Source organism: Rattus norvegicus, chromosome 9 (assembly GCF_021556685.1).
Source record: "Rattus norvegicus strain SHRSP/BbbUtx chromosome 9, alternate assembly SHRSP_T2T, whole genome shotgun sequence".
Taxonomy (NCBI): Eukaryota; Metazoa; Chordata; class Mammalia; order Rodentia; family Muridae; genus Rattus; species Rattus norvegicus.
Window position 1 is genome coordinate 82,400,824 of NC_141542.1, and position 72,089 is coordinate 82,472,912.

Sequence of the window (72,089 nt, forward strand, 5' to 3'; positions counted from 1 at the left end):
CCTACCCTAAAAATAATAGAAATAGAAAAAGGTGAAGAGTCTTTGCTCCAAGGGCCAGAAAATATTTTCAACAAAATTATAGAAGAAAATTTCCCCGACCTAAAGAACTAGATGTCTTTAAGCATACAAGAATGTTTTAGATTGGAGCAGTAAAGAAAATCCTGCCATGTAATAATAAAAGCACAAAAGCTACATAACAAAGAAAGAATAATAAAAGATGCAAAGGAAAAAAAAGGCTAAGTAACCTAAAAAGGCAAATCTATCAGAGTTATACCCAATTTCTCAACAAAGACTCTAAAAGATATTAGGTCTGAACAACGTCTTACAGGCTCTAAGAAACCACAGATGTTCACCTTGACTACAATACCCAGCAAAACTCTCAATCACCATAGATGGAGAAACAAGATACTCCAAGACAAAACCAAATTTCAAATGTAAATAATATCTATCCACAAATCTAGCCATACAGAAAATACTTGAAGGAAAATTCCAAACCTTCCAAGGAGGGTAACTACACACAAGAAAACACAGGAGATAAATCCACATGTATGAAAACAAGGTAAGGGAAGCACACGTGCGCACTTACACACACACACATGACCAACATCAAAATAACAGGAATTACAATCTTTGTTCACTAATATCTCTCAACATTAATGAACTCAATTCCCTAATAAAAAGACATGGGCTAACAGAATGGATGTAAAACCAGGATCCACCATTCTTCTTCATACAAGAAACACACCTCAGCAGTAAAAGGTTGGTAAAAAGTTTTCCAAGCAAATGGATCCAAGAAGCAACCTGGCATAGCCATATGTAATAACACATATTTTCAACTAAAATTAATCAAAAGAGATGGAGAAAGACACGTCTTACTTATCAAAGGAAAAAATCCACATCTTTTATCAGACCACCATGGATTAAAGCTGGACTTCAACAGAAGTAACAGAAAGCCTACAAACTCATGAAAACTGAACAAACCGCTACTCAATGAAGGCACAACATAATCAAACTTATGGGATGCAATGAAAACAACGCTAAGAGGAAAGTTCACAGTGCTTTCATAAATAAATCGGAGAGTTCTCATGGTAGCAATTTAAAAGTACAGTTGAAAGCTCTAGAAAAATAAAATGAAGCAAACACACCCAAGACAACAGGAAATAATCAAACTCAGGGCTGAAATTTATCAATTAGAAACAAAGAGAACAAAGAATCATTGAGACAAATAGCTGTTTCTTTGAGAAAATCAACAAGATAGACAAATGCTTAGTCAAACTAACTAAGTGGTAGAGAGATAGTACCTAAATTAGTAAATTCAGAAATGAAAAAGGAGTCATAACAAGAGACACGTAGGAAGTTCAAAGAATCATTTGGTATTACTTCAAAAACCTGTACTATATAAAATTGGAATGTCTAAGTGAAACGGATGGTTTTCTAGATACATACCATTTACCAAAGTTAAATGAAAAACAGGTAAACTATTTAAACTGAAGCAGTCATTAAAATTAAAATCCTCCCAATCTAAAAAAAACTCTGGGCCAGATGATTTTAGAGCCGGGCTTTCAAAGAAGAGCTAATTCCAACACTCCTCACACTATTCCACAAAATAGAAACAAAAGGAACATTGCTAAATTCATCTATGAGGCCTCAGTCACACTGATGTGTAAACCACACAAAGTTTCAACAAAGAAAGAGAACTTTAGACCAATTTGTCTTATAAAACTTGATGCAAAAATATGCAACAATGCACTCACAAAACAAATCCAGGAACACATCAAAAACATCATCCACCATCATCAAGCAGGCTTCATCCCAAGGATGTAGGAATGAGGGATGGTTCAATATACAAAATTCCATCAGTGTAATGTACTATGTAAACAAACTGAAAGAACAAATATAACATGATCATCTCACTAGATGCTGATAAAGTTTTTGACAAAATCCAGCACCTCTTCATGTTAAAACTGTTAGATCAGAGATACAAGGCACATACCCAAACATAATAACAGCAATATACAGTAAGCCAATAGTCAACACCAAATAAATGGAGAGAGATTTAAAGCCAGTTTACTAAAATTAGTGGCAAGATAAGGCTGCCCAATCTCTCCCTATCTATTCAACTTGATGTTCTAGCCAGGGAAATAAGACAAATAAATGAAATAAAGTGGATACAAATTGGAAATGAAGAAGTTAAACTATCACTATTTGTAAATGATATGATAATAAACATAAGTGACCCAAAAAATTCTTCTAGAGCACTCTAAAAGCTTATAAACACCTTCAGCCAGGTAGCTGAATACAAAATTAACTAAAAAGCAAAACAAGACAAAACATAAAACAACAACAGCAGCAACAACAACAACAAAACCCCAGTAGTTTATTCTTTTGTGCAAAGAATAAACAGTCTGAGAAAAATTTATAGAAATAACACACTTTAAATAGCCACAAATAACACAAAGCATCTTGCTATAACTCTAATCAAGCAGTATGACATGTATGACAAGAACTTCAAATATCTGAAAGAGAAACTGATGAAGAAATCAAAGGATGGGGAGATTTCCTATCCCCATGGACTAGTGGGATCAACATAGTGAAAATGAAGCATTCAAAGCAATTCCCATCAAAATTCCTAACAAAATTCCTTACAGATTTTGAAACAGCAATTCTCACCTGTATATGGAAAAACAAAAGACTCAGGATAGCTAAATTGATCCTGAACAGTAAATAAACTTCTAGAGGAATCACCTTCCCTGATCTCAAACTGTACTACAGAGCAATAGTAATAAAAACTGCATGGCATTGTTATAGAAACAGAAAGGTTCATCAATGTAATCAAATCAGGTTCTGAAATAAACCCACACATCTACAGCCACATGATCTTTGACAGAGAAGCCAAAACCATACAATGGATAAAAGAGAGCATCTTCAACAAATGGAGCTGGGCTAAGTGGAAGTGTGCATGTAATTGCTCTCTATTTATCACCCTGCACAGAACTCAATTTCAAGGGGATCAAACACCTTAACATAAAACTGGACACACTAAATCTAATAGAAGAGAAAGAAGGGAATAGCCTTGAATGCATTGGTACTGGAGCAGAATACCAGTGACACAGGCTCTAAGAATGGAACCTGATGAAACTGAGAAATTGACTGTAAGGCAAAAGTCAATACAAAGATCTTCACCAACCCTAGATCCAAAAGAGGACTAATATCCAAAGTATATAAGGAACCAAAGAAGTTAGACACCAACAAACCAAATAACTCACTTTAAAATGGGCTACAGAGATAAAAAGAGAATTCAAAAATAGATGAATCTCAAATGACTGAGGAGCACTTAAAGTAACATTCAAAGTCCTTAGTCATCAAGGAGATGCAAGTCAAATGACCCTGAGATTGCACCTTATACCCAATAGAATGGCTAAGGTATGATGACACCTGCTGATGAGGATGTGGAGAACAGGGCACACTCCTCTGTTGCTGGTGGTAATGCAAATTTGTAAAACCATTCTGGAAATCAATTTGGCAGTTTCTCAGAAAAATAGGAATATTTTTACCTTAAGACCCAGTTATACCACTCCTGAGCATATACCCAAAAGATATATCATACTATAGCACAGGGACACTTGCTCCTTTACATTCATAGCACATTTACTCATAATATCCAGAAACTGGAAACAACTTAGATTTCCCTCAACTGAAGAAACTATGGTATGTTTACACAATGGAATACTACTCAGCTGTTAAAAACAAAGACATCGTGAATTTTGCAGGCAAATGGATGGAAATTGGGAATATCATCCTGAGTGAGGTAACCCAGAGCCAGAAAGACATGTATGGTGTCTATACTAGCTTTATAAATTGACATTAAATAAAGCACAGTATAACCATGCTACAATCCACAGACTCAAAGAACTAGATAATTAGGAGTCTCAAGGAGAGACACACAAATCTCACTCAGAAATGAAAATTAAGTAGTCATTGAAAGTGGATGGAAAGAAGGAATTGGGTAGGAGACGGGCTGAGGAGAGGAAGAGGAAGGATGGATCATCAGGTGTAGGAATGTAGAAGAGGGCTGAGAGTAAGAGAGGAAATCGGTTAGGGCCGTGTCTGGGACTAGCTGGAGATCTGTGATGGGGGAGCATATGGGGAGTCTATGGCGGTGTACCCAAGCTGAGATTCCTATCAGTGTGGGATATAGAGACTGAAGTGCCAACTCCTTTAGCTAGGCAAGGAGGAGGGAGGGAGACATCAATTTGCCCACAAAACCTTCAACTTCGAATTTGTCCTGCCTGCAAGATGTGCAGGGATAAAGATGGTGCGGAGATTGAGGAATTAGCCAAACAGTAACTACCCCAACTTGAGACCCACTCCATGTGAGAGAACCAACCCCCGACACTACTAATGATCTGCTATGCTTGCAGTGAGGAACCTAACGTAACTGTCTCCTGAGAGGTTTCATCTAGCTGCAAATGGAGGCAGGTTCAGAGAGCCATAACCAAATGTAAGTTGGGGCTCAGGGAGTCTTGTGGAAGGAAGGAGGATAGAATTGAGCAAGATGGCCAGGTCGAGAACACCACAAGAAGACCTACCGTTTCAACTAACCTGGGACCATGGGGGCTCACAAAGATTTAGCCACCAACCAGGGAGCATGCAGTGGCTGTACCTATGACCCCCACAATGCAGCTTGGACCCTTAACAAGTGGAGACGGGGCTATCTTGATCTCTGTTCCTTGCTACTGGATCTCTTTCCCCCTAGCTGGAATGCCTGGTTGGGCCTCTGTGGGAGAGGATGTGCCTAGTCTTGCTGAGACTAGATATACTAGAGTGGGGTGTTACCCTAGGGGAACAGCGTGGGGGGGATTTGTGAAGGTAGAACTAGGGCACTGTGATCAGGATGTAAAGTGAATAAAATAATATATTATTGGGGGAATAAAAGAAATACTATCATCGTGACTGAGTCAGGTGAGATGCTCAAGGAGAAATTCTGGCTCAGTATCTAGTGCTATTTTGTTGTTGCTGCTGATGTTGTTGTTGTTGCTGCTGCTGTTGTTGGACCTAATGGGATTACACAAAGATTCTTAAAGGGAACACATTAATCTAGGAAGTTCTTTTTGGATCAGAACAGGTTCCAGTTCAGTTCCTTGCTTCCATTCCATGGAGACACCTACAGGCTTCCTTTCTCCCCTTCCTTCCCTGACCAGTTTATTGTATTTCTTGGATGGAAATGAATGAGGCTAGCATAGATTAAAATTTATAATTGAATATTAAAACCCTAAAGCTATTTTCTCTGATTGTATTTCATAAACTGTGAAATAACTGAAGTTGAACTCAAAATAGGATTGCATTGGGTAAAAGTCACATACTTCTGTTACCACTGGCCTATAGACTCTACAAGGATCCAACATACATACTGGAAGGGTATATCATTAATGAAGTATACATTCTCATTCAGATGTCAATCATCCTGAACTATATTCAGATACCAAAATCTCAAAACTTGTGTTTTATATTGAGACAGACAGACACACACACACACACACACAGACACACAGACACACAGACACACACACACACACACACACACACACACAGAGAGAGAGAGAGAGAGAGAGAGAGAGAGAGAGAGAGAGAGAACACCTCTAGGCATAATTTTGCTGAATTCCCTGAGCTTCATGGTAATTTAGGCAAGTACTTTTGAGGTACAAAAAGTATTGAGGAGAAGGAATGAATGATTATCATTGATCTACTTGATCACAGCTACTTTGCTCACCAACTTGTATTCTATATTCCTAAAAATACATCAAATTCAAATAATGATCCATTTTACATGTTTTTTTTACTGTATCTGTCAGGCCCCAAAGGAAGAATCCTAGCTATTCTGCTATAGCGTATAACACCTGAAAAAATTTCAGAGTTCCCAGCAGCACCCTGACCTTGTTAGATCTTGTATGCCCATTTGCATTGCTCCTACATTTTATGCTGTAAGTGATAAGGGATGTGTCGTCAGACAAAGCTCTTTTCCAACATTTGCTTTTATGATAAGAATTATGGGGATGTAATAAGCAAAAGGGAGGTGACGGAGAAATAATAATGAAACCCTTTGCCTCATGATTAAGAGAATATTTACTCTATTACCACAAGTTAACTAAATTTTATTACAAATTATTGTTACTGTTTTTAATGATATAAATAATCAAATAGTGAAAGAATCTGCAATTATGTGGGTTCAGGCATGTTACAGACATGTCCATTACATTCTGTTTCATTTTTGGCACGTATCCCACAACATAAGTATTTGGTAAAAGGTGTCTCTGCCCTGTTCCTAAACTTCAAGCCTTCATCATTACACTAGGTTAAGGAGATGGCTTGATGATGAGGTTTTCTTTTTGTTGCTCTCAACGAACATTACTATCTGATCTGTTACATAAATTATTTAAAGAAAAAATGTTACAGGAAGTAATGCTGTTAAGAGTGCCCCTTTCTCAAAATAACTCTTTAAAAACTATTTTGATGTTTTTATTGGTATTGTTAAGTATAGTCTTTAAAAATCTTTACACCATGTTACATAGTGATTTATTCCATGGTGAAGTATTCTGTCTTGAAAGAAAGTTTAAGACATAGGAAGTTCAAAGCAGTGGTCCCCTATTATTATTAATCATTCCATTCGTTTACATCTCAAATGAAATCCCTTTTCCTGGTTACCCCTCCACAAAGCTCCCATCCCACATTTGCCTTCTCCCTTTTTCTCCTATGCCTCTAGGAGTGTGCACCCCAAACTCCTACCCCACCTCTCCAGCATTCTCCTATGCATCAAACATCCAACAGGACCAAGGGTCTCTCCTCTTATTGATGTCAGATGAGGCCATTCTCTGCTACCTATGTATCTGAAGCCACAGATCCCTCCCTGTACACTCTTTGGTTGTTGGTCTAATTCCAGGGAGCACTGGGTGGTCTGGTCAACTGACATAGTTCTTCCTATGGGGTTGCAATACCCCTCTGCTCCTCCCGTCCTTCCTCCAGTTCCCCCACTGGTGTCCCAGAGCTCAGTCTGATGGTTAGATCCAAGCATCCACATCTGCACTGGTCATTTTCTGGCAGAAACTCCCAAGGAACAGCCACACCAGGTTTCTGTCATCAAGCGCTTCTTGGCAACAGCAGTAGTGTCTGAATTTGGTGTCTGCCAACAGGATGGATTCCCAGGTAAGACGGTCCACAGATGGCTCTTCTTTCAGTCTCTGCTCCATTTTTTGTCCCTGTCTTTCCTTTGGAAAGGAACACTTCTGGGTTAAAAACTTTGAGGGGTGGGTAGCTTCATCCCTCGACTGGGGGCTGTGCCTATTTTTATTCGATTCCTTGGTCCTCTGTACCTCCCTCCCATCTCCTCCAGTTCCTGATACCGTGTTCCTTATTTCCTCCTCCTCTCCCCCTCCCAGGTCCACCTCTCCATCCAACTCCCATAATCACCTTGTCCCCCCCCTCAATGCATGACTGAAGCATCCACATCCTGGTCTTCCTTCCTCTTAAACTCTACAGAGTCTGTGGGTTGTATCATGGGTGTTGTGAGTTTTGGGCTAATATCCGTTTATCAATGAGTACATACCATGTATGTTCTTTTGTGTCTGTGTTACCTCATTCAGGATGATATTTTCTAGTTCCATCTATTTGCTTGCAAATTTCATGAAGTCATTGTTTTAAAAACAATGTGTAAATGTACCATTCTTCTGTTGAGGGACATCTGGGTTGCTTCCAGCTTCTGGCTATTATAAATAATGCTGCTTTAAACATAGTGAAGCATGTATCCTTGTTATATGTTTGAGCATATTTGGGTATATGCCCAGAAGTGATATAACTGAGTCTTCAGGTAAAACTATTTCCAATTTTCTTGGGAACTGCTGGACTGCTTTCCAAAGTGGTTTTTACCAATTTGCAATCCAACCAGCAATGGAGGAGTGTTCCTCTTTCTCCACATCCTCACTAGCATCTGCTGTTACCTGAATTTTTGATCTTAGTCATTCTGATTGGTGTGAGGTAGAATCTCAGGGTTGTTTTTATTTGCATTTCCCTGATGACTAAGGATGTTGAATATTTCTTTAAGCCCTTCCCAGCCATTCAATATTCCTCAGTTGAGAATTCTTTATTTAGCTCTGTCCCCCCATTTTTAATAGGGTTATTTGGTTCTCTGGAGTCTAACTTCTTGAGTTCTTTGCATATTTTCAATATTTGCCCTCTATCGGATATAGATCTTTTGGTAAAGGTCTTTTCCCAATTTGTGGGTCACTACTACAGAACAATAGTGATAAAAACTGCATGGTATTGGTACAGAGACAGGCAGGTAGATCAATGTAATAGAACAGAGGACCCAGAAATGAACCCACACACCTCTGGTCACTTGATCTTTGACAAAGAAACTAAAACCATCTCATGGAAAGAAGCCAGCATTTTCAACAAATGATGCTGGTTCAACTGGAGGTCAGCTTGTATAAAGCTCAAATCCAACTGTATCAAGGACCTCCCCATAAAACCAGATAGGCTGACCCTAATAGAAGAGAAAGTGGGGAAGAACCTCGAATACATGGGCACAGAGTAGAATTTCCTTAACAGAATACCATGCTCTAAGATCAACAATCGACAAATGTGAGCTCATAAAATTGCAAAGCTTCTGTAAGGTGAAGGACAGGTCCTCAACCTTCCCAATGCTGTGACTCTTTTGTACAGCTCTTCATGCTGTGATGACCCCAATCATAAAATTATTTTTGCTGCTACTTCACAAATGTAATTTTGCTACTGTTATGAGTTGTAATGTAAATATTTTCAGAGATAGAAGTTCACCAAAAGGGGTAATAACCCACAGATTGAGAACCACGGTTCTAATGTGAGGGAGAACATACTATTTTTCAGGGATGTTCATAAGATCAGGAAGTAAACAACTCAGAAACATTTCCGAAAGACTTCAGACTTACCAGATTCATGAGTTCCCACCCTCCCCAATAGTCTAGAAGCAGTAAGGAATGTTAAGGAACACTCTCATACCAGCTAAGCTACCTGAGAGTGGATGACACTAACTGAGGTACTTGGAAAGAACAACCTGCAGGCTTCAAACTATGCTCCAGATTTCCAGTTCTTGTGAGCTGTCACCATTACTTAGATGGTATTTTGGTGATGTAACTCTATTGGAGTAATTTCTACTCCTGAAAGGTAACCCATCATCCATACTCCTTTAAACAACTGCAAATAACCTTGTTGGTTCACCAAGTTCAACTCTGGTGGTATCCTTACTTTGGTCTGTCATTGGTGCCCTATCTGGGGTGTTATGTCTTATGCCATATGTTCTATCATGATTAGTTCTCTTTGCCAAATCGATTAGATCTGGATTTCTTTTATAGGCACATATTTGAGTAGGTATATAAGGGTAATTAATGGGAAGTTTGATGAAAGAAAATTCTTCTGAGTGTATAGTGCTTTCTGTGAACAGCACAGTATTAAAAGTTCTGAGAAGAAAGCTTTTGCCCGATTGCCTTTCCTCTTTTGCAAGTGACTGCACCTACCCTGCTGCTGTTATTAATGATTTCAATATTTGGTGACATTGCAATCCAGATTTTCACCCTTGAAATAGGGATGAAGATCAGTAGTACATAGTTTGTGTCACTTGAGACCATTGACTTGCCTTGTGGTCTAATCAGCTTCTAGGTTCTTAGCATAGAACATTTTGGGCTACCTATCTCATCCCATGCAAACCAATTTAATATGTTCCCTTGTAAAATGTAGTCGTTATATTATTTGTGTTCCTCAGGAGAATCCTGAATAATACACGTTCAAGTCTGCATCTAGCAAGTCTCTCTAAATGTCATCTCTGTGTTTTGGGCAGAAAATAATGGCTTCAGGTTAGTGTTTACTTTGATTCTGAAAGTAAGAGACACACAGAAAAATAAACCCAAGAATTTTGTAGTTGCAATATGTGGACAAGTAAACACTGTAATTATTTTCAAAACACTATGACAGAACAATTTCTAACAGGCTTTGATACATTTGATACAATAATTAGCAGTGTGACCTACGGTAACTTAAGTGACCTCTTTGTTTTTTTTTTTTCCTACAAAGCAAAGGAGCTGAACCAAATAATTTGAAAATATTTTCAAACTCCAACAATTTATATTACCTTATGGTCTGGAATAGAAAAAGTAAAATTCTGGCTTGTCCCTTCTAAATGGGATGTTGAAATTGCTTTAAATATTATTTTAATGCTAATTACTCCTTTGACTTTGTAATTGTTTGCTGTATATAATTAAGTATTCTTGAGTTAGTGCATACATATTCAAATTTGTTATGTACTGAAATGACTGAAATCTAGTTTTTTCTAAGACATACACAGGTCATAACAATTCTATAGGTCCAACTTCTTATTCACAATAAAATGACTCAATTGCTCAATTGTCAGTAAGATAACCAGAGCAATCTCAGTGAGGTTGTCAATCATTGAATCAAATTCCTCCTTTGCTTTCATAAGGAAACAGTCCTTAGACAGGGCAAAAACACACGTGGTATGCACTCACTGATAAGTGGATATTAGCCCAGATGCTTGGAATACCCAAGATATAATCCACAGACCACATGAAGCTCAAGAAGTTGGAAGACCAAAGAGTGGATACTTCAGTCCTTCTTAGAAGGGAGAACAAAATATTCACAGGAGGAAATGCAGAGACAAAGTGTGGAGGAGATACTGAGGGAAAGGTCATCCAAAGATAGCCCTACCCAAGGATCCATCCCATATACTGTCACCAAACACAGACAATATTGTGGATACCAAGAAGTGAATGTTGACATGAGCCTGATATAGCTGTCTCCTGAAAGGCTCTGCCAGAGCCTTATTGATACAGATGAGGATGCTTATAGCTAACCATTGGACTGAGCACAGAAACCCCAATGGAGGAGTTAGAGAAAGGACTGAAGGAGCTGAAGGGGTTTGTAATCCCATAGGAAGAACAATAATTTCAACCAACAAAACACTCCAGAGCTCCCAGAGATTAAACCACCAACCAAAGAGTACACATGGAGGGACCCATGGCTCCAGCCATACATGTAGCAGAGGTTGGCCTTGTTGGGTATCAATAAGAGGAGAGGCCCTTGCCTTGTGAAGGCTCGATGCTGCACTGTGGGGGAAAGCCAGGGCGGGGAGATGGGAGGGAGTGGGTGGGTAGGGAGACACTTTCATAGAGTCAGGGGGCGGGAGGAAGGGATAGGTCGACTCCAGAGGGGAAATCAGAAAAGGGGATTACATTTGAAATGTAAGTAAAGAAAATATCCAATTTTAAAAAAGCCAATTTAAAAAAAAACCAAAAACAAACACAAAAGAAAGGGTAAGTGGCTGCTTGAGGCCAGTGTTTTAGTTAAAGCAAAGCAGAAACTGTCAAGTGGACATCGTGTTACCTTTATAAGTGTGTCTGTGTGTGTGTGTGTGGGGGGTTACAATAAGTTTTGATTTTTCCTATTATTTCATTTGATGTTTCTAATAAAGAATAGACTGAAACAGTATCATGATTTCCTACCAAGTAAATATCAGTAGACTTCCAGTGAGGCGTGTAGTTAGTCAATATAATCTATGACACATGGTAGTATTTAAGAAGAATCAATGGAGGACAACAGTGAAAACTAGGGCGTTTGTGTTCATTTCTTATTTTTATTGATTCTTTTTAAGAATTTCATACCAGATTATTATATTTACATCATTTCCAGCCCTCCCTAACACACACACACACACACACACACACACACACACACACACACACACACACAGAGAGAGAGAGAGAGAGAGAGAGACAGAGACAGAGACAGAGACAGAGACAAAGACAAAGACAAAGACAGAGATAGAGTTATTCTTTCAATTATATATTGAACTCAATCATATATTCTCTTAGAAATTTTGTTTTCTGGGACCTATTTTCCAATAATGATTCAATGAGCCATTATCATTCGTCTTCATTCACATCATAGTTGCTGCACCCATGTCTCAGAATTTAACAATGATAATCAAAGGAAAAGAGGATATCAATGTGAAAGGGCATAGGGGGATGGAAGGGTAGTTTGGAGATGCTGGAGGAAGGAAAGGGAGGGAATAAATTTTAAAAAGAATAAAACTTTTGATTATAGTGGGACCACACTATGTCTGTCATCATGAGGCAATTTTATGTTCCCTCTCCTTTGAAGCTATCAACTACTGAATGAAGAACAGCTAACATTTATGTAATGTAGGCACAAGTCTTTAGCATGCCAAAGTTGTATACTTCTATCTGGTTTTCTTGGGGCACTCACACTTGCAATCTTGCTGCCATGCAAAAGACAAGACAAAGCAGTAGGACAGGGAAAGGTTAAACTTGACTTCTAAGTAAGTAGTAAATGGTGACTACATGTAAATCCTGGGGCTCCCAGCACATTGAACCACTAAGGGTGCAGTCAACAGCATTATTTGGTGGACATTTGAGTGCAAAATCCTTAGCTGACTCTGTCCCATATAAACCCAGCCACTCTTAGATGCTTTTTAGTCTTAACATGTCAAGGTTTGGCTATTACAAGGCACAGACAAACCATCCTGTCTGGCTCCTACTCAAAGTTTTGACACATAAAATCCATAAGTATGAGTAGACAATAACTTGTATTGACTTATTATTGTGGCAATAGAGTCTAGCTTTAGCACTAGGAGTGTGGTAAGATTAAAACATTAATCCAGTACATAGATTATTTTTAAAGTAACTCAATTTAGCCTGGTGTGGTGATGCACATCTTTAATTCTAGAACTCAGGAGGAAAAGGCAGGTAGACCTTTGAATTAGTAGCTATGATGGTCTACAACAGTGAGTTTCAGGGCTATAACAAAGAAACTGTCTGAAAAACATTATATATATATATATAACTAAATAATATATATTATATTACAATATAAACATTATGTATATAATATGTAAAACTAAAGAGTAAGGACTCTTCACTTACAAAGCCATAGCTACTTATGCTTAATCTCACCAAATGGACAAATGGTATTAAGATCTAAGAGGGTCCAAGTTAAGTATCCAATCTAGATTGCATTCCCAGAAGGTTTTCTCCATATTGCTAAGAAGGCTAAGTTGGTGCTTAAGAGACAGGATGGCTGGGTGTGTGTGTAAAGGTTCTCAGTACCAAGCCTGATGAGTTGAATGCAGTCTCCAGGATCCACAGCACAAAGGAGAAAACCAACTCCAGTAAACTGTCCTCTGACCTCCACACATAGCTGCAGCCACAGGAAATGTGGTCTAGACAGACACACACAATAAAGACATACACTAAGGTTTTTATTTTTATAATTAAAATGTAAGTATGTCCTTCTTTCTTCTTTTTTACTCCCTCCCCAGCCCTTTCCATATTCCCCCACTCTCTCCCTCTCAAATTCATGGCCTCTTTTCCATTAACTCTTACTTATAAATATAAGTAATCAAAAAATATGAATATAAATATAAATATATAATTATAAATAAACACAACTTGCTCTATGTTGCTTGTATTATTTGATTTCAGAGATGACCCTCTGCAGTTGGATTCCTCAGATACATTAATTATCAATGGTCAACATCCCTTAGTTCTTGCAGTCCTGTGTCTAGGGGTGTGGCCCTCAAGGGTTTCCCAGATCCATGTTAACATGTCCAGTGGTGGTGCTTTGGTTGAGATCTCCTTTAGGCATCCATTTGGTTGAGGTCTTATGAGTGTTGCTTCCCTTTGTTTTCTAGGAGACTCAACCTCACATCATATGTTCTGGTCATTAGGCTCTTACAATCTTTCTGAGATCTTCTCTGAGCCTTAGGCACAGGAGTTCTCTTGCATGTGTATCCACTGAGTATGGGCACTCCACCATCAATCCTTCTCTGCAGTATGAATAGCTGTGTTTTTGTGTGATAGTTTCTGTCTGCTGCATGGGAAGCTTCTCTGATGCACAGTGAGAGCTGCAGTTATATTGGGGTATAAACATGCATATCTAGAAGGTAATTAGGAATTTCCTCTTCTACTGAAGTGACAGTGGTAGATTCTTCTCTGGTTCATGACCCCACTAACTTGGTAGAGTTGGCTAGGTTTCAAGTCCCAACATCACTTCCCTCCTATTGCATAGGCCTTAAGTTCAATTAAAATAAATTTAATAAGACATTTAAGAATTTTTTGGAGAGTGGGGGGTGGCATGGGGGGCTTATGGATGGGAAACCAGGAAAGGGAATAATATTTGAAAGGTAAATAAAAAGTTACCCAATAAAAAAAGAAAAAGAAAAAGAATTGTTTGATGCTCCTATAAGCTTTCAGGCAATCAAAAGATGTTTTAGTAACAATGGATCTTCCAATAGGCCATTCAGATTTATTCCTTAAATAATAAGACATAAAAATATTATGTTTGTGTCACTACAAATCTAAGTTAGAGTTAATTTTACCTAGAAGGAAGCTATGGCTATTCCTATTTTGAAACAGAATTAATTATCACTTTGTGTGTAAGAACTCACAATAACTTTAAAATAACCACGTCAATTTGGATTTAGACCAACAAAGCTTTTAAATTCAGAGATTGTCACATCCTCCCATGAAAATAAAATAAATGCTGCATGAGGAAATTACTTAGCTGCAATCAGTTATGGGCTTCTTTGTGACAAAGTTTGGCTTGGTGGTTGGAGACAAAAATCCCAGAGCAAGAATCAAGAATCTCTAAAAACTAAGACTGAGTTCTGGTTGTTAAATTGGCAACATGTACCCAAATGAATTCTAAAGTAGCTGCTCTCCCACATTTTCATTTTTATGGCAATGTCTATACTGTCTTGTCTATGTATGCCAGAGCATGTGTTTCAAGACTGTAGCTGAAGTCAGGTAGACTGTGTGCCTACTTCATTCACAGGCATATTTTGTTAGTGGAATCTGGAACCAAGGTACTAAGCATTTGGCTGCTGAATCTTGAGAGATCACAAGGAATAATATCTTTCATTATTAAGATATGTGGACAGATTTCAAGCAAATGCCACAGACAGATGAATCCTGGTTAGAAAATGGAGATCCTAAATACATTTGGATAGAGCATGCATGCTTACACACACACACACACACACACACACACACACACGCACACACACACACACACAGAGAGAGAGAGAGAGAGAGAGAGAGAGAGAGAGAGAGAGAGAGATACAAAGTACAGCCACAGCATCTATATCTGTATCACTGTTCAACATGAAGAAGCTCTACGGTGTGTGTGTGTGTGTGTGTGTGTGTGTGTGTGTGTGTGTGTGTGTGCGCGCGCGCGCGTGCGTGCACGTGTGTGTGTATCTTACTTTCATGAACCTGCAGGATTTTGTTATATTCTTTGTTAATATCATCAAGGATGGGCACTGTGATTTCTGAAGATAGGCTGCAAAATGTCTTTGGGCTTTACTGATCTAAAAGATTTGTCTCAGTAACTGCTTGTCATACTGTAATAAGTTCAAATTACTCAGAGTAAGCGCAAAACCTAGAGCTTACTTGAAGATGTTTGATTTGAAAGCCTACCTGGGTAACATGGAAGAGTGTCATTCACATCCTGCTATATGAATGAGGATACCACCACATCCACACAGTCACATCATCTATCTTAGACTTTGAAAACTCCCAGCTAAGGCCCAAAGGCAAATTTTTCTTCTGTAATTACTCTAGTTCCTGGACCATGAAAACCAGAACTACATTGAATTTTTTCGTTAAATGTCACTAGGCCTGCAGTGGCTTGTTATACAATAATAAATAATTTATCAATGCTAAAATAATTTTTGGAAATCTTAATATCTAAGCACTTATAATTCTTTATAAATCAATTAGTTAGATGATTATATATACATTGATATTTTTCATGATAGGCTTAAATGATTTTAAAAAGTGTAATGCCAGGGGTTTTTAGAGATTTGGAGTCTTTTCTAAAACTCTAAGAGATGAAGATTAAAACATATTGGCAGTTTGTGTATAATGATTGTATAAAAGTACATCCAGATTGTCTTCAGCAAAAGAAAAGCTTGCATTGTTTTTCATGCTCCTGTCTTTCTCTTATGTGATATTAAACTACAATTGCGTGAAGCATTTTCAATGAATTCTTTTGAGCACTGAAGCTTTGGGGTGGATGATTTGTTAAACAGAACTAAATTGCAGTCACTCTCACTCCGTCTCACTGTTCCAGATGTGAGGTTATTTCCTTGTTTATGAAATGCAGTCCTGCAGCACTCAGGGACAGGAGCAGTGTTCACCATCTGGTTCACAGACCCAGCTCAAGTGTTGTGGTCAATCCCTGTTCAACACTGTATGCAACTTATAAAAGGCACTTGTTAATTTTCCTTCTAATAGTATAAATTTTATTACAAAGAATGTTATAGATATAGTTTTTAAAAGTCTTTGAGGAATTCTTTGGGAAAGTAGCCTTAATTTTTAGCTGAAATCATTTACTATTATCTAAAATGTTACAGTTTGTGTTTTTGCAAATGAGGGTTTCCCTGTGCTACATTTTGGTTAATGGCACATGCAACATTTTGCTTAAGTTCAGAGAATTTTCTTAAGTCAAGTGATATTCATAAGATGTCTTCTTTTTCCTGTTGCAGTGACATAAGTCCCATTTAGCATCCACTTCATAACATAGATGAGAATAGAGTCTACAGAGGAAAGAACAGTAAGGTAGCAAACTGACCACTCGTACAGTTTCCATGAAAATTTAACTTGTATTTTTAAGAACTTATTTAGATAAAAGGAATTCACGTTTCAGTCTTGGTTACTGTTATTCTGTAGTTTCTGTGTGTAGTACTTTCCTAGGGTTCCCATCACAAAACACCAAAGAACTTCTGGGACAGACAACAGAAATACATTTTGCTAGATATTGGAAGTCCAAGAACAAAGTGATTCCTCTTTCTAGACTGGCCAAGGATTGGCTGCGTCTTCATTAAGCTATTTCATTTTGTAAAGACACCAGATCTTGTCTCTAAAGTGAAGAATTAAGAAGGCATGAGTGAATGGGAGAGTGAAGGAACAGATGGATCTATTGTCTGGTGCCCATCCTTTTCTGGAACTCTATATCAGCTTTATAATTGTGCTTTCAGAAACAGATTTTTTCTGGCCATTAGGACAGAATGCACATATTTTGAATGAAAACACACTTCATTAGTACATTCATTAATTGAAAATAAATTCAATGCATTGAAAAAAAGATAATACACGCCTCTAATTATTTTAAAATATTACAGAATTAAGAAATAGAAGAGGAAGAGAAGAAATGAAGTCACTGTAGATCTAATTTTCTGGAAACCAAATGAAAGATAATTTAAGCAACTAGTAAGGGCTGGATTTATATAATGAGAATTTAAATGAAAATTAGTTGAATTGAAGGGCAATTTTTTTGAAAAGTAAGGGTATTTAAGTGATTAAGAGCTTGGGTAAAAAGAAGTGCCTGAGTCTTGGAAAATTATAACCGCTTCCCACTTGCCACTCACTGTGGTGGGAAGCCAGCGTTCAGTGTCTTTTAAAGCACTGGGTCATTTCTTGCCTTATGCAGGGGGACTATTTGGTATACGACTGGTGGTTTGACCCAGCAGTCAGAACAATCACTCAGAGTCTGAGCTTGTTTTCTGTTAGTTATGTCTGTCTTATGGTAGGGACCTGAAAAACAATGGAAGAGAAGAATTGTTTACTGTGGGCCCTGAGTCTCAGAAATCTTAGTCTATCATTTCAGGAGAGCTATTGTAAAGCAGCCCAGGTTCTTCACATTGTGACAACAGACAAGGAAGCGCAGAGTGTGGACCAGAACAAAGGGGAGAATTAATCTTCAAAGATCCCCTCCAATGACCCATTTCTACCTGGCAGAAGCCAGGACCCCTCTCCTCAAGGCTCCACAGTCTTCAAAGCGGCACCATAAGCGGAAGATCGGCAAAGCGGAGGTACGGAGGTTTCACGTTTAAACTATGAAAGTGTCTTAACCTCGTCTCTGTGTCTGTTTTATCTGCATCTTCTAGTCTCTCCTTTCCTAAACACATGAAGGAAGATAACCGGAACTAGACTCCTTGCTTTGTGTTTTCAGAAAGTTGAATAACATTTCTTCACCGAGATGTTGAAAGGAGTGGTAGCGTTCACTGCTATTGGACTAACATAGATTACAGTCTACCTGTGAGGCAACCGATGAGGCCAAAGTACAAAATTACAATGAGATGATTTTGGTTAATTTAGGTTTACTCCAGGCTTCAGAATATAAGCATTCATTCCAAAACATGATATACCAGAAAATCCTAAACTCTCAGAAAAAAGAGAGGAGCAATAAATATAATTTTAATATATATTGGTTTTATATATCATTATAAATATACATTAACATACCCCAATATATCAATATAATATAAATATATTAATAAATAAATTATATTTTATATATATATACATACTTGTGTGTGTGTGTGTGTGTGTGTGTGTGTGTGTGTGTGTGTGTTTGCGAGTATAAATGCACACCAGGACACCAGGAGGAGGGAGAGGGTGAGAAGCCATGGCAGGTGATATTAAGATTCCCCTCTGTGTATTTACAGGTTGTTATTAATGTTCTTAAGGGATGGATGGTACTGGGCTTTATATGTTTAGGTGGGCAATTATATCTTACCAATTGGGTCAAAAAAACAAATAAATACACACCAATATTTTTCTGATTCAAATGTCCTGCACTGCGCACCATCCATGTATTTTCTTTTAAAATTTTCTTTATGTACATACATTTTTATTATAATGCACCTTTGTTTGTTATACAGTCCTTGATTAAAAACAGTTAAAAACAAAAAATCACGCCTCAGTGTTTCCGGACTCTCTGTTTTACAAGATAGTGCAGAAAATGAAGGACTGTGAGGGTGTTGTTTCATGTACCCATGACAGACAGCAAGCTTCTTATTTGGAAAATTCAATAAAACAGGGAAAAACAGGTTTCAGAACAGTTTTGAACTTTATCAACATTGGGATGACAAGGATTTCTGAATAAACACAAGAAAATGTTGTTAACTTGTGCATTTGAGTTTAAAGTTATTTATGAAAATGCCCGTTTTTCAGCCACTGTATACTGCATTCCTTAAATCTCTTTGCTGCCACTTTCATTAGACTTTTATACAGCGGATAGCACTCACAGCATTGAAATTCTTTGGGGAAAAAGTGTTTAAATTAAGCAAAACAAATAAAAACAAAAGCTTGCTTTCCCTATGGGTGACATTCTTTTTCTTCTTTTTTTCTTTTCTTTTATTAGATATTTTTAAATTTACATTTCAAATGCCATCCCCTTTCCTGGTTTCTCCTGTGGAAAGCCGCTATCCCTTCCCCCTCCCCATGCTTCTATGAGGGTGCTCTTCACCCACCCACCCACTCCAGCCTCCCTGTCCTGGCATCCCCCTACACTGGGGCATTGAGCCTTGACAGGTCCAAGGGCTTCTCCTCCCATTGATGGCCACTGGACAATGACATCCTCTGCTACATAAGCAGCTGGAGGCATTGGTCTGTCCATGTGTACTCTTTGGGTAGTGGTTTAATCCCTGGGAGATCTGGGGGTCTGGTTGGTTGATATTGTTATTCTTATGGGGTTACAAACCCCTTCAGTTCCTTCAGTCCTTTCTCTAACTCCTCCACTGGGGACCCCGTTCTCAGTCCAATGGTTGTCTGCGAGCATCTGACTCTGTATTTGTCAGGCTCTAGTAGAGCCTCTCAGGAAATAGCTATATCAGGCACCTGTCATCATGCACTTCTTGACCATTGTTAATCAAACTACGAGAGTCTCCTGCTTCTCAGGACAAACCACTTCCTAGTCATACTCAGAGGACTTTCTTCGTGAGTCTGTACAAAGAAAGCTCCAGATTATTTGCTACTGCACAAGGGTAACTGTTTCAGAGTGAACAAGTCTTTCTTTGCCTCAGTTTCCACGACCTGAGAAGACAGGAATAAAATCCCCATCATCAATAAGAACCAAAAAAAAAAAAAAAGCCAAACAAAACAACGGAAAGCAGCCATACATAAATGAGGATCCACTGACACAAGTCATTCCATACTAGAGAGAGAAAAAAAATAACATTTTAAGCCTGACTTTGAAGAACAAAGAGGGTTAGATTCTCTTGCTATTTCTAGGGGTGCAAATGAAATCAAACTAAAAAAATGTTCAAAAGGAGCAAATCCCGTTTGATCACAGAGTATATGGTTGAGGGAAGGTGATTTGTATATCATGGGTATTTTCTATGTGTCAGTTAACTTTCCTTTTCAATTAAGACATTGGTTTAGTTCTGAAGCCACTTGCCAGTGTGTACAGCATCTTTGTGGAGGTTTGGGCTTCCCTAGTCCCAAGAACAAATAGAAAGTAGAATATATCCAGGGTCTTTCTTAATTTGACTTTGTACTGGCATTAAATGAAAGGAGATTTTTAGCTCTGAGTGGTTTTATTTAGTTTTACATCTTGCTCTAAATTTCTGCAGTTGGGACTGAAAGAAGTGAAATAAATTCTTGAACTAAGGAGCACTCTTCCATCATTTCAAAACATGTCCTAATACATTTGTTTTCCTTGTGACAAGCATTCTTCTGGTGCAGCTATCATTCTGACCCTCTGATGATTCTTCAGGGTATCAGAAGTAACTGTGATACACTAGTGTTAACTCATTCTGCCTCGTGAGACAGAGTGCTGAAGTTTTAACCACTCTTTAAGCTGGTTACTAAAGTGGGGCATGGCAGAAACATTTCCATCAGAGACACTGTCAGCTGCTGTGGTAGCTCAACTAACAGCATGGCTTGTCAGGAATATAGTCAAGCATCTACTTTCACCATTGGATTCTCTTCCCATAGCACACTCTCTTGAAATATGAAATGAAAATTAATGTAAAATCAATCCATTCTCAAAAGGAAAAATATCCACTTTTGTACGTGGAAAAATTATTCTCTATTTGTGAAACCTACATATGCTTGATTATAAAGGTCTAGATTCGGAAATCTTGAAACATTAATTAGTAATTATTTTATATTATTTGGTGTTCCTGAACAATTAAATACTAATTTGATATTCTCCTTTTAAAAAGTGTAATCATGTTGTCTACAATGGAATCATTAAAAATAATAAAAAATATAAAAGATAAATATAATAAATTTGTTCAGAAACATTTGGCTTTGTGAGGATTCTAAAAGTTACCTGCTAATAATAATCATAATTTTGATCAATGTGTCTCACTCTCTTTTAGATATTCACAGATTAGTGGCGAGGGAAGTGTTGGGTCGAGTAAATTCATATATCAATGGAGAGATTCTGGCTTCAAAAGAGGTAGGCTAGAGACACTTTGCCAATACTTGATGGGTGCTAAGAATTCTCTTTAATCCTAACTCACTGTTCACTTACATCCGACCTCATAGATTCTACGACTATATTGCTCTGGAGAGTCCCATGTTACAGAGACACTGTAAGTATCACAGGGAGATGATGTGTAATATAGGAGCAGTTAGAGGAATAAAGAGTTCATTGAAGTTTGAAAAGACCAAGGCTGAATGCAAAAACAGCAACACTATACCCAAACAGGACTGAGTGGAGAAGTCGTGCTTTGAGGGAAGGATGAAGGATCATCCAATGATGAAAGTAGATGCTTGAATATATTCCTGACGAGGACATGGGTAAGATAGTTGTGAATGTTTCTGCATGTCTGTGAAACTACCATCTCAGGGCACAAAAGCTTCGTGATAGTCATTTCCACACTAATTTGACATTTCATGTTGAAGTTTCCCTTGTAATTAAACATGAATCCAGAGACAAAAGGGGAATCGTTTTTGAGAGACGTGGCAAGATTAGAGTGGTGCACAATCTAGCACAACTTCCTAAAGGCTGCTATCACCTACACAGAAAAGCCTCAGGCTCTTGACACTTAATAATGTTTTGCAATGTTTAAATTCACTTGTTTTCTATTACTAATTTAATCTTTTTGGTGTTCTACACTAGTTACATTAAAAATGGTATTATTAGAGTTAAGCAAAGGCTACATGTCCCCTCCAGAATTTACAATGAAATTTCATCCCATTGTGTTGGCATAAGAGATGAAAGATTTGGAAAGTAAGTCCCAAGTGACCTATAAAAGGGCTGAAAAGAACTATTTTAGTCTCATCTCTATCCTCCATCCCTTCTGTCTTGTGTAGAGACAGCCTTTCTTCTCACCAGAGGATATAGCAACAAGGTGGAGTGGAAAGTACAGAAGGGTCTCCTCATCAGAATCTAACTCTCCTAATGGTTTGTGCTTTAATTTCCTAACATTCAGAAATTTGTGACACTGATTTCTATTATCTGTAAATTACCCAGTTTTAACTGCTTTTGTTATATCAGCACAGATAGGTGACGATTTTCGTTAAGAAATAGAAAAGCAGTAAGAACAGAAAGTCAACATTGGCAGCTGGATTTGAGTTATCCGCTAGCTTTGTCTACTGCAACAGGGACAGAGACACAACTCCACACCAGTCTGTCATTGGCATCAGCCTAAAGTGTTATCTTCAAAGACCAGAATTCATGGCTTCAATGAAGAAGAAGCGTCTCAGTATGAATCAATATGAAGCAGGAAAAAAAGAGGGCTCCAGGAAGTGTAAGGGTAAGGGCATGCCAGGGTATGTGTGGGCTTCCCTTGGCAAGACTTGCAGCTTATTAAAAGTCATTCCTTAAAACATGATTTTAAGTATGGAGGTTAAGAGAGACACTCAGAGAAAGATTAAAACATTCTGAACTGTGGGTATGAGCATCTCAAGGGCAGGGAGGGGGATTATAGTTTATTAAAGGACATTTTTAAACCTAGATTTTAAGTATGGGATTAGGAAATAAAGAGTTGTTCTGGGAAAGAATAAAATGTACTCAAGTGTGGATGTGAGCTTCTCAAGAGAGAGCAGAAATTTTTAAAAGTACCTGAGTAATAGACATGTACACTGTTTCCTTGTTTGTACATTTGTTTGTTTGTTTTTTGTGGCTCTTATATCAAAAATGCTTCCTTAAAAACTTTATTTCCTCTCTTAGGTAAGTGAGAACATTGGATGGTTCTGGGCTGCCTCAGGTAAAATCTTAAAATCATAACGTAAAGCCAGGGACACTGTATTGCACAGGGAATTAGGGCATTTCCTTAATTATACATTTCTCATCATTTCAATTAGTTCATCAGTCCAACTATGTTCAGTCAGTCCATTACATACATGATGGGTTAGTTTTAACTGATGTGTACTGACATATGTACTACTTAAAACAATCTTGAATATCAACATATTTGAGGACATATGTGACATTTCACGTGGACATATCTATGGCAAAGTCTATGTGTAAGTGAGAGTTTCCACTTTCTATTTTTTTAAATAATTTTTTACTGAATATTTTTTATTTACATTTCAAATGTTATCTCCTTTCCCCCACCCACCCATTCCCGCCTCTCCGCCCTGACATTCTCCTACACTTGGGAGTCCAGCCTTGGCAGGACCAAGTGCTTTTCTTCCCTTTGGTGCCCATCAAGGCCATCCTCTGCTACAAATGCAGCTGGAGCCATGTATACTCTTTGGATAGTGGTTTAGTCCCTGGGAGCACTGATTGGTTGGTATTGCTGTTCTTCTGGGGTTACAAACCACTCCAACTCTTTCAATCCTTTCTCTAACTCTTCCAGGGGAGACCCTGTTCTCAGTTCAATGGTTGGCTGTGAGCATTTGCCTCTGTATTTGTCATGCTCTGGCAGAGCCTCTCAGGAGACAGCTATATCAGGCTACTATCAGCATGCACCTCTTGGCATCAACAATATTGTCTAGGTTTGTTGGCTATATGTATATTGGCTGTATCCGCAGGTGAGGCAGACTCTGAAGGGCCATTGCTTCAGTCTCTGCTCCAAACTTTGTCTACATATCTCCTCCTTCAAAGAAGGACAGAAGCATCCTCACTTTGGTCATCCTTGAGCTTCATGTGGTCTGTAGATTATATATTGGGTAATTTGAGTTTTGGGGCTAATAACCACTTATCAGTGAGTGAATAACATGCATATTTTTTTTGTGATTGGATTACTTCACTCAGATGGTATTTTTTAGTTTCAGCCATTAGCTTATGAATTTTGTGAAGTAATCTTTTTTTTTTATTAACTAGAGTATTTCTTATATACATTTCGAGTGTTATTCCCTTTCCCGGTTTCCAGGCAAACATCCCCCTCCCCCCTCCCCTTCCTTATGGGTGTTCCCCTCCCAACCCTCCCCCCATTGCCGCCCTCCCCCCCACCAGTCTAGTTCACTGGGGGTTCAGTCTTAGCAGGACCCAGGGCTTCCCCTTCCACTGGTGCTCTTACTAGGATATTCATTGCTACCTATGAGGTCAGAGTCCAGGGTCAGTCCATGTATAGTCTTTAGGTAGTGGCTTAGTCCCTGGAAGCTCTGGTTGTTTGACATTGTTGTACATATGGGGTCTCGAGCCCCTTCAAGCTCTTCCAGTTCTTTCTCTGATTCCTTCAACGGGGGTCCTATTCTCAGTTCAGTGGTTTGCTGCTGGCATTCGCCTCTGTATTTGCTGTATTCTGGCTGTGTCTCTCAGGAGCGATCTACATCCGGCTCCTGTTGGTCTGCACTTCTTTGCTTCATCCATCTTGTCTAATTTGGGTGGCTGTATATGTATGGGCCACATGTGGGGCAGGCTCTGAATGGGTGTTCCTTCAGTCTCTGTTTTAATCTTTGCCTCTCCCTTCCCTGCCAAGGGTATTCTTTTTCCTCATTTAAAGAAGGAGTGAAGCATTCACATTTTGATCATCCGTCTTGAGTTTCATTTGTTCTAGGGATCTAGGGTAATTCAATCATTTGGGCTAATAGCCACTTATCAATGAGTGCATACCATGTATGTCTTTCTGTGATTGGGTTAGCTCACTCAGGATGATATTTTCCAGTTCCAACCATTTGCCTACGAATTTCATAAACTTGTTTTTGATAGCTGAGTAATAAACCATTGTGTAGATGTACCACATTTTCTGTATCCATTCCTCTGTTGAAGGGCATCTGGGTTCTTTCCAGTTTCTGGCTATTATAAATAAGGCTGCAATGAACATAGTGGAGCACGTGTCTCTTTATATGTTGAGGCATCTTTTGGGTATATGCCCAAGAGAGGTATAGCTGGATCCTCAGGCAGTTCAATGTCCAATTTTCTGAGGAACCTCCAGACTGATTTCCAGAATGGTTTTACCAGTCTGCAATCCCACCAACAATGGAGGAGTGTTCCTCTTTCTCCACATCCTCGCCAGCATCTGCTGTCACCTGAGTTTTTGATCTTAGCCATTCTCACTGGTGTGAGGTGAAATCTCAGGGTTGTTTTGATTTGCATTTCCCTTATGACTAAAGATGTTGAACATTTCTTTAGGTGTTTCTCAGCCATTCGGCATTCCTCAGCTGTGAATTGTTTGTTTAGCTCTGAAACCCCATTTTTTAATAGGGTTATTTGTTTCCCTGCGGTCTAACTTCTTGAGTTCTTTGTATATTTTGGATATAAGGACTCTATCTGTTGTAGGATTGGTAAAGATCTTTTCCCAATCTGTTGGTTGCCGTTTTGTCCTAACCACAGTGTCCTTTGCCTTACAGAAGCTTTGCAGTTTTATGAGATCCCATTTGTCGATTCTTGATCTTAGAGCATAAGCCATTGGTGTTTTGTTCAGGAAATTTTTTCCAGTGCCATGTGTTCCAGATGCTTCCCTAGCTTTTCTTCTATTAGTTTGAGTGTGTCTGATTTGATGTGGAGGTCCTTGATCCACTTGGACTTAAGCTTTGTACAGGGTGATAAGCATGGATCGATCTGCATTCTTCTACATGTTGACCTCCAGTTGAACCAGCACCATTTCCTGAAAATGCTATCTTTTTTCCATTTGATGGTTTTGGATCCTTTGTCAAAAATCAAGTGACCATAGGTGTGTGGGTTCATTTCTGGGTCTTCAATTCTATTCCATTGGTCTATCTGTCTGTCTCTGTACCAATACCATACAGTTTTTATCACTATTGCTCTGTAATACTGCTTGAGTTTACGGATAGTGATTCCCCCTGAAGTCCTTTTATTGTTGAGGATAGCTTTAGCTATCCTGGGTTTTTTGTTATTCCAGATGAATTTGCAATTTGTTCTGTCTAACTCTTTGAAGAATTGGATTGGTATTTTGATGGGGATTGCATTGAATCTGTAGATCGCTTTTGGTAAAATGGCCATTTTTACTATATTAATCCTGCCAATCCATGAGCATGGGAGATCTTTCCATCTTCTGAGGTCTTCTTCAATTTCTTTCCTCAGTGTCTTGAAGTTCTTATTGTACAGATCTTTTACTTGCTTGGTTAAAGTCACACCGAGGTACTTTATATTATTTGGGTCTATTATGAAGGGTGTCGTTTCCCTAATTTCTTTCTCGGCTTGTTTCTCTTTTGTATAGAGGAAGGCAACTGATTTATTTGAGTTAATTTTATACCCAGCCACTTTGCTGAAGTTGTTTATCAGCTTTAGTAGTTCTCTGGTGGAACTTTTGGGATCACTTAAATATACTATCATATCATCTGCAAATAGTGATATTTTGACCTCATCTTTTCCGATCTGTATCCCCTTGATCTCCTTTTGTTGTCTGATTGCTCTGGCTAGAACTTCAAGAACTATATTGAATAAGTAGGGAGAGAGTGGGCAGCCTTGCCTAGTCCCTGATTTTAGTGGGATTGCTTCAAGTTTCTCTCCATTTAGTTTAATGTTAGCAACTGGTTTGCTGTATATGGCTTTTACTATGTTTAGGTATGGGCCTTGAATTCCTGTTCTTTCCAGGACTTTTATCATGAAGGGGTGTTGAATTTTGTCAAATGCTTTCTCAGCATCTAATGAAATGATCATGTGGTTCTGTTCTTCCAGTTTGTTTATATAATGGATCACGTTGATGGTTTTCCGTATATTAAACCATCCCTGCATGCCTGGGATGAAGCCTACTTGATCATGGTGGATGATTGTTTTGATGTGCTCTTGAATTCGGTTTGCCAGAATTTTATTGAGTATTTTTGCGTCGATATTCATAAGGGAAATTGGTCTGAAGTTCTCTTTCTTTGTTGTGTCTTTGTGTGGTTTAGGTATAAGAGTAATTGTGGCTTCGTAGAAGGAATTCGGTAGTCCTCCATCTGTTTCAATTTTGTGGAATAGTTTGGATAATATTGGTATGAGGTCTTCTATGAAGGTTTGATAGAATTCTGCACTAAACCCGTCTGGACCTGGGCTCTTTTTGGTTGGGAGACCTTTAATGACTGCTTCTATTTCCTTAGGAGTTATGGGGTTGTTTAACTGGTTTATCTGTTCCTGATTTAACTTCAGTACCTGGTATCTGTCTAGGAAATTGTTCATTTCCTGCAGATTTTCAAGTTTTGTTGAATATAGGTTTTTATAGAAACCTTACTAAAGCTCAAAACACACATTGCACCTCACACAATAATAGTGGGAGATTTCAACACCCCACTCTCATCAATGGACAGATCATGGAAACAGAAATTAAACAGAGACGTCGACAGACTAAGTGAAGTCATGAGCCAAATGGACTTAACGTATATTTATAGAACATTCTATCCTAAAGCAAAAGGATATACCTTCTTCTCAGCTCCTCATGGTACTTTCTCCAAAACTGACCATATAATGGGTCAAAAAACGGGCCTCAAGATGTACAGAAAGATAGAAATAATCCCATGCGTGGTATCTTACCACCACGGCTTAAAACTGGTCTTCAATAACAATAAGGGAAGAATGCCCACAGATACGTGGAAATTGAACAATGCTCTACTCGATGATAACCTGGTCAAGGAAGGAATAAAGAAAGAAATTAAAAACTTTTTAGAATTTAATGAAAATGAAGGTACAACATACCCAAACTTATGGGACACAATGAAAGCTGTGCTAAGACGAAAACTCATAGCGCTGAGTGCCTGCAGAAAGAAACAGGAAAGAGCATATGTCAGCAGCTTGACAGCCCACCTAAAAGATCTAGAACAAAAAGAAGCAAATACACCCAGGAGGAGTAGAAGGCAGGAAATAATCAAATTCAGAGCTGAAATCAACCAAGTCGAAACAAAAAGGACCATAGAAAGAATCAACAGAACCAAAAGTTGGTTCTTTGAGAAAATCAACAAGATAGATAAACCCTTAGCCAGACTAAGGAGAGGACACAGAGAGTGCGTCCAAATTAACAAAATCAGAAATGAAAAGGGAGACATAACTACATATTTAGAGGAAATTCAAAAAATCATCAGATCTTACTATAAAAATCTTTTTTTTTTTATTAATTTGAGTATTTCTTATATATATTTCGAGTGTTATTCCCTTTCCCGGTTTCCAGGCAAACATCCCCCTCCCCCCTCCCCTTCTTTATGGGTGTTCCCCTCCCCATCCTCCCCCCCTTGTCGCCCTCCCCCCAACAAACTAGTTCACTGGGGGTTCAGTCTTAGCAGGACCCAGGGCTTCCCCTTCCTCTGGTGCTCTTACTAGGATATTCATTGCTACTTATGAGGTCAGAGTCCAGGGTCAGTCCATGTATAGTCTTTAAGTAGTGGCTTAGTCCCTGGAAGCTCTGGTTGCTTGGCATTGTGGTACATATGGGGTCTCGAGCCCCTTCAAGCTCTTCCAGTTCTTTCTCTGATTCCTTCAACGGGGGTCCTATCCTCAGTTCAGTGGTTTACTGCTGGCATACGCCTCTGTGTTTGCGGTATTCTGGCTGTGTCTCTCGGGAGAAATCTACATCCGGCTCCTGTAGGCCTGCATTTCTTTGCTTCATCCATCTTGTCTATTGGATGGCTGTATATGCATGGGCCACATGTGGGGCAGGCTCTGAATGGGTGTTCCTTCAGTCTCTGTTTTAATCTTTGCCTCTCTCTTCCCTGCCAAGGGTATTCTTGTTCGCCTTTTAAAGAAGGCGTGAAACATTCACATTTTGATCATCCGTCTTGAGTTTCATTTGTTCTAGGCATCTAGGGTAATTCAAGCATTTGGGCTAATAGCCACTTATCATGAGTGCATACCATGTGTGTTTTTCTGTGATTGGGTTAGCTCACTCAGGATGATATTTTCCAGTTCCAACCATTTGCCTACGAATTTCATAAACTCGTTGTTTTTGATAGCTGAGTAATATTCCATTGTGTAGATGTACCACATTTTCTGTATCCATTCCTCTGTTGAAGGGCATCTGGGTTCTTTCCAGCTTCTGGCTATTATAAATAAGGCTGCGACGAACATAGTGGAGCACGTGTCTTTTTTATATGTTGGGGCATCTTTTGGGTATATGCCCAAGAGAGGTATTGCTGGATCCTCAGGCAGTTCAATGTCCAATTTTCTGAAGAACCTCCAGACTGATTTCCAGAATGGTTGTAACAGTCTGCAATCCCACCAACAATGGAGGAGTGTTCCTATTTCTCCGCATCCTCACCCGCATCTGCTGTCACCTGAGTTTTTGATCTTAGCCATTCTCACTGGTGTGAGGTGAAATCTCAGGGTTGTTTTGATTTGCATTTCCCTTATGACTAAAGATGTTGAACATTTCTTTAGGTGTTTCTCAGCCATTCGGCATTCCTCAGCTGTGAATTCTTTGTTTAGCTCTGAACCCCATTTTTTAAATAGGATTATTTGTCTCCCTGTGGTCTAACTTCTTGAGTTCTTTGTATATTTTGGATATAAGGCCTCTATCTGTTGTAGGATTGGTAAAGATCTTTTCCCAATCTGTTGGTTGCCGTTTTGTCCTAACCACAGTGTCCTTTGCCTTACAGAAGCTTTGCAGTTTTATGAGATCCCATTTGTCGATTCTTGATCTTGAGCATAAGCCATTGGTGTTTTGTTCAGGAAATTTTTTCCAGTGCCCATGTGTTCCAGATGCTTCCCTAGTTTTTTTTTTTAGTTTGAGTGTATGTGGTTTGATGTGGAGGTCCTTGATCCACTTGGACTTAAGGTTTGTACAGGGTGATAAGCATGGATCGATCTGCATTCTTCTACATGTTGACCTCCAGTTGTACCAGCACCATTTGCTGAAAATGCTATCTTTTTTCCATTGGATGGTTTTGGCTCCTTTGTCAAAAATCAAGTGCCCATAGGTGTGTGGGTTCATTTCTGGGTCTCTGTCTGTCTCTATACCAATACCATGCAGTTTTTATCACTATTGCTCTGTAATACTGCTTGAGTTCAGGGATAGTGATTCCCCCTGAAGTCCTTTTATTGTTGAGGATAGCTTTAGCTATCCTGGGTTATTTGTTATTCCAGATGAATTTGCAAATTGTTCTGTCTAACTCTTTGAAGAATTGGATTGGTATTTTGATGGAGATTGCATTGAATCTGTAGATAGCTTTTGGTAAAATGGCCATTTTTACTATATTAATCCTGCCAATTCATGAGCATGGGAGATCTTTCCATCTTCTGAGGTCTTCTTCAATTTCTTTCTTCAGAGTCTTGAAGTTCTTATTGTACAGATCTTTTACATGCTTGGTTAAAGTCACACCGAGGTACTTTATATTATTTGGGTCTATTATGAAGGGTGTCGTTTCCCTAATTTCTTTCTCGGCTTGTTTCTCTTTTGTATAGAGGAAGGCAACTGATTTATTTGAGTTAATTTTATACCCAGCCACTTTGCTGAAGTTGTTTATCAGCTTTAGTAGTTCTCTGGTGGAACTTTTGGGATCACTTAAATACACTATCATATCATCTGCAAAAAGTGATATTTTGACTTCTTCTTTTCTGATCTGTATCCCCTTGACCTCCTTTTGTTGTCTGATTGCTCTGGCTAGAAATTCAAGAATTATATTGAATAAGTTGCGAGAGAGTGGGCAGCCTTGTCTAGTCCCTGATTTTAGTGGGATTGCTTCAAGTTTCTCTCCATTTAGTTTAATGTTAGCAACTGGTTTGCTGTATATGGCTTTTACTATGTTTAGGTATGGGCCTTGAATTCCTATTTCTTCGAGGACTTTCATCATGAAGGGGTGTTGAATTTTGTCAAATGCTTTCTCAGCATCTAATGAAATGATCATGTGGTTTTGTTCTTTCAGTTTGTTTATATAATGGATCATGTTGATGGTTTTCCGTATATTAAACCATCCCTGCATGCCTGGGATGAAGCCTACTTGATCATGGTGGATGATGTTTTGATGTGCTCTTGGATTCGGTTTGCCAGAATTTTATTGAGTATTTTTGCGTTGATATTCATAAGGGAAATTGGTCTGAAGTTCTCTTTCTTGTTGGGCCTTTGTGTGGTTTAGGTATAAGAGTAATTGTGGCTTCATAGAAGGAATTCGGTAGTGCTCCATCTGTATCAATTTTGTGGAATAGTTTGGATAATATTGGTATGAGGTCTTCTATGAAGGTCTGATAGAATTCTGCACTAAACCCGTCTGGACCTGGGCTCTTTTTGGTTGGGAGACCTTTAATGACTGCTTCTATTTCCTTAGGAGTTATGGGGTTGTTTAACTGGTTTATCTGTTCCTGATTTAACTTCAGTACCTGGTATCTGTCTAGGAAATTGTTCATTTCCTGCAGATTTTCAAGTTTTGTTGAATAAAGGCTTTTATAGTAAGATCTGATGATTTTTTGAATTTCCTCTGAATCTGTAGTTATGTCTCCCTTTTCATTTCTGATTTTGTTAATTTGGATACACTCTCGGTGTCCTCTCGTTAGTCTGGCTAAGGGTTTTATCTATCTTGTTGATTTTCTTAAAGAACCAACTTTTGGTTCTGTTGATTCTTTCTATGGTCCTTTTTGTTGATTTCCTCTCTGAGTTTGATTATTTCCTGCCTTCTACTCCTCCTGGGTGTATTTGCTTCTTTTTGTTCTAGAGTTTTTAGGTGTGCTGTCAAGCTGCTGACATATGCTCTTTCCTGTTTCTTTCTGCAGGCACTCAGCGCTATGAGTTTTCGTCTTAGCACAGCTTTCATTGTGTCCCATAAGTTTGGGTATGTTGTATCTTCATTTTCATTAAATTCTAAAAAGTCTTTTATTTCTTTCTTTATTTCTTCCTTGACCAGGTTATCATTGAGTACAGCCTTGTTCAATTTTTCACGTATCTGTGGGCATTCTTCCCTTATTATTATTGAAGACCAGTTTTAGGCCGTGGTGGTCCGATAGCACACATGGGATTATTTCTATCTTTCGGTACCTGTTGAGGCCCGTTTTTTGACCAATTATATGGTCAATTTTGGAGAAAGTACCATGAGGAGCTGAGAAGAAGGTACATCCTTTTGCTTTAGGGTAGAATGTTCTATAAATATCTGTAAAGTCCATTTGGCTCATGACTTCTCTTAGTCTGTCTACGTCTCTGTTTAATTTCTGTTTCCATGATCTGTCCATTGATGAGAGTGGGGTGTTGAAATCTCCTACTATTATCGTGTGAGGTGCAATGTGTGTTTTGAGCTTTAGTAAGGTTTCTTTTACGTATGTAGGTGCCCTTGTATTTGGGGCATAGATATTTAGGATTGAGAGTTCATCTTGGTGGATTTTTCCTTTGATGAATATGAAGTGTCCTTCCTTATCTTTTTTGATGACTTTTAGTTGGAAATTGATTTTATTTGATATTAGAATGGCTACTCCAGCTTGCTTCTTCCGACCATTTGCTTGGAAAGTTGTTTTTTAGCCTTTCACTCTCAGGTAGTGTCTGTCTTTGTCTCTGAGGTGTGTTTCCTGTAGGCAGCAGAATGCAGGGTCCTCGTTGCGTATCCAGTTTGTTAATCTATGTCTTTTTATTGGGGAGTTGAGGCCATTGATATTGAGAGATATTAAGGAATAGTGATTATTGCTTCCTGTTATATTCATATTTGGATGTGAGGTTATGTTTGTGTGCCTTTCTTCTCTTTGTTTTGTTGCCAAGACGATTAGTTTCTTGTTTCTTCTAGGGTATAGCTTGCCTCTTTATGTTGGGCTTTACCATTTATTATCCTTTGTAGTGCTGGATTTGTAGAAAGATATTGTGTAAATTTGGTTTTGTCATGGAATATCTTGGTTTCTCCATCTATGTTAATTGAGAGTTTTGCAGGATACAGTAACCTGGGCTGGCATTTGTGTTCTCTTAGTGTCTGTATGACATCTGTCCAGGATCTTCTGGCTTTCATAGTTTCTGGCGAAAAGTCTGGTGTGATTCTGATAGGTCTGCCTTTATTTGTTACTTGACCTTTTTCCCTTACTGCTTTTAATATTCTTTCTTTATTTTGTGCGTTTGGTATTTTGACTGTTATGTGACAGGAGGTGTTTGTTTTCTGGTCCAATCTATTTGGAGTTCTGTAGGGTTCTTGTATGCCTATGGGTATCTCTTTTTTTTAGGTTAGGGAAGTTTTCTTCTATGATTTTGTTGAAGATATTTACTGGTCCTTTGAGCTGGGAGTCTTCACTCTCTTCTATACCTATTATCCTTAGGTTTGATCTTCTCATTGAGTCCTGGATTTCCTGTATGTTTTGGACCAGTAGCTTTTTCCGCTTTACATTATCTTTGACAGTTGAGTCAATGATTTCTATGGAATCTTCTGCTCCTGAGATTCTCTCATCCATCTCTTGTATTCTGTTGGTGAATCTTGTATCTACAGCTCCTTGTCTCTTCTTTTGGTTTTCTATGTCCAGGGTTGTTTCCATGTGTTCTTTCTTGATTGCTTCTATTTCCATTTTTAGTTCCTTCAACTGTTTGATTGTGTTTTCCTGGAATTCTTTCAGGGATTTTTGTGACTCCTCTCTATGGGCTTCTACTTGTTTATTTATGATTTCCTGGAATTCTTTCAGGGATTTTTTGATTCCTCTCTGTAGGCTTCTACTTGTTCTCTAAGGGAGTTCTTCATGTCTTTCTTGGAGTCCTCCAGCATCATGATCAAATATGATTTTGAAACTAGATCTTGCTTTTCTGGTGTGTTTGGATATTCCATGTTTGTTTTGATGTGAGAATTGGGCTCCGATGGTGCCCTGTAGTCTTGGTTTCTGTTGCTTGGGTTCCTGCGCTTGCCTCTCGCCATCAGATTATCTCTAGTGTTACTTTGTTCTGCTATTTCTGACAGTGGTTAGACTGTCCTATAAGCCTGTGTGTCAGGAGTGCTGTAGACCTGTTTTCATGTTTTCTTTCAGCCAGTTATGGGGACAGAGTGTTCTGCTTTCTGGAATGTAGTTTTTCCTCTCTACAGGTCTTCAGCTGTTCCTGTGGGCCTGTGTCTGGTGTTCACCAGGCAGGTCACTTGCAGCAGAAAAGTTGGTCTTACCTGTGGTCCCGAGGCTCAAGTTTGCTCGTGGGGTGCTGCCTACGATCTCTCCGCGGCGGCAGCAACCAGGAAGATCTGTGCCTCCGTTTCTGGGAACCTCTGTGCACCAGGGTTCCATATGGCGTTTGGTGTTTTCCTCTGGCATCAGAGATGTGTGCAGAGTGCAGTCTCTTCTGGTTTCCCTGGCGTGTCTGCCTCTGTAGGTTTAGCTCTCCCTCCCATGGGATTTGGGTGCAGAGAACTGTTTATCCAGTCTGTCCCTTCGAAGTAATCATTTTTAATACCTGTGTAGTACTCCGTTGTATAGATGTACCACATTTTCTGTATCCATTCCTCTGTTGAAGAACATCTGGGTTCTTTCTAGCTTCTTGCTATTGTAAATAAGGCTGCTGTGAACATAGTGGAGCATGTGTCCTTGTTAATATGTAGTAGCACCTTTTGGGTATACACCCACGAGTGGTATAGCTGGGTCCTCAGTTAGTACTAAGTCCAATTTTCTGAGGCCACCAGACTGATTTCTAGAGTGGTTGTACCTGGTTACAATCCCACCAATGGAGAAGTGTTCCTCTTTCTCCTCGTCCTCACCAGCATCTGTTGTTGCCTGAGTTTTTTTTAATTTTTTTATTAAATATATTTCTTTATTTACATTTCAAATGTTATTCCCTTTCCACAAGCCCCTATCCCCTCCCATTCCCCCATTCGGATATTTCTCCCATCCATCCCCTTTACTGTTCCCCTCATATTCCCCTGCACTGGGGGTCCAACCTTGGCAGGACCAAGGGCTTCCCCTTCCACTGGTGCCCTAACAAGTCTATTCTCTGCTATATATGCAGTTGGAGCCCTGGGTCAGCCCATGTATAGTGTTTCTTCAATGGTTTAGTCTGTGAAAGCTCTGGTTGGTTGGCATTGTTGTTCTTATGGAGTTTCAAGCTCCTTCAACTCTTTCAATACTTTCTCTAATTCCCTCCAGGAGAGTCCTGTTCTCAGTTTATCAATTCTTATTATAAAGCATAAGCCAGTGGTGTTTTGTTCAAGAAGTTTTCCCCAGTGCCCATGTGTTCGAGACAGTTCCCCACTTTTTCTTCTATTAGTTTGAGTCTATCTGGTTTGATGTGGAGATCCTTGATCCACTTGGACTTAAGCTTTGTTCAGGGTGATTAAGAATGGATCAATTTGCATTCTTCTACATGCTGACCTCCATTTGAACCGGCACCATTTGTTGAAAATTTTATCTTTCTTCCATTGGATGGTTTTATCTCCTTTGTCAAAGATCAAGTGACTATAGGAGTGTGGGTTCATTTCTGGGTCTTCAATTCTGTTCCACTGATCTACCGGCCTGTCTTTGTACCAATACCATACAGTTTTTATGACTATTGCTTTGTAACAATAGTTGAAGAAAGGGATGGTGAACTTCCCCCCAGAAGTTCTTTTATTGTTGAGTATAGTTTTGCTATCCTGGGTTTTTTGTTATTCCACATTAGTTTGAAAATTGCTCTTTCTATCTTATATAGAACTGAGTAGCAATTGTGATGGGGATTGCATTGAATCTGTAGATTGCTTTTGGCAAAATGGCCATCTTTACTATATTAATCCTGCCAAACCATGAGAATGGAGGATCTTTCCATCTTCTAAGATCTTCCTCAATTTTTTTTTCTTCAGAGACTTGAAGTTCTTATTATACAGATCTTTCATTTGCTTGGGTAAAGGCACACCGAGGTATTTTATATTATTTGGGACTATTGTGAAGGATGTCATTTCCTTAATTTCTTTCTCGGCCTGTTTATCCTTTGAGTAGAAGAAGGCTACTGATTTGTTTGAGTTAATTTTATACACCAACACGTTGCTGAAGTTGTTTATCAGGCTTTGTAATTCTCTGTTGGAACTTTTGGAGTCACTTAAGTACACTGTCATATCATCTGTAAATAGTGGTATTTTGACTTCTTCCCTTCGAATTTGTATCCCTTTGACCTCCTTTCACTGTCTGTTTGCTCTGGCTAGGACTTTGAGTACTATATTGAATAAGTAGGGAGAGAGAGGGCAGCCTTGTCTAGTCCCTGATTTTAGTGGAAATGCTTCAAGTTTCTCCCCGTTTAGTTTAACGTAAGCTACTGGTTTACTGTATATTGCTTTTACTATGTTTAGATATGGGCCTTGAGATCCTTATCTTTCCAGGACTTTCATCAGGAAGAGGTGCTGAATTCTGTCAAATGGTTTCTCAGCATCTAATGGAATGATCCTGTGGTTCTTATCTTTGAGTTTGTTTATGGTATTGCATTGATAAATTTTCGTATATTAAACCATCCTTGCATCAGTGGAATGAAGCCCACTTCATCATCATGGATGATCATTTTGATGTGTTCTTGGACTCGGTTTGCAAGAAATTTATTGAGTATTTTTAGTCAATATTCATAAGGGAAATTGGTCTGAAGTTCTCTTTCTTTGTTGGATCTTTGTATGGTTTAGGTATAAGCATAATTGTGGCTTCATAGAAGGAATTTGGTAGTACTATGTCTCTTTCTATTTTGTGGAATAGTTTGGAGAGCATTGGTATTAGGTCTTCTATGAAGATCTGATAGAATTCTGAACTATACCCATCTGGTGCTGGGCTCTTTTTGGTTGGGAGACTTTTTAATAATTGCTTCTATTTCTTTAGGAGTTATGGGGTTCTTTAGATAGTTTATTTGTTCCTGGTTTAACTTCGGTACCTGGTATCTGTCTAGAAAATTGTCTATTTCCTCCAGATTTTCAAGTTTTGCTGAATATAGGCTTTTGTAGTAGGATCTGATGATGTTTTTAATTTCTTCAGACTCTGTTGTTATGTCTCATTTTCATTTCTGATTTTGTTAATTTGGATACACTCTCTGTGACCACTGGTTAGTTTGGCTAAGGGTTTATCTATCTTGTTGATTTTCTCAAAGAACCAGCTCCTGGTTTTGTTGCTTCTTTGTGTAGTCCTTTTCTGTTCTACTTGGTTGATTTCAGCCCTGAGTTTGATTATTTCCTGCCTTCTACTCCTCTTAGGTTTACTTCTTTTTGTTCTAGAGCTTTTAGGTGTGCTGTGAAGCAGCTGATATATGGTCTCTCCTGTTTCTTTCTGCAGGTACTCAGAGCTATCAGTTTTCCTCTTAGCAGAGCTTTCATTGTGTCCCATAAGTTTGAGAATGTTGTACCTTCATTTTCATTAAATTTTAAGAAGTCTTTAATTTCTTTCCTTATTTCATCCTTGACCAAGTTGTCAGAGAGTAGAGCATTGTTCAACTTCTATGTATATGTGGACTTTCTGTCATTATTGTTGTTATTGAAGACCACACTTAGTGCGTGGTGATCTGATAGGATGCATAGGATTATTTCTATCTTCCTGTATTTGTTGAGGCCTGTTCTGTGACTAATTATGTGGTCAATTTAGGAGAAGGTACCATGGGGTGATGAGAAGAAGGTATATCCTTTTGTTTTAAGATGAAATATTCTATAAATATCTGTTAAATCCATTTGGTTCATAACTTCTGTTAGTTTCTCTATGTCTCTGTTTAATTTCTGTTTCCATGATCTGTCCATTGATGACAGTGGGGCATTGAAATCTCCTACTCTTATCGTATGAGGTGCAATGTGTTCTTTGAGCTTTAGTAAGGTTTCTTTTTTGAATGTAGGTGCCCTTGCATTTGGAGTATAATAATTTAGGATTGAGAGTTCATCTTGGTGGATTTTTCCTTTGATGAATATGAAGCGTCCTTCCTAATCTTTTTTAATGACTTTTGGTTGAAAGTCAATTTTGATATTAGAATGGCAACTCCAGCTTGTTTCTTCAGGCCATTTGCTTGGAAAGTTGTTTTCTAGCCTTTTACTCTGAGGTACTGTGTCTCTGAGGTACTTTGTCTCTGAGGTGTGTTTCCTGAATGCAGCAAAATGCTTGGTCTCTTTAGGTATCCAGGCTGTTAGTCTATGTCTTTTTATTGGTGAATTGAGTTCATTGATGTTGAGAGATATTAAAGAATAGTGATTGTTGCTTCCTGTTATTTCATTGTTAGAGGTGGAATTATATTTGTGTGTCTCTCTTTTGGTTTCATTGCAAATAAATTATATTCTTGCTTTCTGTACAATGTAGTTTCTCTCCTTTTGTTGGAGTTTTCCATCTAGTATCCTTTGTAGGGCTAGGTTTGTGGAAAGATATTGTGTAATTTTGGTTTTGTCATGGAATATCTTGGTTTCTCCATCTATGTTAATTGAGAGTTTTGCTGAATACAGTAACTTGGGCTGGCATTTTTGTTCTCTTAGTGTCTGTATGACATCTGTCCAGAATCTTCTGGCTTTCATAGTCTCTGGTGATAAGTCTGATGTAATTCTTATAGGTCTGCCTTTATATGTTTCTTGACAATTTTTCCTTACTGCTTATAATATTTTTTCTTTGTTTTGTGCATTTAGTGTTTTAACTATTATGTGACAGGAGGAATTTCTCTTCTGGTCCAATCTATTCGGAGTTCTGTAGGATTCTTGTATTTTATGGGCATCTCTTTCTTTAGGTTATGGAAGTTGTCTTCTATGATGTTGTTGAAGATATTTACTGGCCCTTTAAATTGGCAGTCTTTACTCTCTTCTATACCTATTATCCTTAGGTTTGATCTTCTCATTGTGTCCTGGATTTCCTGGATATTTTGGGCTAGGAGCTTTTTCTGTTTTATATTATCTTTCACAGTTGTGTTGATGTTTTTTATGGTATCTTCTACCCTTGAGATTCTCTCTTCTATCTCTTGTATTCTGTTGGTGATGCTTGTATCTATGGTTCCTTGTCTCTTCCTTAGGTTTTCTATATCTAGGGTTGTCTTCCTTTGTGCTTTCTTTATTGCTTCTATTTCCATTTTCAATTCCTTCACTTATTTTGTTGTGTTTTCCTATAATTCTTTCAGGAAATTTTGTGTTTTCTTTCTTAGGGCTTCTACTTGTTTACCTGTGTTTTCCTACTTTTCTTTAAGGAAGTTCTTGAAGGTTCTTAATGTCCTCCATCATTACCAAAAAATGTGATTTTTAAATCTAAATCTTGCTTTTCTGGTGTGTTTTGATATCCTGTATTTTCATTTGTGGGAGAACTGGGCTCTGATGACGCCAAATAGTCTTGGTTTCTGTTGCGTGGGTTCCTTCACTTGCCTCTAGCCATTGGGTTGTCTCTAGTGTTTGCTTGTCTTGCTGTTTCTGAGAGCGACTTGACCCTGCTATAGGATTCTGTGTCAGCACTTCTGTAAAACTGTTTTCCTGTTTTCTTTCAGTCTTTTATGAGAACAGGTGCTCTGATTACAGGTGTGTTGGTGATCCTGGAGACTGTCTTTCAGCTCTAGGCATGAGCAACAATCAAAGGGTCCTGCCCCGGATTGCTCCTAGGTCCTTGCACCCAGCAGGCACAGTTGGCACTAGGCAATTCCCTCTTGGGTCTGGAGTGTGGGCAAAGGGAAGTCTCCTCTGACTTTTGAGGAGCGTCCACACTTCTGAGGGTCCAGTTCTCACCCCCACTAGATTTGGGTGCAGGGAACTGTTTGGTCTGTTCAGTTAGGTCCTGGGAGAAGACCAGAACTGCAGGTACTGGTGACTGTCTGTTCCTATATCCCAGTGTCCAGAGGCACTGTGCAGTTTCCCCTTGGACTGGGGATGTGGGCAGAGATGTGCAGAGGTGGCAGTCTCTCCTGTGGTCTCAGGATGTCTATACTCCTGGGTGTTCATCTCTCTTCCTCATGGGATTTGGGTGCAGGGAAATCCTGAGTTTTTATCTCAGCCATTCTGACTGGTTTGAGGTGGAATCTCAGGGTTGTTTTCATTTACATTTCCTTGATGATTAAGGATGTTGAACATTTCTTTAGGTGCTTCTCAGCCATTCGGCATTCCTCAGTTGTGAATTCTTTGTTTAGCGCTGCACCCCATTTCTTAAGAGGGTTATTTTTCTCCCTGCGGTCTAACATCTTGAGTTCTTTGTATATTTTGGATATAAGGCCTCTATCTGTTGTAGGATTGGTAAAGATCTTTTCCCAATCTGTTGGTTGCCGTTTTGTCCTAATCAAAGTGTCCTTTGCCTTACAGTAGCTTTGCAGTTTTATAAGCTCCCATTTGTCGATTCTTGATCTTAGACCATAAGCCATTGGTGTTTTGTTCAGGAAATTTTTTCCAGTGCCCATGTGTTCCAGATGCCTCCCTAGTTTTTCTTCTATTAGTTTGAGCGTATCTGGTTTGATGTGGAGGTCCTTGATCCACTTGGACTTAAGCTTTGTACAGGGTGATAAGCATGGATCGATCTGCATTCTTCTACATGTTGCCCTCCAGTTGTACCAGCACCATTTGCTGAAAATGCTATCTTTTTTCCATTTGATGGTTTTGGCTCCATTGTCAAAAATCAAGTGCCCATAGGTGTGTGGGTTCATTTCTGGGTCTTCAATTCTGTTCCATTGGTCTATCTGTTTGTCTCTGTACCAATACCATGCAGTTTTTATCACTATTGCTCTGTAATACTGTTTGAGTTCAGGGATAGTGATTCTCCCTGAAGTCCTTTTATTGTTGAGGATAGTTTTAGCTATGCTGGGTTTTTTGTTATTCCAGATGAATTTGCAAATTCTTCTGTCTAACTCTTTGAAGAATTGGATTGGTATTTTGATGGGGATTGCATTGAATCTGTAGATCGCTTTTGGTAAAATGGCCATTTTTACTATATTAATCCTGCCAATCCATGAGCATGGGAGATCTTTACATCTTCTGAGGTCTTCTTCAATTTCTTTCTTCAGAGGCTTGAAGTTCTTATTGTACAGATCTTTTACTTGCTTGGTTAAAGTCACACCGAGGTACTTTATATTATTTGGGTCTATTATGAAGGGTGTCGTTTCCCTAATTTCTTTCTCGGCTTGTTTCTCTTTTGTGTGGAGGAAGACTATTATTTATTTGAGTTAATTTTATACCCAGCCACTTTGCTGAAATTGTTTATCAGCTTTAGTAGTTCTCTGGTGAAACTTTTGGGATCACTTAAATATACTATCATATCATCTGCAAAAAGTGATATTTTGACTTCTTCTTTTCTGATCTGTATCCCCTTGACCTCCTTTTGTTGTCTGATTGCTCTGGCTAGAACTTCAAGAACTACATTAAATAAGTATGGAGAGAGTGGGCAGCCTTGTCTAGTCCCTGATTTTAGTGGGATTGCTTCAAGTTTCTCTCCATTTAGTTTAATGTTAGCAACTGATTTGCTGTATATGGCTTTTACTATGTTTAGGTATGGGCCTTGAATTCCTATTCTTTCCAGGACTTTTATCATGAAGGAGTGTTGAGTTTTGTCAAATGCTTTCTCAGCATCTAATGAAATGATCATGTGGTTTTGTTCTTTCAGTTTGTTTATATAATTGATCACGTTGATGGTTTTCCGTATATCAAACCATGCATTCTTTCCTTATTGTTGTTATTGAAGACCTGCCTTAGTCCATGGTGGTCTGATAGGATGCATGTGATTATTTCTATCTTCCTGTATCTGATGAGGCCTGTTGTGTGACTGGTTATATGGTCAATTTTGGAGAAAGTACCTTGAGGTGGTGAGAAGAAGGTATATCCTTTAGTTTTAAGATGGTATATTCTAAAAATATCCATTAACTCCATTTGGTTTGTAACTTCTGTTAGTTTCTCTTTGTTTCTGTTTACTTTCTGTTTCCATGAACTGTCCATTGATGAGAGTGGGGTGTTAAAATGTCCTACTGTTACTGTGTGAGGAACAATGTGTGATTTGAGCTTTAGTAATGTTTCTCTTGTGTATGTAGGTGGCCTTGTATTAGACCATAGATATTTAGGATTGAGAGTTCATCTTGGTGAATTTTTTTTTATTAACTTGAGTATTTCTTATATACATTTCGAGTGTTATTCCCTTTCCCGGTATCCGGGCAAACATCCCCCTCCCCCCTCCCCTTCTTTATGGGTGTTCCCCTCCCAACCCTCCCCCCATTGCCGCCCTCCCCCCACCAGTCTAGTTCACTGGGGGTTCAGTCTTAGCAGGACCCAGGGCTTCCCCTTCCACTGGTGCTCTTACTAGGATATTCATTGCTACCTATGAGGTCAGAGTCCAGGGTCAGTCCATGTATAGTCTTTAAGTAGTGGCTTAGTCCCTGGAAGCTCTTGTTGCTTGGCATTGTTGTACATATGGGGTCTCGAGCCCCTTCAAGCTCTTCCAGTTCTTTCTCTGATTCCTTCAACGGGGGTCCTATTCTTAGTTCAGTGGTTTGCTGCTGGCATTCGCCTCTGTATTTGCTGTATTCTGGCTGTGTCTCTCAGGAGCGATCTACATCCGGCTCCTGTCGGTCTGCACTTCTTTGCTTCATCAATCTTGTCTAATTGGGTGGCTGTATATGTATGGGCCACATGTGGGTCAGGCTCTGAATGGGTGTTCCTTCAGTCTCTGTTTTAATCTTTGCCTCTCTCTTCCCTGCCAAGGGTATTCTTGTTCCCCTTTTAAAGAAGGAGTGAAGCATTCACATTTTGATCATCCGTCTTGAGTTTCATTTGTTCTAGGCATCTAGGGTAATTCAAGCATTTGGGCTAATAGCCACTTATCAATGAGTGCATACCATGTATGTCTTTCTGTGATTGGGTTAGCTCACTCAGGATGATGTTTTCCAGTTCCAACCATTTGCCTACGAATTTCATAAAGTCGTTGTTTTTGATAGCTGAGTAATATAACATTGTGTAGATGTACCACCTTTCTGTATCCATTCCTCTGTTTAAGGGCATCTGGGTTCTTTCCAGCTTCTGGCTATTATAAATAAGACTGCAATGAACATAGTGGAGCACGTGTCTTTTTTATATGTTAGGGCATCTTTTGGGTATATGCCCAAGAGAGGTATAGCTGGATCCTCAGGCAGTTCAATGTCCAATTTTCTGAGGAACCTCCAGACTGATTTCCAGAATGGTTGTATCAGTTTGCAAACCCACCAACAATGGAGGAGTGTTCCTCTTTCTCCACATCCTCGCCAGCATCTGTTGTCCCCTGAGTTTTTGATCTTAGCCATTCTCACTGGTGTGAGGTGAAATCTCAGGGTTGTTTTGATTTGCATTTCCCTTATGACTAAAGATGTTGAACATTTCTTTAGGTGTTTCTCAGCCATTCGGCATTCCTCAGCTATGAATTCTTTGTTTAGCTCTGAACCCCATTTTTAATAGGGTTATTTGTTTCCCTGCGGTCTAACTTCTTGAGTTCTTTGTATATTTTGGATATAAGGCCTCTATCTGTTGTAGGATTGGTAAAGATCTTTTCCCAATCTGTTGGTTGCCGTTTTGGCCTAACCACAGTGTCCTTTGCCTTACAGAAGCTTTGCAGTTTTATGAGACCCCATTTGTCGATTCTTGATCTTAGAGCGTAAGCCATTGGTGTTTTGTTTAGGAAATTTTTTCCAGTGCCCATGTGTTCCAGATGCTTCCCTAGTTTTTCTTCTATTAGTTTGAGTGTGTCTGGTTTGATGTGGAGGTCCTTGATCCACTTGGACTTAAGCTTTGTACAGGGTGATAAGCATGGATCGATCTGCATTCTTCTACATGTTGACCTCCAGTTGAACCAGCACCATTTCCTGAAAATGCTATCTTTTTTCCATCGGATGGTTTTGGCTCCTTTGTCAAAAATTAAGTGACCATAGGTTTGTGGGTTCATTTCTGGGTCTTCAATTCTATTCCACTGTTCTATCTGTCTCTCTCTGTACCTATACCATGCAGTTTTTATCACTATTGCTCTGTAATACTGCTTGAGTTCAGGGATAGTGATTCTCCCTTAAGTCCTTTTATTGTTGAGGATAGCTTTTTAGCTATCCTTGGTTTTTTGTTATTCCAGATGAATTTGCAAATTCTTCTGTCTAACTCTTTGAAGAATTGGATTGGTATTTTGATGGGGATTGCATTGAATCTGTAGATTGCTTTTGGTAAAATGGCCATTTTTACTATATTAATCCTGCCAATCCATGAGCATGGGAGATCTTTCCATCTTCTGAGGTCTTCTTCAATTTCCTTCTTCAGTGTCTTGAAGTTCTTATTGTACAGATCTTTTACTTGCTTTGTTAAAGTCACACCGAGGTACTTTATATTATTTGGGTCTATTATGAAGGGTGTCGTTTCCCTAATTTCTTTCTCGGCTTGTTTCTCTTTTGTATAGAGGAAGGCAACTGATTTATTTGAGTTAATTTTATACCCAGCCACTTTGCTGAAGTTGTTTATCAGCTTTAGTAGTTCTCTGGTGGAACTTTTGGGATCACTTAAATATACTATCATATCATCTGCAAAAAGTGATATTTTGACTTCTTCTTTTCTGATCTGTATCCCCTTGACCTCCTTTTGTTGTCTGATTGCTCTGGCTAGAACTTCAAGAACTATATTGAATAAGTAGGGAGAGAGTGGGCAGCCTTGCCTAGTCCCTGATTTTAGTGGGATTGCTTCAAGTTTCTCTCCATTTAGTTTAATGTTAGCAACTGGTTTGCTGTATATGGCTTTTACTATGTTTAGGTATGGGCCTTGAATTCCTATTCTTTCCAGGACTTTTATCATGAAGGGGTGTTGAATTTTGTCAAATGCTTTCTCAGCATCTAATGAAATGATCATGTGGTTTTGTTCTTTCAGTTTGTTTACATAATGGATCACATTGATGGTTTTCCGTATATTAAACCATCCCTGCATGCCTGGGATGAAGCCTACTTGGTCATGGTGGATGATTGTTTTGATGTGCTCTTGGATTCGGTTTGCCAGAATTATATTGAGTATTTTTGCGTCGATATTCATAAGGGAAATTGGTCTGAAGTTCTCTTTCTTTGTTGTGTCTTTATGTGGTTTAGTTATAAGAGTAATTGTGGCTTCGTAGAAGGTATTCGGTAGTGATCCATCTGTTTCAATTTTTGGAATAGTTTGGATAATATTGGTATGAGGTCTTCTATGAAGGTTTGATAGAATTCTGCACTAAACCCGTCTGGACCTGGGCTCTTTTTGGTTGGGAGACCTTTAATGACTGCTTCTATTTCTTTAGGAGTTATGGGATTGTTGAACTGGTTTATCTGTTCCTGATTTAACTTCGGTACCTGGTATCTGTCTAGGAAATTGTCCATTTCCTGAAGATTTTCAAGTTTTGTTGAATATAGGTTTTTATAGTAAGATCTGATGATTTTTTGAATTTCCTCTGAATCTGTTGTTATGTCTCCCTTTTCATTTCTGATTTTGTTAATTTGGATGCACTCTCTGTGTCCTCTCGTTAGTCTGGCTAAGGGTTTATCTATCTTGTTGATTTTCTCAAAGAACCAACTTTTGGTTCTGTTGATTCTTCCTATGGTCCTTTTTGTTTCTACTTGGTTGATTTCCTCTCTGAGTTTGATTATTTCCTGCCTTCTACTCCTCCTGGGTGTATTTGCTTCTTTTTGTTCTAGAGCTTTTAGGTGGGCTGTCAAGCTGCTGACATATGCTCTTTCCTGTTTCTTTCTGCAGGCACTCAGCGCTATGAGTTTTCCTCTTAGCTCAGCTTTCATTGTGTCCCATAAGTTTGGGTATGTTGTACCTTCATTTTCATTAAATTCTAAAAAGTTTTTAATTTCTTTCTTTATTTCTTCCTTGACCAGGTTATCATCGAGTAGTGCATCGTTCAATTTCCAAGTATATGTGGGCATTCTTCCTTGATTGTTATTGAAGACCAGTTTTAGGCCGTGGTGGTCCGATAGCACACATGGGATTATTTCTATCTTTCTGTACCTGTTGAGGCCCGTTTTTTGACCAATTATATGGTCAATTTTGGAGAAAGTACCATGAGGAGCTGAGAAGAAGGTACATCCTTTTGCTTTAGGATAGAATGTTCTATAAATATCCGTTAAATCCATTTGGCTCATGACTTCTCTTAGTCTGTCGACATCTCTCTTTAATTTCTGTTTCCATGATCTGTCCATTGATGAGAGTGGGGTGTTGAAATCTCCCACTATTATTGTGTGAGGTGCAATGTGTGTTTTGAGCTTTAGTAAGGTTTCTTTTACATATGTAGGTGCACTTGTATTTGGGGCATAGATATTTAGGATTGAGAGTTCATCTTGGTGGATTTTTCCTTCGATGAATATGAAGTGTCCTTCCTTATCTTTTTTGATGACTTTTAGTTGAAAATTGATTTTATTTGATATTAGAATGGCTACTCCAGCTTGCTTCTTCTGACCATTTGCTTGGAAAATTGTTTTCCAGCCTTTCACTCTGAGGTAATGTCTGTCTTTGTCTCTGAGGTGTGTTTCCTGTAAGCAGCAGAATGCAGTGTCCTCATTGCGTATCCAGTTTGTTAATCTATGTCTTTTTATTGGGGAGTTGAGGCCATTGAGTAACCTGGGCTGGCATTTGTGTTCTCTTAGGGTCTGTATGACATCAGTCCAGGATCTTCTGGCCTTCATAGTTTCTGGCGAGAAGTCTGGTGTGATTCTGATAGGTCTGCCTTTATATGTTACTTGACCTTTTTCCCTTACTGCTTTTAATATTCTTTCTTTATTTTGTGTGTTTGGTGTTTTGACTATTATGTGACGGGAGGTGTTTCTTTTCTGGTCCAATCTATTTGGAGTTCTGTAGGGTTCTTGTATGCCTATGGGTATCTCTTTTTTTAGGTTAGGGAAGTTTTCTTCTATGATTTTGTTGAAGATATTTACTGGTCCTTTGAGCTGGGAGTCTTCACTCTCTTCTATACCTATTATCCTTAGGTTTGATCTTCTCATTGAGTCCTGGATTTCCTGTATGTTTTGGACCAGTAGCTTTTTCCGCTTTACATTATCTTTGACAGTTGATTCAATGATTTCTATGGAATCTTCTGCTCCTGAGATTCTCTCTTCCATCTCTTGTATTCTGTTGGTGAAGCTTGTATCTACAGCTCCTTGTCTCTTCTTTTGGTTTTCTATATCCAGGGTTGTTTCCATGTGTTCTTTCTTGATTGCTTCTATTTCCATTTTTAATTCCTTCAACTGTTTGATTGTGTTTTCCTGGAATTCTTTCAGGGATTTTTGCGATTCTTTCAGGGATTTTTGTGATTCCTCTCTGTAGGCTTCTACTTGTTTATTAATGTTTTCCTGTGTTTCCCTAAGGGAGTTCTTGCACGTCTTTCTTGAAGTCCTCCAGCATCATGATCAAATATGATTTTGAAACTAGATCTTGCTTTTCTGGTGTGTTTGGATATTCCATGTTTGTTTTGATGTGAGAATTGGGCTCCGATGGTGCCCTGTAGTCTTGGTTTCTGTTGCTTGGGTTCCTGCGCTTGCCTCTCGCCATCAGATTATCTCTAGTGTTACTTTGTTCTGCTATTTCTGACAGTGGTTAGACTGTCCTATAAGCCTGTGTGTCAGGAGTGCTGTAGACCTGTTTTCATGTTTTCTTTCAGCCAGTTATGGGGACAGAGTGTTCTGCTTTCTGGAATGTAGTTTTTCCTCTCTACAGGTCTTCAGCTGTTCCTGTGGGCCTGTGTCTGGTGTTCACCAGGCAGGTCACTTGCAGCAGAAAAGTTGGTCTTACCTGTGGTCCCGAGGCTCAAGTTTGCTCGTGGGGTGCTGCCTACGATCTCTCCGCGGCGGCAGCAACCAGGAAGATCTGTGCCTCCGTTTCTGGGAACCTCTGTGCACCAGGGTTCCATATGGCGTTTGGTGTTTTCCTCTGGCATCAGAGATGTGTGCAGAGTGCAGTCTCTTCTGGTTTCCCTGGCGTGTCTGCCTCTGTAGGTTTAGCTCTCCCTCCCATGGGATTTGGGTGCAGAGAACTGTTTATCCAGTCTGTCCCTTCGAAGTAATCATTTTTAATACCTGTGTAGTACTCCGTTGTATAGATGTACCACATTTTCTGTATCCATTCCTCTGTTGAAGAACATCTGGGTTCTTTCTAGCTTCTTGCTATTGTAAATAAGGCTGCTGTGAACATAGTGGAGCATGTGTCCTTGTTAATATGTAGTAGCACCTTTTGGGTATACACCCACGAGTGGTATAGCTGGGTCCTCAGTTAGTACTAAGTCCAATTTTCTGAGGCCACCAGACTGATTTCTAGAGTGGTTGTACCTGGTTACAATCCCACCAATGGAGAAGTGTTCCTCTTTCTCCTCGTCCTCACCAGCATCTGTTGTTGCCTGAGTTTTTTTTAATTTTTTTATTAAATATATTTCTTTATTTACATTTCAAATGTTATTCCCTTTCCACAAGCCCCTATCCCCTCCCATTCCCCCATTCGGATATTTCTCCCATCCATCCCCTTTACTGTTCCCCTCATATTCCCCTGCACTGGGGGTCCAACCTTGGCAGGACCAAGGGCTTCCCCTTCCACTGGTGCCCTAACAAGTCTATTCTCTGCTATATATGCAGTTGGAGCCCTGGGTCAGCCCATGTATAGTGTTTCTTCAATGGTTTAGTCTGTGAAAGCTCTGGTTGGTTGGCATTGTTGTTCTTATGGAGTTTCAAGCTCCTTCAACTCTTTCAATACTTTCTCTAATTCCCTCCAGGAGAGTCCTGTTCTCAGTTTATCAATTCTTATTATAAAGCATAAGCCAGTGGTGTTTTGTTCAAGAAGTTTTCCCCAGTGCCCATGTGTTCGAGACAGTTCCCCACTTTTTCTTCTATTAGTTTGAGTCTATCTGGTTTGATGTGGAGATCCTTGATCCACTTGGACTTAAGCTTTGTTCAGGGTGATTAAGAATGGATCAATTTGCATTCTTCTACATGCTGACCTCCATTTGAACCGGCACCATTTGTTGAAAATTTTATCTTTCTTCCATTGGATGGTTTTATCTCCTTTGTCAAAGATCAAGTGACTATAGGAGTGTGGGTTCATTTCTGGGTCTTCAATTCTGTTCCACTGATCTACCGGCCTGTCTTTGTACCAATACCATACAGTTTTTATGACTATTGCTTTGTAACAATAGTTGAAGAAAGGGATGGTGAACTTCCCCCCAGAAGTTCTTTTATTGTTGAGTATAGTTTTGCTATCCTGGGTTTTTTGTTATTCCACATTAGTTTGAAAATTGCTCTTTCTATCTTATATAGAACTGAGTAGCAATTGTGATGGGGATTGCATTGAATCTGTAGATTGCTTTTGGCAAAATGGCCATCTTTACTATATTAATCCTGCCAAACCATGAGAATGGAGGATCTTTCCATCTTCTAAGATCTTCCTCAATTTTTTTTTCTTCAGAGACTTGAAGTTCTTATTATACAGATCTTTCATTTGCTTGGGTAAAGGCACACCGAGGTATTTTATATTATTTGGGACTATTGTGAAGGATGTCATTTCCTTAATTTCTTTCTCGGCCTGTTTATCCTTTGAGTAGAAGAAGGCTACTGATTTGTTTGAGTTAATTTTATACACCAACACGTTGCTGAAGTTGTTTATCAGGCTTTGTAATTCTCTGTTGGAACTTTTGGAGTCACTTAAGTACACTGTCATATCATCTGTAAATAGTGGTATTTTGACTTCTTCCCTTCGAATTTGTATCCCTTTGACCTCCTTTCACTGTCTGTTTGCTCTGGCTAGGACTTTGAGTACTATATTGAATAAGTAGGGAGAGAGAGGGCAGCCTTGTCTAGTCCCTGATTTTAGTGGAAATGCTTCAAGTTTCTCCCCGTTTAGTTTAACGTAAGCTACTGGTTTACTGTATATTGCTTTTACTATGTTTAGATATGGGCCTTGAGATCCTTATCTTTCCAGGACTTTCATCAGGAAGAGGTGCTGAATTCTGTCAAATGGTTTCTCAGCATCTAATGGAATGATCCTGTGGTTCTTATCTTTGAGTTTGTTTATGGTATTGCATTGATAAATTTTCGTATATTAAACCATCCTTGCATCAGTGGAATGAAGCCCACTTCATCATCATGGATGATCATTTTGATGTGTTCTTGGACTCGGTTTGCAAGAAATTTATTGAGTATTTTTAGTCAATATTCATAAGGGAAATTGGTCTGAAGTTCTCTTTCTTTGTTGGATCTTTGTATGGTTTAGGTATAAGCATAATTGTGGCTTCATAGAAGGAATTTGGTAGTACTATGTCTCTTTCTATTTTGTGGAATAGTTTGGAGAGCATTGGTATTAGGTCTTCTATGAAGATCTGATAGAATTCTGAACTATACCCATCTGGTGCTGGGCTCTTTTTGGTTGGGAGACTTTTTAATAATTGCTTCTATTTCTTTAGGAGTTATGGGGTTCTTTAGATAGTTTATTTGTTCCTGGTTTAACTTCGGTACCTGGTATCTGTCTAGAAAATTGTCTATTTCCTCCAGATTTTCAAGTTTTGCTGAATATAGGCTTTTGTAGTAGGATCTGATGATGTTTTTAATTTCTTCAGACTCTGTTGTTATGTCTCATTTTCATTTCTGATTTTGTTAATTTGGATACACTCTCTGTGACCACTGGTTAGTTTGGCTAAGGGTTTATCTATCTTGTTGATTTTCTCAAAGAACCAGCTCCTGGTTTTGTTGCTTCTTTGTGTAGTCCTTTTCTGTTCTACTTGGTTGATTTCAGCCCTGAGTTTGATTATTTCCTGCCTTCTACTCCTCTTAGGTTTACTTCTTTTTGTTCTAGAGCTTTTAGGTGTGCTGTGAAGCAGCTGATATATGGTCTCTCCTGTTTCTTTCTGCAGGTACTCAGAGCTATCAGTTTTCCTCTTAGCAGAGCTTTCATTGTGTCCCATAAGTTTGAGAATGTTGTACCTTCATTTTCATTAAATTTTAAGAAGTCTTTAATTTCTTTCCTTATTTCATCCTTGACCAAGTTGTCAGAGAGTAGAGCATTGTTCAACTTCTATGTATATGTGGACTTTCTGTCATTATTGTTGTTATTGAAGACCACACTTAGTGCGTGGTGATCTGATAGGATGCATAGGATTATTTCTATCTTCCTGTATTTGTTGAGGCCTGTTCTGTGACTAATTATGTGGTCAATTTAGGAGAAGGTACCATGGGGTGATGAGAAGAAGGTATATCCTTTTGTTTTAAGATGAAATATTCTATAAATATCTGTTAAATCCATTTGGTTCATAACTTCTGTTAGTTTCTCTATGTCTCTGTTTAATTTCTGTTTCCATGATCTGTCCATTGATGACAGTGGGGCATTGAAATCTCCTACTCTTATCGTATGAGGTGCAATGTGTTCTTTGAGCTTTAGTAAGGTTTCTTTTTTGAATGTAGGTGCCCTTGCATTTGGAGTATAATAATTTAGGATTGAGAGTTCATCTTGGTGGATTTTTCCTTTGATGAATATGAAGCGTCCTTCCTAATCTTTTTTAATGACTTTTGGTTGAAAGTCAATTTTGATATTAGAATGGCAACTCCAGCTTGTTTCTTCAGGCCATTTGCTTGGAAAGTTGTTTTCTAGCCTTTTACTCTGAGGTACTGTGTCTCTGAGGTACTTTGTCTCTGAGGTGTGTTTCCTGAATGCAGCAAAATGCTTGGTCTCTTTAGGTATCCAGGCTGTTAGTCTATGTCTTTTTATTGGTGAATTGAGTTCATTGATGTTGAGAGATATTAAAGAATAGTGATTGTTGCTTCCTGTTATTTCATTGTTAGAGGTGGAATTATATTTGTGTGTCTCTCTTTTGGTTTCATTGCAAATAAATTATATTCTTGCTTTCTGTACAATGTAGTTTCTCTCCTTTTGTTGGAGTTTTCCATCTAGTATCCTTTGTAGGGCTAGGTTTGTGGAAAGATATTGTGTAATTTTGGTTTTGTCATGGAATATCTTGGTTTCTCCATCTATGTTAATTGAGAGTTTTGCTGAATACAGTAACTTGGGCTGGCATTTTTGTTCTCTTAGTGTCTGTATGACATCTGTCCAGAATCTTCTGGCTTTCATAGTCTCTGGTGATAAGTCTGATGTAATTCTTATAGGTCTGCCTTTATATGTTTCTTGACAATTTTTCCTTACTGCTTATAATATTTTTTCTTTGTTTTGTGCATTTAGTGTTTTAACTATTATGTGACAGGAGGAATTTCTCTTCTGGTCCAATCTATTCGGAGTTCTGTAGGATTCTTGTATTTTATGGGCATCTCTTTCTTTAGGTTATGGAAGTTGTCTTCTATGATGTTGTTGAAGATATTTACTGGCCCTTTAAATTGGCAGTCTTTACTCTCTTCTATACCTATTATCCTTAGGTTTGATCTTCTCATTGTGTCCTGGATTTCCTGGATATTTTGGGCTAGGAGCTTTTTCTGTTTTATATTATCTTTCACAGTTGTGTTGATGTTTTTTATGGTATCTTCTACCCTTGAGATTCTCTCTTCTATCTCTTGTATTCTGTTGGTGATGCTTGTATCTATGGTTCCTTGTCTCTTCCTTAGGTTTTCTATATCTAGGGTTGTCTTCCTTTGTGCTTTCTTTATTGCTTCTATTTCCATTTTCAATTCCTTCACTTATTTTGTTGTGTTTTCCTATAATTCTTTCAGGAAATTTTGTGTTTTCTTTCTTAGGGCTTCTACTTGTTTACCTGTGTTTTCCTACTTTTCTTTAAGGAAGTTCTTGAAGGTTCTTAATGTCCTCCATCATTACCAAAAAATGTGATTTTTAAATCTAAATCTTGCTTTTCTGGTGTGTTTTGATATCCTGTATTTTCATTTGTGGGAGAACTGGGCTCTGATGACGCCAAATAGTCTTGGTTTCTGTTGCGTGGGTTCCTTCACTTGCCTCTAGCCATTGGGTTGTCTCTAGTGTTTGCTTGTCTTGCTGTTTCTGAGAGCGACTTGACCCTGCTATAGGATTCTGTGTCAGCACTTCTGTAAAACTGTTTTCCTGTTTTCTTTCAGTCTTTTATGAGAACAGGTGCTCTGATTACAGGTGTGTTGGTGATCCTGGAGACTGTCTTTCAGCTCTAGGCATGAGCAACAATCAAAGGGTCCTGCCCCGGATTGCTCCTAGGTCCTTGCACCCAGCAGGCACAGTTGGCACTAGGCAATTCCCTCTTGGGTCTGGAGTGTGGGCAAAGGGAAGTCTCCTCTGACTTTTGAGGAGCGTCCACACTTCTGAGGGTCCAGTTCTCACCCCCACTAGATTTGGGTGCAGGGAACTGTTTGGTCTGTTCAGTTAGGTCCTGGGAGAAGACCAGAACTGCAGGTACTGGTGACTGTCTGTTCCTATATCCCAGTGTCCAGAGGCACTGTGCAGTTTCCCCTTGGACTGGGGATGTGGGCAGAGATGTGCAGAGGTGGCAGTCTCTCCTGTGGTCTCAGGATGTCTATACTCCTGGGTGTTCATCTCTCTTCCTCATGGGATTTGGGTGCAGGGAAATCCTGAGTTTTTATCTCAGCCATTCTGACTGGTTTGAGGTGGAATCTCAGGGTTGTTTTCATTTACATTTCCTTGATGATTAAGGATGTTGAACATTTCTTTAGGTGCTTCTCAGCCATTCGGCATTCCTCAGTTGTGAATTCTTTGTTTAGCGCTGCACCCCATTTCTTAAGAGGGTTATTTTTCTCCCTGCGGTCTAACATCTTGAGTTCTTTGTATATTTTGGATATAAGGCCTCTATCTGTTGTAGGATTGGTAAAGATCTTTTCCCAATCTGTTGGTTGCCGTTTTGTCCTAATCAAAGTGTCCTTTGCCTTACAGTAGCTTTGCAGTTTTATAAGCTCCCATTTGTCGATTCTTGATCTTAGACCATAAGCCATTGGTGTTTTGTTCAGGAAATTTTTTCCAGTGCCCATGTGTTCCAGATGCCTCCCTAGTTTTTCTTCTATTAGTTTGAGCGTATCTGGTTTGATGTGGAGGTCCTTGATCCACTTGGACTTAAGCTTTGTACAGGGTGATAAGCATGGATCGATCTGCATTCTTCTACATGTTGCCCTCCAGTTGTACCAGCACCATTTGCTGAAAATGCTATCTTTTTTCCATTTGATGGTTTTGGCTCCATTGTCAAAAATCAAGTGCCCATAGGTGTGTGGGTTCATTTCTGGGTCTTCAATTCTGTTCCATTGGTCTATCTGTTTGTCTCTGTACCAATACCATGCAGTTTTTATCACTATTGCTCTGTAATACTGTTTGAGTTCAGGGATAGTGATTCTCCCTGAAGTCCTTTTATTGTTGAGGATAGTTTTAGCTATGCTGGGTTTTTTGTTATTCCAGATGAATTTGCAAATTCTTCTGTCTAACTCTTTGAAGAATTGGATTGGTATTTTGATGGGGATTGCATTGAATCTGTAGATCGCTTTTGGTAAAATGGCCATTTTTACTATATTAATCCTGCCAATCCATGAGCATGGGAGATCTTTACATCTTCTGAGGTCTTCTTCAATTTCTTTCTTCAGAGGCTTGAAGTTCTTATTGTACAGATCTTTTACTTGCTTGGTTAAAGTCACACCGAGGTACTTTATATTATTTGGGTCTATTATGAAGGGTGTCGTTTCCCTAATTTCTTTCTCGGCTTGTTTCTCTTTTGTGTGGAGGAAGACTATTATTTATTTGAGTTAATTTTATACCCAGCCACTTTGCTGAAATTGTTTATCAGCTTTAGTAGTTCTCTGGTGAAACTTTTGGGATCACTTAAATATACTATCATATCATCTGCAAAAAGTGATATTTTGACTTCTTCTTTTCTGATCTGTATCCCCTTGACCTCCTTTTGTTGTCTGATTGCTCTGGCTAGAACTTCAAGAACTACATTAAATAAGTATGGAGAGAGTGGGCAGCCTTGTCTAGTCCCTGATTTTAGTGGGATTGCTTCAAGTTTCTCTCCATTTAGTTTAATGTTAGCAACTGATTTGCTGTATATGGCTTTTACTATGTTTAGGTATGGGCCTTGAATTCCTATTCTTTCCAGGACTTTTATCATGAAGGAGTGTTGAGTTTTGTCAAATGCTTTCTCAGCATCTAATGAAATGATCATGTGGTTTTGTTCTTTCAGTTTGTTTATATAATTGATCACGTTGATGGTTTTCCGTATATCAAACCATGCATTCTTTCCTTATTGTTGTTATTGAAGACCTGCCTTAGTCCATGGTGGTCTGATAGGATGCATGTGATTATTTCTATCTTCCTGTATCTGATGAGGCCTGTTGTGTGACTGGTTATATGGTCAATTTTGGAGAAAGTACCTTGAGGTGGTGAGAAGAAGGTATATCCTTTAGTTTTAAGATGGTATATTCTAAAAATATCCATTAACTCCATTTGGTTTGTAACTTCTGTTAGTTTCTCTTTGTTTCTGTTTACTTTCTGTTTCCATGAACTGTCCATTGATGAGAGTGGGGTGTTAAAATGTCCTACTGTTACTGTGTGAGGAACAATGTGTGATTTGAGCTTTAGTAATGTTTCTCTTGTGTATGTAGGTGGCCTTGTATTAGACCATAGATATTTAGGATTGAGAGTTCATCTTGGTGAATTTTTTTTTATTAACTTGAGTATTTCTTATATACATTTCGAGTGTTATTCCCTTTCCCGGTATCCGGGCAAACATCCCCCTCCCCCCTCCCCTTCTTTATGGGTGTTCCCCTCCCAACCCTCCCCCCATTGCCGCCCTCCCCCCACCAGTCTAGTTCACTGGGGGTTCAGTCTTAGCAGGACCCAGGGCTTCCCCTTCCACTGGTGCTCTTACTAGGATATTCATTGCTACCTATGAGGTCAGAGTCCAGGGTCAGTCCATGTATAGTCTTTAAGTAGTGGCTTAGTCCCTGGAAGCTCTTGTTGCTTGGCATTGTTGTACATATGGGGTCTCGAGCCCCTTCAAGCTCTTCCAGTTCTTTCTCTGATTCCTTCAACGGGGGTCCTATTCTTAGTTCAGTGGTTTGCTGCTGGCATTCGCCTCTGTATTTGCTGTATTCTGGCTGTGTCTCTCAGGAGCGATCTACATCCGGCTCCTGTCGGTCTGCACTTCTTTGCTTCATCAATCTTGTCTAATTGGGTGGCTGTATATGTATGGGCCACATGTGGGTCAGGCTCTGAATGGGTGTTCCTTCAGTCTCTGTTTTAATCTTTGCCTCTCTCTTCCCTGCCAAGGGTATTCTTGTTCCCCTTTTAAAGAAGGAGTGAAGCATTCACATTTTGATCATCCGTCTTGAGTTTCATTTGTTCTAGGCATCTAGGGTAATTCAAGCATTTGGGCTAATAGCCACTTATCAATGAGTGCATACCATGTATGTCTTTCTGTGATTGGGTTAGCTCACTCAGGATGATGTTTTCCAGTTCCAACCATTTGCCTACGAATTTCATAAAGTCGTTGTTTTTGATAGCTGAGTAATATAACATTGTGTAGATGTACCACCTTTCTGTATCCATTCCTCTGTTTAAGGGCATCTGGGTTCTTTCCAGCTTCTGGCTATTATAAATAAGACTGCAATGAACATAGTGGAGCACGTGTCTTTTTTATATGTTAGGGCATCTTTTGGGTATATGCCCAAGAGAGGTATAGCTGGATCCTCAGGCAGTTCAATGTCCAATTTTCTGAGGAACCTCCAGACTGATTTCCAGAATGGTTGTATCAGTTTGCAAACCCACCAACAATGGAGGAGTGTTCCTCTTTCTCCACATCCTCGCCAGCATCTGTTGTCCCCTGAGTTTTTGATCTTAGCCATTCTCACTGGTGTGAGGTGAAATCTCAGGGTTGTTTTGATTTGCATTTCCCTTATGACTAAAGATGTTGAACATTTCTTTAGGTGTTTCTCAGCCATTCGGCATTCCTCAGCTATGAATTCTTTGTTTAGCTCTGAACCCCATTTTTAATAGGGTTATTTGTTTCCCTGCGGTCTAACTTCTTGAGTTCTTTGTATATTTTGGATATAAGGCCTCTATCTGTTGTAGGATTGGTAAAGATCTTTTCCCAATCTGTTGGTTGCCGTTTTGGCCTAACCACAGTGTCCTTTGCCTTACAGAAGCTTTGCAGTTTTATGAGACCCCATTTGTCGATTCTTGATCTTAGAGCGTAAGCCATTGGTGTTTTGTTTAGGAAATTTTTTCCAGTGCCCATGTGTTCCAGATGCTTCCCTAGTTTTTCTTCTATTAGTTTGAGTGTGTCTGGTTTGATGTGGAGGTCCTTGATCCACTTGGACTTAAGCTTTGTACAGGGTGATAAGCATGGATCGATCTGCATTCTTCTACATGTTGACCTCCAGTTGAACCAGCACCATTTCCTGAAAATGCTATCTTTTTTCCATCGGATGGTTTTGGCTCCTTTGTCAAAAATTAAGTGACCATAGGTTTGTGGGTTCATTTCTGGGTCTTCAATTCTATTCCACTGTTCTATCTGTCTCTCTCTGTACCTATACCATGCAGTTTTTATCACTATTGCTCTGTAATACTGCTTGAGTTCAGGGATAGTGATTCTCCCTTAAGTCCTTTTATTGTTGAGGATAGCTTTTTAGCTATCCTTGGTTTTTTGTTATTCCAGATGAATTTGCAAATTCTTCTGTCTAACTCTTTGAAGAATTGGATTGGTATTTTGATGGGGATTGCATTGAATCTGTAGATTGCTTTTGGTAAAATGGCCATTTTTACTATATTAATCCTGCCAATCCATGAGCATGGGAGATCTTTCCATCTTCTGAGGTCTTCTTCAATTTCCTTCTTCAGTGTCTTGAAGTTCTTATTGTACAGATCTTTTACTTGCTTTGTTAAAGTCACACCGAGGTACTTTATATTATTTGGGTCTATTATGAAGGGTGTCGTTTCCCTAATTTCTTTCTCGGCTTGTTTCTCTTTTGTATAGAGGAAGGCAACTGATTTATTTGAGTTAATTTTATACCCAGCCACTTTGCTGAAGTTGTTTATCAGCTTTAGTAGTTCTCTGGTGGAACTTTTGGGATCACTTAAATATACTATCATATCATCTGCAAAAAGTGATATTTTGACTTCTTCTTTTCTGATCTGTATCCCCTTGACCTCCTTTTGTTGTCTGATTGCTCTGGCTAGAACTTCAAGAACTATATTGAATAAGTAGGGAGAGAGTGGGCAGCCTTGCCTAGTCCCTGATTTTAGTGGGATTGCTTCAAGTTTCTCTCCATTTAGTTTAATGTTAGCAACTGGTTTGCTGTATATGGCTTTTACTATGTTTAGGTATGGGCCTTGAATTCCTATTCTTTCCAGGACTTTTATCATGAAGGGGTGTTGAATTTTGTCAAATGCTTTCTCAGCATCTAATGAAATGATCATGTGGTTTTGTTCTTTCAGTTTGTTTACATAATGGATCACATTGATGGTTTTCCGTATATTAAACCATCCCTGCATGCCTGGGATGAAGCCTACTTGGTCATGGTGGATGATTGTTTTGATGTGCTCTTGGATTCGGTTTGCCAGAATTATATTGAGTATTTTTGCGTCGATATTCATAAGGGAAATTGGTCTGAAGTTCTCTTTCTTTGTTGTGTCTTTATGTGGTTTAGTTATAAGAGTAATTGTGGCTTCGTAGAAGGTATTCGGTAGTGATCCATCTGTTTCAATTTTTGGAATAGTTTGGATAATATTGGTATGAGGTCTTCTATGAAGGTTTGATAGAATTCTGCACTAAACCCGTCTGGACCTGGGCTCTTTTTGGTTGGGAGACCTTTAATGACTGCTTCTATTTCTTTAGGAGTTATGGGATTGTTGAACTGGTTTATCTGTTCCTGATTTAACTTCGGTACCTGGTATCTGTCTAGGAAATTGTCCATTTCCTGAAGATTTTCAAGTTTTGTTGAATATAGGTTTTTATAGTAAGATCTGATGATTTTTTGAATTTCCTCTGAATCTGTTGTTATGTCTCCCTTTTCATTTCTGATTTTGTTAATTTGGATGCACTCTCTGTGTCCTCTCGTTAGTCTGGCTAAGGGTTTATCTATCTTGTTGATTTTCTCAAAGAACCAACTTTTGGTTCTGTTGATTCTTCCTATGGTCCTTTTTGTTTCTACTTGGTTGATTTCCTCTCTGAGTTTGATTATTTCCTGCCTTCTACTCCTCCTGGGTGTATTTGCTTCTTTTTGTTCTAGAGCTTTTAGGTGGGCTGTCAAGCTGCTGACATATGCTCTTTCCTGTTTCTTTCTGCAGGCACTCAGCGCTATGAGTTTTCCTCTTAGCTCAGCTTTCATTGTGTCCCATAAGTTTGGGTATGTTGTACCTTCATTTTCATTAAATTCTAAAAAGTTTTTAATTTCTTTCTTTATTTCTTCCTTGACCAGGTTATCATCGAGTAGTGCATCGTTCAATTTCCAAGTATATGTGGGCATTCTTCCTTGATTGTTATTGAAGACCAGTTTTAGGCCGTGGTGGTCCGATAGCACACATGGGATTATTTCTATCTTTCTGTACCTGTTGAGGCCCGTTTTTTGACCAATTATATGGTCAATTTTGGAGAAAGTACCATGAGGAGCTGAGAAGAAGGTACATCCTTTTGCTTTAGGATAGAATGTTCTATAAATATCCGTTAAATCCATTTGGCTCATGACTTCTCTTAGTCTGTCGACATCTCTCTTTAATTTCTGTTTCCATGATCTGTCCATTGATGAGAGTGGGGTGTTGAAATCTCCCACTATTATTGTGTGAGGTGCAATGTGTGTTTTGAGCTTTAGTAAGGTTTCTTTTACATATGTAGGTGCACTTGTATTTGGGGCATAGATATTTAGGATTGAGAGTTCATCTTGGTGGATTTTTCCTTCGATGAATATGAAGTGTCCTTCCTTATCTTTTTTGATGACTTTTAGTTGAAAATTGATTTTATTTGATATTAGAATGGCTACTCCAGCTTGCTTCTTCTGACCATTTGCTTGGAAAATTGTTTTCCAGCCTTTCACTCTGAGGTAATGTCTGTCTTTGTCTCTGAGGTGTGTTTCCTGTAAGCAGCAGAATGCAGTGTCCTCATTGCGTATCCAGTTTGTTAATCTATGTCTTTTTATTGGGGAGTTGAGGCCATTGAGTAACCTGGGCTGGCATTTGTGTTCTCTTAGGGTCTGTATGACATCAGTCCAGGATCTTCTGGCCTTCATAGTTTCTGGCGAGAAGTCTGGTGTGATTCTGATAGGTCTGCCTTTATATGTTACTTGACCTTTTTCCCTTACTGCTTTTAATATTCTTTCTTTATTTTGTGTGTTTGGTGTTTTGACTATTATGTGACGGGAGGTGTTTCTTTTCTGGTCCAATCTATTTGGAGTTCTGTAGGGTTCTTGTATGCCTATGGGTATCTCTTTTTTTAGGTTAGGGAAGTTTTCTTCTATGATTTTGTTGAAGATATTTACTGGTCCTTTGAGCTGGGAGTCTTCACTCTCTTCTATACCTATTATCCTTAGGTTTGATCTTCTCATTGAGTCCTGGATTTCCTGTATGTTTTGGACCAGTAGCTTTTTCCGCTTTACATTATCTTTGACAGTTGATTCAATGATTTCTATGGAATCTTCTGCTCCTGAGATTCTCTCTTCCATCTCTTGTATTCTGTTGGTGAAGCTTGTATCTACAGCTCCTTGTCTCTTCTTTTGGTTTTCTATATCCAGGGTTGTTTCCATGTGTTCTTTCTTGATTGCTTCTATTTCCATTTTTAATTCCTTCAACTGTTTGATTGTGTTTTCCTGGAATTCTTTCAGGGATTTTTGCGATTCTTTCAGGGATTTTTGTGATTCCTCTCTGTAGGCTTCTACTTGTTTATTAATGTTTTCCTGTGTTTCCCTAAGGGAGTTCTTGCACGTCTTTCTTGAAGTCCTCCAGCATCATGATCAAATATGATTTTGAAACTAGATCTTGCTTTTCTGGTGTGTTTGGATATTCCATGTTTGTTTTGGTGGGAGAATTGGGCTCCAATGATGCCATGTAGTCTTGGTTTCTGTTGCTTGGGTTCCTGTGCTTGCCTCTCGCCATCAGATTATCTCTAGTGTTACTTTGTTCTGCTATTTCTGACAGTGGCTAGACTGTCCTATAAGCCTGTGTGTCAGGAGTGCTGTAGACCTGTTTTCCTCTCTTTCAGTCAGTTATGGGGACAGAGTGTTCTGCTTTTGGGCGTGTAGTTTTTCCTCTCTACAGGTCTTCAGCTGTTCCTGTGGGCCTGTGTCTTGAGGTCACCAGGCAGCTTTCTTGCAGCAGAAAGGTTGGTCTTACCTGTGGTCCCGAGGCTCAAGTTTGCTCTCGGGGTGCTGCCCACGGGCTCTCTGCAGCGGCAGCAACCTGGAAGATATGCGCCGCCCCTCCCGGGAGCTTCAGTGCACCAGGGTTCCAGATGGCCTTTGGTGTTTTCCTCTGGCGTCCGAGATGTGTGTGCAGAGAGCAGTCTCTTCTGGTTTCCCAGGCTTGTCTGCCTCTCTGAAGGTTTAGCTCTCCCTCCCACGGGATTTGGGTGCAGAGAACTGTTTATCCGGTCTGTTTCCTTCAGGTTCCGGCGGTGTCTCAGGCAGGGGTCCTGCCGCTCCTGGGCCCTCCCCCACGGGAGCCCAGAGGCCTTATACAGTTTCCTCTTGGGCCGGGGATGTGGGCAGGGGTGGGCAGTGTTGGTGGTCTTTTCTGCTCTGCAGCCTCAGGAGTGCCCGCCTGACCAGGCCGTGAGGTCTCTTTCCCAAGGGGTCTGGGAGCAGAGAGCTGCTGCGGGCCGGGATCCGCGGGTCAACTTTTATACTTTTAATCAATGTTTACAGGTTTCTTTGTCTACACATATTATATACCTTAAGACAGTGGTTCTCAACCTTCCTGATCTTGTGATTCTTTAATACAGTTATTCATGTTATGATGACCTCAACCATAAAACTGTTTTGTTGCTACTTTTTAACTGTAATCTTGATACTATAATGAGTTGTAATGCAAATATTTGACATGTAGGATACTGTTTATGCAACTTCCAAATGGGTCATGATCAACAGATTGAGAACTGTTGCCCTAAGACAATACCTCATTTCCTTTCCGAGTCACTATGTGTGTTTCGATCCTTGTGATTCTAAGTCATTTGATTATGAGGAATTCATTGTTTATAACTCTCTCTCTCTCTCTCTCTCTCTCTCTCTCTCTCTCTCTCTGTGTGTGTGTGTGTGTGTGTGTGTGTGTGTGTGTGTGTTCAGGCCAGGGCGTACACACAGGGACTCAGTTAAGATGCATGTGTGCTCACTCACATGTGCATATGAGCATGCATACACTTGAGGCAGATATTTTTTTATTTTGGGAAGCTGAGTGCTGTAAGCAACATGGATGGATCTCATAGCAGTTAGAAAAGGTATTCAGAAATAGGTTTGTTGCCTAATATGTCTGCTTTGATTAGGTGAAAGTCCAACTGGTTGACTAGAGATTCATAGAAATTTTCTTCAGTTTGGAGTTAATTTCTCTCTTGCCCATACTCAACAGACAATCCCTGAACCTCCCGGGTTCTTCTTCACCTGAGCTGCTGAGTTGTTAAGCCACACTCTCTTTGTGGAAGATGACAATGCCAGACCTCGGGTATAGCATTACAGAGTCACTGAGGGTTGCAAAGAGAATTGTAAAATATCAGCTTTAGAATTGAGTTAGATGACTTGGAAGTCCAGTTTTGTCTTTCACTCACACTGGATAGAATGTATTAAATTTCATGGGGCAGTTAAGATGCTGAATTCTCTTTAGACAGACATCCATCATAGGAAGATGAAGACGGTGCTCAGGACAACATCAGCAGCCGAGCCTTTTCTGGCTCATTTGTGTCCAAGTCAGACAATCCAAAGAAAGGGCTTGACTCCTTGTCTGAGAGATTCACAGATTCTTATTCAGTTACAATATGACGTCAAGGACCAACTCCTATACATATTTATCCCTGGCAAAAGACAAGTATTCACAAACCAAGGAGATAAACTGGGTGCACAGTCCACTTCATGAACGCAGTAACAATGTCAATCTACCCTGGACCACCTAAACTTTGGTATTGGCAATGATCTGGCAACACAGCAAATCTGAGAGTTGCATCTTAGCCCTTCTCAGACTAGAGAACATACTCTTAGCCTTTAGGTTATGTTCCCTCCCTCTCAATGGAAAGTTAAGATTCATGATACAGCATACCATGCATGATACCTGTACAAGATAGAACAATAAAATTATATACATGCTGTCAGCTTAGAAATCTTCAGGTCAATGAGGAGCCCAGTCTCCTCTCAAGGGTAGCAGTGTGTGATCATAGGGCCCCAAATTCTACACTGTTACTGCCTGTCAACAGAAGCGAATGAAAACAGAAGACTGGTGACTCCGTGGGTGATGTGTGCCCCTGAGCAAGTACAAGATTAGACCCTGATTCAGCATGCTTCTGAATGAAACAGTACAAGGAGGGTGAAACTAAAGAGCAGCAAGGTTCTTTCTCCCTGCTAATATCCCCTCTGTAGCAAGTTGAGCACTTCAATTTATTTTAACACCATGTCTAGCTCTTTACTTCTTAAGGGACTCTGTGGAGATAAGAGTCAGTACTTACTTGTAAGAGGAACAGATTATTCCAGAGTGACAACAACCTTTGAAATGGAAAGACAGTGACCCAGGAACTATAGAGACTCTGTGGGAACACATATCTCAGAGTGGGAATGTTTGCATGCTATTTATCTTCGGGTTGTGTGACATCCAAGGCTTTGTGAGATGTAGGATGCATGGCTTCACGCTACCAGTGAAGTTTCCGACGGATTCTCTGCTTCCTTCAGCAACAGTTCCGAAAAGCAGCAATTCTGTCTGTAATTGTTTTCAGTTTTTGTGGCTGAGATGCATTAGTGAAACTACTTGAATTTCTTTTTCTGGAAAGTCAGATGTACAATAAATTTATGCTAAATGATCAGCACGAGAATATTCCACATTGCAGTTTAGAAATGCAGTGAATTATTTCAACAAGTAGGCTAGTTTAAAAACAAATTGTAATGCAAGATAGGACTTCTTAGAAGAAACATTGAACTTAATAGGGCAGCAGACACGATAAGACACCTGCAATCTCAGTCCGCGAAGATAAAGCAAGGCATTTCCTAGTTCAAAAGCAGCTTGGATTGCTCAGTGAGTTCAAGGGCAGCTTCGCTACAAAATGAGCCTATGTCTTAGATAAAAATTGAGATCTGTTGCCTAAATGCTGACAAGTAGGTTAAGTACAAATATCACCACTGATATAAAGATAAAAACATTTATTATTGCCACAAATGAGATTTGCATGTGTGTGTGCGGGTTCAGTGCCTGGGAGGTTAGCCTAAGCCATTGTATATGAAAACATACCTTGGGTTTCATTTTACAGTTTCCCCTTCTAGAATAATCAGTTTGGCTTAGTTTCAGAAAAAAACTAACCAACCAACTAGCTAACTAATTAACTAAATATTAACCAAATGAAAGATAAACACATGTGTAGACTCAGTAATGGTTTTAAACATTCTAGAATCAATGAGCCACCAACCTAAAAGCATGCACAGGCTGGACTGAGGACCCCAGCACATATGTAGCTTATGTGGAGTTCAGTCTCTATGTGGGTCCCCCAACAACTGAAGCAGAAGCTCTCCCTTAAATCTGTAGCCAGGCTGTGGTATCTATTCTCCAACAGGGCTGCCTGGCCTCCTAGCCTGGCAGGAATTTGGTGCACCAATGTGTGGGGGCATCCAGGAGGGGCCCACCCTCTCAGAGGAAAAGGGAATGGGGGAATAAAGGTGGGACTCTGTGAGGGGGGAGTGGGAGGGAGCAGCATTTGAAATGTAAATAAATAAATAGCATCAGAAAAATTTTATCCAATACCTCCCATCTGCAATCAGATATCAATCTTGTCAAAGACAAAATATTTTTGTTTTCAAGTTCTAACTGATTCAGGATAACTTATGTCTGAGTGCTAATATTTTACATTAGACATTCAACAGTCAGCTAAATGCTGATAATGCAAGAACTTTACAGAACCTTTAGATGTGTGTTAGCAATTTAATCTGACTCCTAACTTGCTAGAATAATAGATTATTTTTAACATTTTTAGATTATTTTGCATCATGTACCACAGTTCTCCTCATCTCCTTGTCCCCTCATATCTGAACTTTGCCTTTATAACATCTCCCCCAAAATAAAATATACACAAACAAGCAAAGCATGTAAAACATCTCATCATAGAAGCTGTATTATGTTACAGTATGTCCCACAGTCAGATGTCTTCACTTGCAGATGTTCATTGCAATGAGTCTTTAATTTTTTTTTAGTATTCTGCATGAAGCCCAACTTTCTTAGAACTTGGAATCAGTTTGAGGTTCACACTTTCATTGAAAATTATCAATTGAGTGTCTTATTTCTGGGTATGTGTATACTTTGCTTCAAATATCTAGGTTTTTAAAAACTAACCTGTCATACCTTTTTTCTCTGAAATTTCTGATTTGGTCTGATTCATAATCTCTGGCTTCTATAACACCATCAATATTGAATCCTCATCAAGACTCCTTCTGGTTATACTGTAGTTGCTCTGTGTCATGGAGGAGATCCTGCAGCTTTGGATCTGCAAGACTGGACCTTTCACAAATCCCAACCTTTGGCAGAGGATATAGATTTGAGGGTCAGCCAACTCAGAGTCCTGGATCTGGGCCTGGGTGGTAGACGAGTTGGTCAGCTAGCCAACTCTCCTTTATCCACACTCCCAGGTAGAGCTCTGCAGTTCTGCTCTGGTTAGGCTACCCAAACCTGCCACCAGCAGGAGGTAAGGTCAGCTCTCTTGCTCTCATGACCTCAAGACTGGTTCAGCCACACCCATGCCTGGAGAGCCAGTTCCACTGTGCTGCCAGTCCAGATACATATGGCCCAGTCTCACAAGCCTGTGAGGAGCTGGAACAGATCTCCTGCTCTCACACTCTCAGGGCTGGCTAACCTGTCTGTGCTCATACCTCCTGGGTCAGCTCTGTTGTACTCCCCAGAAGAAAATGTGTATGGCTTACTCTCCTGAATATTGCAGCAGATGAGTGTCAGAGCTGCCTTATCTGCTCTAATGACCCCAGGGCAAGCTATCCAGACTGCCACAGGACTGATAGGCAGGGATGAGGTGGGGAGGGGATCATCCTCCGTAGCCAAGCCACTTCACGGCAGAACACCAAGAAGGCCAGCTCTCCCATGCTCTCAACCTCAGGGCTGGGATTTAATTTTTTTAGTATTCTGCATGAAGCCCAACTTTCTTATAACTTGGAATCAGTTTGAGGTTCACACTTTCATTGAAAATTATCAATTGAGTGTCTTATTTCTGGGTATGTGTATACTTTGCTTCAAATATCTAGGTTTTTAAAAACTAACCTGTCATACCTTTTTTCTCTGAAATTTCTGAATATTGAGATTTAAAATTAAATCAAGCTTAATGTTTTCATTTTATTTCAAGTGAAATGAGAACATTTTTTTATTAATGGTCCTTACTCCTGTACTAACACACAAGGACCAATTTCAATGTTGAATGTTGCTTTCAGGTTTCTCAGCACTGTCTAGCACTTCAAGTCTTCCTTTCCTCTCCTCGTACCTTGCTCCATATTTTTCTCAGAATCAATTCCAGAATTGCCTGAGTATTGCACTTGAGTCTGACACATAATCTACTCTGCAAATTTTGAAGGAAAGATGATTTATTTTAGTTTGACTTATAGTTTCTCTAAAAATAATATTTTCTTACAATAAATCTTTAAGAACTTTTGTTGTTTGTATTTACATTTCAATAGGGCTTTAATAAATGCATTCTTCATGACTCTATTTAACAGGTAATGAGGAATGTGTCCAATTTTATTGCAAGGTGTTCCTTTTTAAGTGTTTGCTCCTCAAGATGCAATATGTCATGTGATGAGAATTGGCAATTGGCATATTAGTAAACATAAGATACAAACATGCCTCTCTTCTTTTAACAAAGAAATATTTCAGCACTGCAAAGATCTAATGCCAAAAAAAAATGACCTCAAATCTGTAACATGGAAACTGGAACATATAACATAATATTTTGAATATTAGATATGAGCTTTTATTTTCAGGTTTTTATAACTTAATAATAATTTAGTGAAAGGCATTGATTATTCACATATTTAATTGTGGCATTCCAGTAATAAAATCACAGGAAAATCAGTTCTTTAAGCAATTTTACTAGCTCTTATCTTCAAAGACACATGCTATTCTTAATGTCTAGCTGTTGTAGGTAAATTCATGTATATTTATAACATGAGGCAAATAACCTCATTCTAGCCTTAGTAGTTGTGGTGGTTTGTATATGTTTGGCACAGGGAGTGGCACTATTAGAAGGTATGACCATGTCCTAATAGGTGTGGCCTTTTTAGAGTAGGTGTGGCCCTGTGGGTGTGGGCGTTAAGACATTTATCCTAGCTTCCTAAAAGCCAGTATTCTGCTAGAAGCCTTAAGATGAGGATCTAAAATTCTCAGCTCCCCCTGCATCATGCCTTCCTAGATGATGCCATGTTCTTGTCTTTATGATAATGGACTGAACCTTTGAATCCATAAACCAACCCTAAGTAAATATTGTCCTTATATGAGTTGCCTTGGTCATGGTGTCTGTTCACAGTGGTAAAACCCTATGACAGTACCTGAAGTTATAATACTATGCAAATGAGTATTCTAGACATCTCCAATAGCAACCACCATCTTCTAGCATTAAATACCTTTCTTGTCCCAAAAAAGAGAACTTCAGAAAGTTTCTACAGTGGGGAGAGGGAACTTACTGAATCCACCCACAGCAGAAAGACAGGGCATCAGTGAGGAATGGGCTGCTATCCCACAGCCAGTGTTCTGACCCATAATTCTTCCTGTCGCAAAGAAATGCAGGGATGGAAATGGAGAAGAGCCTGAGGAAAAGAAGGTCCAGCGACAGGCCCAAAGTGGAATCCAGCTCAAGGGGAGGCCCAAGACCTGACACTGTTACTGAAGCTATGGGACATTCATAAAAAGGGACCTACTGTGACTCCTCTCCAAAAGAACCAACAGGCATCTGAAAGAATCAGATGCAGATATGTGTACCCAGTAAAGGAATAGAGGCTGCTGACCCCTCTGGTTGAATTAGGGAAAAGCTGGAGGAAGCTAAGGAGGAGAGCAACCCTGTAGGAGGACCAGCAGTCTCAATTAACCTGGACTCTTGAGATCTCTTAGACACTGGATCACCAATCAGGCAGCATACACCAGCTGAGATAAGGCCTCCAACACATGTACAGCAGAGGACTCCTGGGTCTGGGTTCAGTCACAGAAGATGCACCTAACACTCAAGAGACTGGAGGCCCCAGGAAGTTTAGAGGTCTGGTGGGGTAGGTGGGATGGGGACATCCTTGTGGAGACAGGGGGAGGGGAGATAAGAGGAGGCGGGGTGGAGGTATGGGATGTGGAGCTCTCGCTGGTGGGTCGGGTGGGGAATAAAATCTGGAGTGTAAAAATAAATTAAATAAATAAATAAATAATAGACAACATATAAATAAAAGAAAAACTCATCAAAAACCTATATCGATGCTGATTGTTGAGAGCTGGCTTGGCCAACAGAGGCCTTCTCTGAAGTCCTGACGAACAGAGAAGAAGCAAAGCTCTTTCTCAAAACAAAAAACATGACCAGCAGAGCCAGTGATAGCCTGGCGCTATGGCCTTGTGAGCATTCCTCTAAGGCTCTGACATAGACAAGAAACAGAGAACCTTCTAGAAAGCCAGGGCTGGGCTAGCCCCAGCTGCTAATGGTCTGGTGCCAGAGCCTTAGGGGAGCTCTGGCTTCAGACCCCAAGGACTCAACTCTTCTTTTTATATAGCAATATTGTAAGTTTTTTAATAACATTTTCAATATTTCATATTAGGGGCTTAACATTCTGGATTATTTGGGTGGTTTAGTGGTTTTTACCTGCTATTGGGAAGAGAGAAGATTTCATCAATAAGAATTGCCTTACTTCCCGAGCTTTCCAGTAAGACCCTAGACTCAGAAGATTGGCTGAAAACAGAGGATTTTAGTCTACCATTATATTCAATTCACACATTTAAAAGAAATTTTATGAAGTATTTTATGTTTTTATATTTTTTCTATCTTTAATTTTATGAACTTTTTTGATAGAAGTTAACTTTGCATTACATTAAATGAAGGAAAGAAGTCAACTTAAAAACCCAAGTAATAACAAAGATTCAAATCTAAGCAGTATCTCTGAAATGATTTAAGGTTGAATTAGCTATGTCACATTTTAAATCTCTCTCCCATGTGCGTATGTGTACATGCGTGTGCATGAGTAAGTACATCATGAGTTGTGTAAGTACACCAGTGAGTTGTGTAAGTACACCAGTGTCGTGTGTGTGTGTGTGTGTGTGTGTGTGTGTGTAAGTGCATCAGTGTTGTGTCATATGGTACAGCTAAGGGAACAAATAACTTTTGCAACTGAGTTCTTTCCCTATACCTTGTTTTGAGGTACGGTTTTTCCTGTTATTTCTCCTTAGATTTGTTGTTTTCTATTGCTTAAATAAAACACTATGACAAAGGCAACTTACAGAAGAGAGAGTTTATTTTATTTTGGGCTCATGGTTCCAAAAGGAAAGATTCTATCACCACCTTCATTGGGGAGTATGGCAGAAAGGCAGGCATAACAGAGAACTCACATCTTAAACCACAAACAAGAAGCAGATAGCACAAACTCAAGATGGCACAAATTTTTAAGCTCTCCAAACCTGTCCTCAGTGCCATACTTCCAGTATTGTCATGCCTCCCATACCTCCTCCGCAAATTGCCACTAACTGGGGACTTCAAATGCCTGAGATCATGGGATACACTTATCATTCATAGCACCACACTACATATTACATACTCCGGGATAGTTGTGCTTGGACATTCTGGTTAATTCTCCTGTTTCTGCCTCCATCTCACCACAGGAGTGCAGGCATCTAAGATGCACAGCATCCAGGATTTTACATGTGCTTCAGGGATCAAATTCAAGTTGTCAGACTTGTTTCACTAAATGTTTTATTATTTATTCCTGACCCCAAAAGAACGTCTTATTTTTTCCCACCATATCTGAAATATAATTTTTAAGCAGGGTTTTAAGACATACTAAATTATTTGAGCATATCATCTAAATATGGTGCTAACCATAGACATGATTATTCTGAGCATGATATTGAAACAAAGTAAAGTATTTTTTTTCCTGAGCGTTCCTGCAAAAATCATTATGGGTTTTTGGCTATATTTATCTTTTATTTCTTATTTATTTATTATAGTAATCACTAGGAAAAATTGCTTTGATGTTGTAACAAATGTGCTGTCATTTTTTTCCTTTCATATTGTGAGCACCATGTCGCTATTGAAGAAATAGTGTTATTTTATTTTTGCCCTTTGCTATATGCATCCTGTCACCAAATAAGTACATCTGTTGGTTAGCACATTGTCTAGATTCCAGACTATCTTAACGAACTCAGGATGTTCTCACAGCCATGCTTTCAAATCAGTGGAAGAAAAAACACTTCCCACGTCTCCTCTGAAAGATGTGAGGTTGTTACAATTAGTTAAATTTACTAGAGTTACAATTAACATCCTTAAATGTATTTTGAAAGATGATTTTTAAATGTCATACATTTATACATTTTATGAGCTTAACTTTATTAATACTCTAACTAATAGAAAACATCTTTGGTACATGGACCTGTTGACAACCTATGAGGTTATCCACATTTAAGCAAGGCATGTCTATTTTCTTACCATTACAATTAGTTCCTTTCATGTAAGTTTTGTCGGTGGAAAATAGCACTGACATTTTTCATAGACAGTGTTAAATTGCTTCTTGAAAAATAAATCATAAGCTTGTTCAAGTATAAAAAATTTTATATAATATATTGTTGCATAAAAGTTGTTCAAGGTTCTAAGCTCATGACTTTGTTGATGACTATTTTTAAAAATCTGCATTCATTTAAAAATTTAATAAAGCATTTAGTTTTAACATATCTTAAATCTGTTTTGTTCTTAATATAGATAGCTAAACTAACAACTACAATTCATCAATTGTGGTGCAACATATTCAAATCATGACTTTAGAAGTAACCTTATTTAGTGTGGTTTCATAGTATTATTCTTTACTATGTAAAAACTTCCCATTATTCATTTATGCTAGTTTCATAATAATTCTGGGGATTTTCTTTTGGTTTTTATTTTTATTTTTTGTTATTTTGGTTTGTTGGTGCTGAGAATTGAGCCCAATATTTTTTTTTGGTGTTAATTTAAAAACAACTTAAAATATATGTTATTAATTTAAATATGTATATGTATATACATGTCTACATGTATGTATTTTTCCAAATCCCATTTCTTTCATTATTGTTTTACTGCTTAAAATTTTTTTCTTTTCTTTTTTTCGGAGCTGGGGACCGAACCCAGGCCCTTGCGCTTGCTAGGCAAGTGCTCTACCACTGAGCTAAATCCCCAACCCCTTAAAATTCTTTTTAATGCAAGTCTGTCCAATTTGATTTGTGTACTTCTTGCTAAAAATGGTTTTCAGTTTTTGAGATTATAACAAAATTACATCATTTCCTTCTTACTTTCCTCTCAGCAACCCTCCCATATACTGCTACTCTGATAGCTTTCAAAAGTCAACGTCTCTTTTTCCTTAACTATTACACGCACACGCATACACACACACACACACACACACACACACACACACACACACACACACACACACACCCCTAAATACATAGAGTCTGCTTTGTTTGTGCAGTGTTTACTTGAATGTTAGATTTTCAAGGCTGACCATTTGATATTAGATAGCTTAGCCAGTTGGTATGTTTATCTCTGGGGAAGACTATTTCTTCCTCTCTCAGAATTCCTTGGTTGTGCGTGATTCTTTGTCTCTGGTTAAAGCTCCATATGTTTTCTTTACTTTATTATATATCCTTGGTTCAAAGCAAAGTTTGACATTTTTATAACAGTCTGATATATCTTGATATGAATACATTTTACTCAATGTTACTTATAATAGGAAGCATGTTTTTAAAATATGTAAATATTAATTTTGCTTTTCTAAAGCATGATGGAAGAAAAGTTTGTTAACTACAAGCTGACAGATTCAGTAAATGTCCACATTCCATGTCCAG